The sequence below is a fragment of the Taudactylus pleione genome, unplaced genomic scaffold (assembly GCF_031769625.1).
Source record: "Taudactylus pleione unplaced genomic scaffold, aTauple2 ptg000627l, whole genome shotgun sequence".
In the NCBI taxonomy this organism is placed as follows: Eukaryota; Metazoa; Chordata; class Amphibia; order Anura; family Myobatrachidae; genus Taudactylus; species Taudactylus pleione.
In genome coordinates, this window is record NW_028285029.1 from 8,019,201 (window position 1) to 8,091,289 (window position 72,089).

A 72,089-nucleotide genomic window follows, 5' to 3' on the forward strand; every position below is an offset into this window, starting at 1 on the left:
TAGTGCAGTGACTTGTGTCTCTCTCCTATTAGTAGTGCAGTGATTTGTGTCGCTCTCCTGTTTAGTAGCGCAGTGATTTGTGTCACTCTCCTATTTAGTAGCGCAGTGATTTGTGTCACCCTCCGATTTAGTATTGCAGTGATATGTGTCACTCTCTCTTTAGTAGCGCAGTGATTTGTGTCACTCTCCTATTTAGTAGCACAGTGATTTGTGTCGCTCTCCTATTTAGTAGCGCAGTAATTTGTGTCACTCTCCTATATAGTAGCGCAGTGATTTCTGTCACTCTCCTATTTAGTAGCGCAGTGATTTGTGTCACTCTCCTGTTAGTAGCACATTGATCTGTGTCGTTCTACTAGTAGTAGCGCAGTGATTTGTGTGGCTCTCCTAGTAGTAGCGCAGTGATTTGTGTCACTCTCCTATTTAGTAGCGCAGTGATTTGTGTCACTCTCCTGTTAGTAGCGCAGTGATTTGTGTCACTCTCCTGTTAGAAGCGCATTGATTTGTGTGGCTCTCCTAGTAGCAGCGCAGTGATTTGTGATACTCTCCTATTAGTAGCGCAGTGATTTGCATCGCTTTTCTATTTAGTAGCGCAGTGATTTGTGTCTCTCTCCTATTTAGTAGCGCAGTGATTTGTGTCGCTCTCCTATTTAGAAGTGCAGTAATTTGTGTCACTCTCCTATTTACTGTTGCAGTGATTTGTGTCGCTCTCCTATTTAGTAGCGCAGTGATTTGTGTCGCTCTCCTATTTAGTAGCGCAGTGATTTCTGTCACTCTCATATTTAGTATCGCAGTGATTTGTGTCGCTCTCCTATTTAGTTGCGCAGTGCTTTGTGTCGCTCTCCTATTTAGTGGCGCAGTGATTTGTGTCGCTCTACTATTAGTAGTGCAGTGATTTGTGTTGTTCTCCTATTTAGTAGCGCAGTGATTTGTGTCGCTCTCCTATTAGTAGTGCAGTGATTTGTGTTGCTCTCCTATTTAGTAGCACAGTGATTTGTGTCACTCTCCTATTTTGTAGAGCAGTAACTTGTGTCACTCTGCTATTTAGTAGTGCAGTGATTTGTGTCGCTCTCCTGTTTAGTAGCCCAGTGATTTGTGTCACTCTCCTATTTAGTAGTGCAGTTACTAGTAGCGAAATGATTTGTGTCGCTCTACTATTAGTAGTGCAGTGATTTGTGTTGCTCTCCTATTTAGTAGCACAGTGATTTGTGTCACTCTCCTATTTTGTAGTGCAGTAACTTGTGTCACTATGCTATTTAGTAGTGCAGTGATTTGTGTCACTCTTCTATTTAGTAGTGCAGTTATTAGTAGCGAAGTGATTTGTGTCGCTCTCCTATTTAGTAGTGCAGTAATTTGTGTCACTCTCCTATTTAGTAGCGCAGTGATTTGTGTCGCTCTACTGTTTAGTAGCCCAGTGATTTCTGTCACTCTCCTATTAAGTAGTGCAGTGATTATTAGTGAAGTGATTTGTGTCACTCTCCTATTTAGTAGTGCAGTGATTTGTCTCTCTCTCTTATTTAGTAGTGCAGTGATTTGTGTCGCTCTCCTATTTAGAAGCGCAGAAATTTGTGTCGCTCTCCTATTTAGTAGTGCTGTGATTTGTGTCGCTCTCCTATTTAGTAGTGCAGTGATTTGTCTCTCTCTCTTATTTAGTAGTGCAGTGATTTGTGTCGCTCTCCTATTTAGAAGCGCAGATTTGTGTCGCTCTCCTATTTAGTAGTGCAGTGATTTGTGTCGCTCTCCTATTTAGTAGTGCAGTGATTTTTGTCACTCTCCTATTTAGTAGTGCAGTGATTTGTGTCACTCTCCTATTTAGTAGTGCAGTAATTTGTGTCTCTCTCCTATTTAGTAGTGCAGTGATTTGTGTCGCTCTCCTATTTAGTAGAGCAGAGATTTGTGTCGCTTTCCTATTTAGTAGTGCAGTGATTTGTGTCGCTCTCCTATGTAGTAGTGCAGTGATTTGCGTCACTCTCCTATTTAGTAGTGCAGTGATTTGTGTCGCTCTCCTATTTGGTAGTGCAGTGATTTGTCTCTCTCTCTTATTTAGTAGTGCAGTGATTTGTGTCGCTCTCCTATTTAGAAGCGCAGAGATTTGTGTCGCTCTCCTATTTAGTAGTGCAGTGATTTGTGTCGCTCTCCTATTTAGTAGTGCAGTGATTTTTGTGACTCTCCTATTTAGTAGTGCAGTGATTTGTGTCACTCTCCTATTTAGTAGTGCAGTGACTTGTGTCTCTCTCCTATTAGTAGTGCAGTGATTTGTGTCGCTCTCCTGTTTAGTAGCGCAGTGATTTGTGTCACTCTCCTATTTAGTAGCGCAGTGATTTGTGTCACCCTCCGATTTAGTATTGCAGTGATATGTGTCACTCTCTCTTTAGTAGCGCAGTGATTTGTGTCACTCTACTATTTAGTAGCACAGTGATTTGTGTCGCTCTCCTATTTAGTAGCGCAGTAATTTGTGTCACTCTCCTATATAGTAGCGCAGTGATTTCTGTCACTCTCCTATTTAGTAGCGCAGTGATTTGTGTCACTCTCCTGTTAGTAGCGCAGTGATTTGTGTCACTCTCCTGTTAGAAGCGCATTGATTTGTGTCGCTCTCCTAGTAGCAGCGCAGTGATTTGTGATACTCTCCTATTAGTAGCGCAGTGATTTGCATCGCTTTCCTATTTAGTAGCGCAGTGATTTGTGTCTCTCTCCTATTTAGTAGCGCAGTGATTTGTGTCGCTCTCCTATTTAGAAGTGCAGTAATTTGTGTCACTCTCCTATTTACTGTTGCAGTGATTTGTGTCGCTCTCCTATTTAGTAGCGCAGTGATTTGTGTCGCTCTCCTATTTAGTAGCGCAGTGATTTCTGTCACTCTCATATTTAGTATCGCAGTGATTTGTGTCGCTCTCCTATTTAGTTGCGCAGTGCTTTGTGTCGCTCTCCTATTTAGTGGCGCAGTGATTTGTGTCGCTCTCCTATTAGTAGTGCAGTGATTTGTGTTGTTCTCCTATTTAGTAGCGCAGTGATTTGTGTCGCTCTCCTATTAGTAGTGCAGTGATTTGTGTTGCTCTCCTATTTAGTAGCACAGTGATTTGTGTCACTCTCCTATTTTGTAGAGCAGTAACTTGTGTCACTCTGCTATTTAGTAGCGCAGTGATTTGTGTCGCTCTCCTGTTTAGTAGCCCAGTGATTTGTGTCACTCTCCTATTTAGTAGTGCAGTTACTAGTAGCGAAATGATTTGTGTCGCTCTACTATTAGTAGTGCAGTGATTTGTGTTGCTCTCCTATTTAGTAGCACAGTGATTTGTGTCACTCTCCTATTTTGTAGTGCAGTAACTTGTGTCACTATGCTATTTAGTAGTGCAGTGATTTGTGTCACTCTCCTATTTAGTAGTGCAGTTATTAGTAGGGAAGTGATTTGTGTCGATCTCCTATTTAGTAGTGCAGTAATTTGTGTCACTCTCCTATTTAGTAGCGCAGTGATTTGTGTCGCTCTCCTGTTTAGTAGCCCAGTGATTTCTGTCACTCTCCTATTAAGTAGTGCAGTGATTATTAGCGCAGTGATTTGTGTCACTCTCCTATTTAGTAGTGCAGTGATTTGTCTCTCTCTCTTATTTAGTAGTGCAGTGATTTGTGTCGCTCTCCTATTTAGAAACGCAGAGATTTGTGTCGCTCTCCTATTTAGTAGTGCAGTGATTTGTCTCTCTCTCTTATTTAGTAGTGCAGTGATTTGTGTCGCTCTCCTATTTAGAAGCGCAGAGATTTGTGTCGCTCTCCTATTTAGTAGTGCAGTGATTTGTGTCTCTCTCCTATTTAGTAGTGCAGTGATTTTTGTCACTCTCCTATTTAGTAGTGCAGTGATTTATGTCGCTCTCCTATTTAGTAGCGCAGAGATTTGTGTCGCTCTCCTATTTAGTAGTGCAGTGATTTGTGTCGCTCTCCTATTTAGTAGTGCAGTGATTTGTGTTGCTCTCCTATTTAGTAGCGCAGTGATTTGTGTCACTCTCCTATTAGAAGTGCAGTGATTTGCATCGCTCTCCTGTTAGTAGCGCAGTGATTTGTGTCACTCTCCTGTTAGAAGCGCATTGATTTGTGTCGCTCTCCTAGTAGAAGCGCAGTGATTTGTGTCGCTCTGCTAGTAGTAGCGCAGTGATTTGTGTACTCTCCTATTTAGTAGCGCAGTGAGTTCTGTCACTCTCCTATTTAGTAGCGCAGTAATATGTGTCACTCTCCTATTTAGTAGCGCATTGATTTGTCTCGCTCTCCAATATAGTAGTGCAGTCATTTGTGTTGCTCTCCTATTTAGTAGCACAGTGTTTTGTGTCACTCTCCTATTAGTAGCGCAGTGATTTGTGTCGCTCTCCTATTTAGTAGTGCAGTGATTTGTGTCGCTCTCCTATTTAGTAGTGCAGTGATTTGTGTCGCTCTCCTTTTTAGTAGTGCAGTGATTTGTGTCTCTCTCCTATTTGTAGCGCAGTGATTTGTGTCACTCTCCTATTTTGTAGCGCAGTGATTTGTGTCACTCTCCTATTTAGTAGCGCAGTGATTTTTGTCACTTTCCTATTTAGTAGCACAGAGATTTGTGTCTCTCTCCTATTAGTAGCTTAGTGATTTGTGTCACTCTCCTATTTAGTAGTGCAGTGATTTGTGTCACACTCCTATTAGTAGTGCAGTGATTTGTGTCACTATCCTATTTAGTAGTGCAGTGATTTGTGTCGCTCAACTATTTAGTAGCGCAGTAATTTGTGTCACTCTCCTATTTAGTAGCGCTGTGATTTGTTTCGCTCTCCTATTTAGTAGTGCAGTGATTTGTGTCGCTCTCCGGTTTAGTAGTGCAGTGATTTGTGTCGCTCTCCTATTTAGTAGCGCCGTAATTTGTGTCACTCACCTATTTGTAGCGCAGTTATTTTTGTCACTCTCCTATTTAGTAGCGCAGTGATTTGTGTCACTCTCCTATTAGTAGTGCAGTGATTTGTATCACTCTCCTATTTAGTAGTGAAGTAATTGGTATCGCTCTCTTATTTAGTAGCGCAGTGATTTGTGTCACTCTCCTATTTAGAAGCGCAGTGATTTGTGTCAATCTCCTATTTAGTAGTGCAGTAATTTGTGTCGCTCTCCTATTAGTAGTGCAGTGATTTGTGTTGCTCTCCTATTTAGTAGCACAGTGATTTGTGTCACTCTCCTATTTTGTAGTGCAGTAACTTGTGTCACTCTGCTATTTAGTAGCGCAGTGATTTGTGTCGCTCTCCTGTTTAGTAGCCCAGTGATTTGTGTCACTCTCCTATTTAGTAGTGCAGTTACTAGTAGCAAAATGATTTGTGTCTCTCTACTATTAGTAGTGCAGTGATTTGTGTTGCTCTCCTATTTAGTAGCACAGTGATTTGTGTCACTCTCCTATTTTGTAGTGCAGTAACTTGTGTCACTATGCTATTTAGTAGTGCAGTGATTTGTGTCACTCTCCTATTTAGTAGTGCAGTTATTAGTAGCAAAGTGATTTGTGTCGCTCTCCTATTTAGTAGTGCAGTAATTTGTGTCACTCTCCTATTTAGTAGCGCAGTGATTTGTGTCGCTCTCCTGTTTAGTAGCCCAGTGATTTCTGTCACTCTCCTATTAAGTAGTGCAGTGATTATTAGCGCAGTGATTTGTGTCACTCTCCTATTTAGTAGTGCAGTGATTTGTGTCGCTCTCCTATTTAGTAGCGCAGTGATTTGTGTCACTCTCCTGTTAGAAGCGCATTGATTTGTGTCGCTCTCCTAGTAGCAGCGCAGTGATTTGTGTGGCTCTGCTAGTAGTAGCGCAGTGATTTGTGTACTCTCCTATTTAGTAGCGCAGTGATTTCTGTCACTCTCCTTTTTAGAAGCGCAGTAATATGTGTCGCTCTCCTATTTAGTAGCGCATTGATTTGTCTCGCTCTCCTATATAGTATGCAGTGATTTGTGTTGCTCTCCTATTTAGTAGCACAGTGTTTTGTGTCGCTCTCCTATTAGTAGCGCAGTGATTTGTGTCGCTCTCCTATTTAGTAGTGCAGTGATTTGTGTCGCTCTCCTATTTAGTAGTGCAGTGATTTGTGTCGCTCTCCTTTTTAGTAGTGCAGTGATTTGTGTCTCTTTCCTATTTGTAGCGCAGTGATTTGTGTCACTCTCCTATTTTGTAGCGCAGTGATTTGTGTCACTCTCCTATTTAGTAGCGCAGTGATTTGTGTCACTTTCCTATTTAGTAGCGCAGAGATTTGTGTCTCTCTCCTATTAGTTGCTTAGTGATTTGTGTCACTCTCCTATTTAGTAGTGCAGTGATTTGTGTCACACTCCTATTAGTAGTGCAGTGATTTGTGTCGCTCAACTATTTAGTAGCGCAGTAATTTGTGTCACTCTCCTATTTAGTAGCGCTGTGATTTGTTTCGCTCTCCTATTTAGTAGTGCAGTGATTTGTGTCGCTCTCCGGTTTAGTAGTGCAGTGATTTGTGTCGCTCTCCTATTTAGTAGCGCCGTAATTTGTGTCACTCACCTATTTGTAGCGCAGTTATTTTTGTCACTCTCCTATTTAGTAGCGCAGTGATTTGTGTCACTCTCCTATTAGTAGTGCAGTGATTTGTATCACTCTCCTATTTAGTAGTGAAGTAATTGGTATCACTCTCTTATTTAGTAGCGCAGTGATTTGTGTCACTCTCCTATTTAGAAGCGCAGTGATTTGTGTCAATCTCCTATTTAGTAGTGCAGTAATTTGTGTCGCTCTCCTATTAGTAGTGCAGTGATTTGTGTTGCTCTCCTATTTAGTAGCACAGTGATTTGTGTCACTCTCCTATTTTGTAGTGCAGTAACTTGTGTCACTCTGCTATTTAGTAGCGCAGTGATTTGTGTCGCTCTCCTGTTTAGAAGCCCAGTGATTTGTGTCACTCTCCTATTTAGTAGTGCAGTTACTAGTAGCGAAATGATTTGTGTCGCTCTCCTATTAGTAGTGCAGTGATTTGTGTTGCTCTCCTATTTAGTAGCACAGTGATTTGTGTCACTCTCCTATTTTGTAGTGCAGTAACTTGTGTCACTATGCTATTTAGTAGTGCAGTGATTTGTGTCACTCTCCTATTTAGTAGTGCAGTTATTAGTAGCGAAGTGATTTGTGTCGCTCTCCTATTTAGTAGTGCAGTAATTTGTGTCACTCTCCTATTTAGTAGCGCAGAGATTTGTGTCGCTCTCCTGTTTAGTAGCCCAGTGATTTCTGTCACTCTCCTATTAAGAAGTGCAGTGATTATTAGCGCAGTGATTTGTGTCACTCTCCTATTTAGTAGTGCAGTGATTTGTCTCTCTCTCTTATTTAGTAGTGCAGTGATATGTGTCGCTCTCCTATTTAGAAGCGCAGAGATTTGTGTCGCTCTCCTATTTAGTAGTGCAGTGATTTGTGTCGCTCTCCTATTTAGTAGTGCAGTGATTTGTCTCTCTCTCTTATTTAGTAGTGCAGTGATTTGTGTCACTCTCCTATTTAGAAGCGCAGAGATTTGTGTCGCTCTCCTATTTAGTAGTGCAGTGATTTGTGTCGCTCTCCTATTTAGTAGTGCAGTGATTTTTGTCACTCTCCTATTTAGTAGTGCAGTGATTTGTGTCACTCTCCTATTTAATTAGTGCAGTAATTTGTGTCTCTCTCCTATTTAGTAGTGCAGTGATTTGTGTCGCTCTCCTATTTAGTAGCGCAGAGATTTGTGTCGCTCTCCTATTTAGTAGTGCAGTGATTTGTGTCGCTCTCCTATTTAGTAGCGCAGATTTGTGTCGCTCTCCTATTTAGTAGTGCAGTGATTTGTGTCGCTCTCCTATTTAGTAGTGCAGTGATTTGTGTCGCTCTCCTATTTAGTAGTGCAGTAATTTGTGTCGCTCTCCTATTAGTAGTGCAGTGATTTGTTTTGCTCTCCTATTTAGTAGCACAGTGATTTGTGTCACTCTCCTATTGTGTAGTGCAGTAACTTGTGTCACTCTGCTATTTAGTAGCGCAGTGATTTGTGTCGCTCTCCTGTTTAGTAGCCCAGTGATTTGTGTCACTCTCCTATTTAGTAGTGCAGTTACTAGTAGCGAAATGATTTGTGTCGCTCTACTATTAGTAGTGCAGTGATTTGTGTTGCTCTCCTATTTAGTACCACAGTGATTTGTGTCACTCTCCTATTTTGTAGTGCAGTAACTTGTGTCACTATGCTATTTAGTAGTGCAGTGATTTGTGTCACTCTCCTATTTAGTAGTGCAGTTATTAGTAGCGAAGTGTTTTGTGTCGCTCTCCTATTTAGTAGTGCAGTAATTTGTGTCACTCTCCTATTTAGTAGCGCAGAGATTTGTGTCGCTCTCCTGTTTAGTAGCCCAGTGATTTCTGTCACTCTCCTATTAAGAAGTGCAGTGATTATTAGCGCAGTGATTTGTGTCACTCTCCTATTTAGTAGTGCAGTGATTTGTCTCTCTCTCTTATTTAGTAGTGCAGTGATATGTGTCGCTCTCCTATTTAGAAGCGCAGAGATTTGTGTCGCTCTCCTATTTAGTAGTGCAGTGATTTGTGTCGCTCTCCTATTTAGTAGTGCAGTGATTTGTCTCTCTCTCTTATTTAGTAGTGCAGTGATTTGTGTCGCTCTCCTATTTAGAAGCGCAGAGATTTGTGTCGCTCTCCTATTTAGTAGTGCAGTGATTTGTGTCGCTCTCCTATTTAGTAGTGCAGTGATTTTTGTCACTCTCCTATTTAGTAGTGCAGTGATTTGTGTCACTCTCCTATTTAATTAGTGCAGTAATTTGTGTCTCTCTCCTATTTAGTAGTGCAGTGATTTGTGTCGCTCTCCTATTTAGTAGCGCAGAGATTTGTGTCGCTCTCCTATTTAGTAGTGCAGTTATTTGTGTCGCTCTCCTATTTAGTAGCGCAGAGATTTGTGTCGCTCTCCTATTTAGTAGTGCAGTGATTTGTGTCGCTCTCCTATTTAGTAGTGCAGTGATTTGTGTCGCTCTCCTATTTAGTAGTGAAGTGATTTGTGTCGCTCTCCTATTTAGTAGTGCAGTGATTTGCGTCACTCTCCTATTTAGTAGTGCAGTGATTTGTGTCGCTCTCCTATTTCGTAGTGCAGTGATTTGTCTCTCTCTCTTATTTAGTAGCGCAGTGATTTGTGTCGCTCTCCTATTTAGAAGCGCATAGATTTGTGTCGCTCTCCTATTTAGTAGTGCAGTGATTTGTGTCGCTCTCCTATTTAGTATAGCAGTGATTTTTGTCACTCTCCTATTTAGTAGTGCAGTGATTTGTGTCACTCTCCTATTTAGTAGTGCAGTGACTTGTGTCTCTCTCCTATTAGTAGTGCAGTGATTTGTGTCGCTCTCCTGTTTAGTAGCGCAGTGATTTGTGTCACTCTCCTATTTAGTAGCGCAGTGATTTGAGTCACCCTCCGATTTAGTATTGCAGTGATATGTGTCACTCTCTCTTTAGTAGCGCAGTGATTTGTGTCACTCTCCTATTTAGTAGCACAGTGATTTGTGTCGCTCTCCTATTTAGTAGCGCAGTAATTTGTGTCCCTCTCCTATATAGTAGCGCAGTGATTTCTGTCACTCTCCTATTTAGTAGCGCAGTGATTTGTGTCACTCTCCTGTTAGTAGCGCATTGATTTGTGTCGTTCTACTAGTAGTAGCGCAGTGATTTGTGTCGCTCTCCTAGTAGTAGCGCAGTGATTTGTGTCACTCTCCTATTTAGTAGCGCAGTGATTTGTGTCACTCTCCTGTTAGTAGCGCAGTGATTTGTGTCACTCTCCTGTTAGAAGCGCATTGATTTGTGTCGCTCTCCTAGTAGCAGCGCAGTGATTTGTGTCGCTCTGCTAGTAGTAGCGCACTGATTTGTGTACTCTCCTATTAGTAGCGCAGTGATTTGCATCGCTTTCCTATTTAGTAGCTCAGTGATTTGTGTCACTCTCCGATTTAGTAGCGCAGTGATTTGTGTCGCTCTCCTATTTAGAAGTTCAGTAATTTGTGTCACTCTCCTATTAGTAGCACAGTGATTTGTGTCACTCTCCTATTTAGTAGTGCAGTGATTTGTGTCACTCTCCTATTTACTGTTGCAGTGATTTGTGCCGCTCTCCTATTTAGTAGCGCAGTGATTTGTGTCGCTCTCTTATTTAGTAGCGCAGTGATTTCAGTCACTCTCCTATTTAGTAGCGCAGTGATATGTGTCGCTCTCCTATTTAGTAGCGCATTGATTTGTCTCGCTCTCCTATATAGTAGTGCAGTGATTTGTGTCGCTCTCCTATTTAGTAGCACAGTGTTTTGTGTCGCTCTCCTATTAGTAGCGCAGTGATTTGTGTCACTCTCCTATTTAGTAGTGCAGTGATTTGTGTCGCTCTCCTATTTTGTAGTGCAGTGATTTGTGTCGCTCTCCTTTTTAGTAGTGCATTGATTTGTGTCTCTCTCCTATTTGTAGCGCAGTGATTTGTGTCACTCTCCTATTTAGTAGTGCAGTGATTTGTGTCACTCTCCTATTTAGTAGCGCAGTGATTTGTGTCACTTTCCTATTTAGTAGCGCAGTGATTTGTGTCTCTCTCCTATTAGTAGCTTAGTGATTTGTGTCACTCTCCTATTTAGTAGTGCAGTGATTTGTGTCACACTCCTATTTAGTAATGCAGTGATTTGTGTCACTCTCCTATTAGTAGCGCAGTGATTTGTGTCAATCTCCTATTTAGTAGCGCAGTGATTTGTGTCACTCTCCTATTTGTAGCGCAGTTATTTTTGTCACTCTCCTATTTAGTAGTGCAGTGATTTGTGTCACTCTCCTATTAGTAGCGCAGTGATTTGTGTCACTCTCCTATTTAGTAGTGAAGTAATTGGTATCGCTCTCTTATTTAGTAGCGCAGTGATTTGTGTCACTCTCCAATTTAGAAGCGCAGTGATTTGTGTCAATCTCCTATTTAGTAGTGCTGTAATTTGTGTGGCTCTCCTATTAGTAGTGCAGTGATTTGTGTCGCTCTCCTATTTAGTAGCGCAGTGATTTGTGTCACTCGCCTATTTAGTAGCGCATTGATTTGTGTCGCTCTCCTATTAGTAGCGCAGTGATTTGTCACTCTTCTATTTAGTAGCACAGTGATTTCTGTCACTCTCCTATTTAGTAGCGCAGTGATTTGTGTCACTCTCCTATTTAGTAGCGCAGTGATTTGTTTCACTCTCCTATTTAGTAGCGCAGTGATTTGTGTCACTCTCCTATTTAGTAGCACAGTGATTTCTGTCACTCTCCTATTTAGTAGCGCAGTGATTTGTGTCGCTCTCCTAATAGTAGCGCAGTGATTTGTGTCGCTCTCCTATTAGTAGCGCAGTGATTTGTGTCACTCTTCTATTAGTAGCACAGTGATTTGTGTCGCTCCCCTATTAGTAGCGCAGTGATTTGTGTCACTCTCCTATTTAGTAGTGCAGTAATTTGTGTCACTCTCCTATTAGTAGCGCAGTGATTTGTGTCGCTCTCCTATTAATAGTGCAGTGATTTGTGTCACTCTCCTATTAGTAGCGCAGTGATTTTTGTCACTCTCCTATTAGTAGCGCAGTAATTTGTGTCACTCTCCTATTAGTAGTGCAGTGATTTTTGTCACTCTCCTATTAGTAGCGCAGTGATTTGTGTCACTCTCCTATTAGTAGTGCAGTGATTTGTGTCACTCTCCTATTAATAGCGCAGTGATTTGTGTCACTCTCCTATTTAGTAGCGCAGTGATATGTGTCGCTCTCCTATTAGTAGCGCAGTGATTTGTTTCACTCTGCTATTAGTAGCGCAGTGATTTGTGTCACTCTCCTATTAGTAGTGCAGTGATTTGTGTCACTCTCCTATTAATAGCGCAGTGATTTGTGTCACTCTCCTATTTAGTAGCGCAGTGATTTGTGTTGCTCTCCTATTAGTAGCGCAGTGATTTGTTTCACTCTGCTATTAGTAGCGCAGTGATTTGTGTCACTCTCCTATTAGTAGCGCAGTGATTTGTGTCGCTCTCCTATTAATAGTGCAGTGATTTGTGTCACTCTCCTATTAGTAGCGCAGTGATTTGTGTCGCTCTCCTATTAATAGTGCAGTGATTTGTGTCACTCTCCTATTAGTAGCGCATTGATTTGTGTCACTCTCCTATTAGTAGCGCAGTAATTTGTGTCACTCTCCAATTAGTAGTGCAGTGATTTTTGTCACTCTCCTATTAGTAGCGCAGTGATTTGTGTCACTCTCCTATTAGTAGTGCAGTGATTTGTGTCACTCTCCTATTAATAGCGCAGTGATTTGTGTAGCTCTCCTATTAGTAGCACAGTGATTTGTGTCACTCTCCTATTAGTAGCGCAGTGATATGTGTCACTCTCCTATTTAGTAGCGCAGTGATATGTGTCACTCTCCTATTTAGTAGTGCAGAAATTTGTGTCAATCTCCTATTAGTAGCGCAGTGATTTGTGTCACTCTCCTATTAGTAGTGCAGTGATTTGTGTCACTCTCCTATTTAGTAGCGCAGTGATATGTGTCACTCTCCTATTTAGTAGTGCTGTAATTTGTGTCACTCTCTTATTAGTAGCGCAGTGATTTGTGTCACTCTCCTATTAGTAGCGCAGTGATTTGTGTCACTCTCCTATTAGTAGCGCAGTGATTTGTGTCACTCTCCTATTAGTAGCGCAGTGATTTGTGTCACTCTCCTATTAGTAGTGCAGTGATTTGTGTCGCACTCCTATTTAGTAGCGCAGTTATTTGTGTCGCTGCCTTTTCATCTCTGAGATGAAATCTGATCAGGGCACAATCTGTGTGTAATCAGAACATTTTCTGCAGCTGGGACACTCAAAGGAAAATAGAAAGCAAACACTGTATAATATAGTAACCTTTTGTTATACTTCTGACATGCAGATATTATTAGTGTACTTACACTATTCAGTTCTCACCACACTACATATCTATTACAAAGGCACAGTGTATCAAATACCTCAGTTTTTATATTGGCTTCAGTTACGAAATCATTGGACTGTGGTAGTGATAAAGAGCAGGAGGACTGTACTGTGCAATGGGTGAAACTGTTGTAAGTTGCTGCAGTTCCCTATACTGCATTTGCTTGTTCTCACTACATCGTTCTCTAAACCTACATACACACGGTACAATCTGCACAACCAATGATATTGCTGAACAATTTCCCTTGAACTTTCTGTGGTGCAGGACAAACAATATGATAGAGATCTTTCAGTGAAGTTATCCTGCCACATCTCTGATCATGCAGATCATTATGAAATCCTCCAAGTTGGCCTGCATGTAGATATTGTTATTGTCCATGCGGGAGTGAGCATCGTTGGTCGTTCGTTGGTTGTTCACTGCATAAAAATGAACAATATGAGTGATTTATCGTTGAACGATTTCATTATCTTTCATATCGTTCATAGATATCATATCGTGTGTTCGCACCTAAATGCCTATGGTAAATACTTAGGGCCGGATTAATTAGGGCCATACTCAATTAGCTGTAAAAACTGTGGTTTAGCAAAAAATGTTTCCGCAGGTGCGAATTCTGCATAGACAAATAACATTTTCACTATCTCAGAGCAGATGAAAAGTTGTGTAAAATCCCTATTTTTGCTTAAAAATGTCATGATTTCGTTCAAAACCTTTAGGACACCAAAATCTAATGACAAATTAGGCAAAAATATATTTTTAATTAGCTTAATTTTGGTCATTTTTGGGGTAAAATAATAAAAAGTGTTGGAAAATGGATTGAAAGTAGTGGGTCTGGTATTTTGGGGGCTGTTTGGATGGTACAGGTGTTTTAAATATTTCAGGTGGCATCACCTACTGAATTTTCTAAAAATGTAAAAGTGCACTTTTAGGAGAAAGATACCTTGTATAGCTCCAAGACTAGATACAGGTTGAGTCTCCAGTATCCAAATCTTCCGAAAAACGGAATATTCTGAAATACGGAACATTTTTAGCATGACTGACGAAGTGAAACCTTGCTTTTTGATGGTTCAATGTAGGGGTGTGCACCGGCCACTTTTTGTGTTTTGCGTTTTGGTTTTGGATCTGGATCTTTCTTCGTGTTTTGGATCTGGATTGGTTTTGCCAAAACCACCCTTCCGTGTTTTGGGTTCTGGGTTTTGTGTTTTGGATCTGTATTTTTTTGAAAAAAAGCATAAAAACAGCTAAAATCACAGAATTTGTGTTTTTTTCTGCTCCTATGCTATTATTAACCTCAATAACCTTAATTTCCACTCATTTCCAGTCTATTCTGAACACCTCACACCTAACAATAGTGTTTTTATGTCCAAAAGGTTGCACCGAGGTAGCTGGAAGACTATGCTAAGCGACACGAGTGGCCGGCACAAACACGTGACCCATCTAGGCGTGAAACTGCAGTGGCAGACAGGATGGCAGTTTGAAAAACTAGGCCCCAAACTGTACATAATGCAAAGAAAAAAAAGAGGTGCAAGATGGAATTGTCCTTGGGCCCTCCCACCCACCCTTATGTTGTATAAACAGGACATGTACACTTTAACAAACCAATCATTTCAGCGCCAGGGTCTGCCACACAACTGTGGCTGAAATGATTGGTTCGTTTGGGCCCCCACAAATCAAGCTGGCAATTAATCTGTCCCTGCACAAACTGGCTCTACGGAGGCAAGATGTCATCCTCATCCTCCTCATCCACAAATTCCTCACCCTCTTCAGTGTGTACATCCTCATCCTCACAGAGTATTAATTCATCCCCGCTGGAACCACAGGTCCCTCTGTACGTTCTGGAGGCTGGTCTCCCTGGACGAGTTGATAATTCATTTTATGAACATCATCTTCTCCACATTTTGTGTAAGCAACCTCCTACACCTTTCGCTGACAAGGTTCCCGGCTGCACTAAACACTCTTTTGGAGTACACACTGGAGGGGGGGCAACTCAGGTAAAATAGAGCCAGTTTGTACAGGGACCTCCAAATTGCTTCCTTTTCCTGCCAGTACAGGTATGGACTGTCTGACATGCCTACTTGGATGCTGTCACCGATGTAATCCTTTAACAGACAGACACACGCTTGTCGCTGCTGCTTTGAGGATGCAAGTGCGGCTACAGCCCACACAATTCACAAAGACAGAAAAAAAAGAAGAATATTTTTATTGTTTGTGTAGAACACTTTGAGGGTGTCACCACCCTTTAACAGACAGATGCACGCTTGTTGCTGCTACTTTGAGGATGCAAGTGCGGCTACATCGCACACAAGTCACAAACACATTAAAAAAATAGTTTTTTATTTTTTGGAGCAGTTTGAGAGTTACACCACCCTTTAACAGACAGACGCACGTTTGTCACTGCTGCTTTGAGGATGCAAGTGCGGCTACAGCCCACACAATTCACAAAGACAGAAAAAAAAAGTAGAATATTTTTATTGTTTGTGTAGTTTGTGTAGCACACTTTGAGGGTGTCACCACCCTTTAACAGACAGACGCACGCTTGTCGCTACTGCTTTGAGGATGTAAGTGCAGCTACAGCCCACACAATTCACAAAGACAGAAAAAAGAAGAAGAATATTTTTATTGTTTGTGTAGCACACTTTGAGGGTGTCACCACCCTTTAACAGACAGACGCACGCTTGCCGCTGCTGCTTTGAGGATGCAAGTGCGGCTACAGCCCACACAATTCACAAAGACAGAAAAAAGAAGAATAATATTTTTATTGTTTGTGTAGCACACTTTGAGGGTGTCACCACCCTTTAAAAGACAGACGAATGCTTGTCGCTGCTGCTTTGAGGATGCAAGTGCGGCTACATCGCACACAAGTCACAAACACATTAAAAAATAGTTTTTTATTTTTTGGAGCATTTTGAGAGTTACACCACCCTTTAGCAGACAGATGCACGCTTGTCGCTGCTGCTTTGAGGATGCAAGTGCGGCTACAGCCCACACAATTCACAAAGACAGAAAAAAAAGAACAATATTTTTATTGTTTGTGTAGCACACTTTGAGGGTGTCACCACCCTTTAACAGACAGACGCATGCTTGTCACTGCTGCTTTGAGGACAGTATCATATGCAGTGACAGTAGACTTGTCAGAAATTGTTGGCACGTCCTTCAGTCCGGACAAGATGTCCAAACCAGCCCTTGACTTATGACACAGGCACACGCTTGGCGCTGCTACTATGTTAATGTATGTGCGGCTACATCACACACAAGTCACAAACACATTAAAAAATAGTTTTTTATTTTTTGGAGCACTTTGAGGGTTACACCACCCTTTAACAGACAGACGCACGCTTGTCGCTGCTGCTTTAAGGATGCAGGTGCGGCTACAGCCCACACATTTCACAAACACCGAAAAAAAAAGAACAATATTTTAATTGTTTGTGTAGCACACTTTGAGGGTGTCACCACCCTTTAACAGACAGACGCACGCTTGTCGCTGCTGCTTTAAGGATGCAGGTGCGGCTACAGCCCACACATTTCACAAAGACCGAAAAAAAAAGAAGAATATTTTTATTGTTTGTGTAGCACACTTTGAGGGTGTCACCACCCTTGAACAGACAGACGCACGCTTGTCGCTGCTGCTTTAAGGATGCAGGTGCGGCTACAGCCAACACATTTCACAAAGACCGAAAAAAAAAGAACAATATTTTTATTGTTTGTGTAGCACACTTTGATGGTGTCACCACCCTTTAGCAGACAGATGCACGCTTGTCGCTGCTGCTTTAAGGATGCAGGTGCGGCAACAGCCCACACATTTCACAAAGACAGAAAAAAAAGAACAATATTTTTATTGTTTGTGTAGCACACTTTGAGGGTGTCACCACCCTTTAACAGACAGATGCATGCTTGTAGCTGCTGCTTTGAGGATGCAGGTGGAATCTAGACGGGATTTGGAACCGGGGACACACTACCTCCATCAATTGTCTAAATCACACTGAACTAATGGCGGATACCGGACGCACATCTAACACCAACATAGCAGTCAAGGCCTCAGTTATACGTTTTGCTTCAGGATGACTGATGTCGTACTTCATCCTCATCGCTAGGGACTGTTGGAGGGTCAATTGTTTAGTAAAAGTAGTGATGTTCCTACTTCCTCCCTGGGATGATGAACAACTCCCAGCAGCAGCAATAGCACTAGGAGGAAGTGGTTCTTGATCTTTCCTTATTTTATTTTTATCCGAGAAAGTTTGGCCCTCCATTTATGTTATATTGATATATACGTGCGGCTAAAGCGCACACAAACACAGAAAATATTTATTTATTTTTCCTGGAGAGTAGTGCACTTTGTGGGTTACACCACCCTTTAAGAAATGAGCCAGCCGGCTCTTTACTTATGGGACACAGGCGCACGCTTGGCGCTGCTCCTTTTTTGATGCACGTGCAGCCACAGTGCACTCAAGTCACAAACACAGAAAATATATATTTTTTTGGTTTGGAGTGTACTTTGGGGGTTACAGCACCCTTTAACGGTCAAGCCAGCCGGCCCTTTACTTATGACACATTCGCAAGCTTGGCACTACTTTGTTGATGCACGTGCGGCTACTGCGCACACAATTCAGAAACACAGAAAATAAAATTTTTTTTGGTTTGGACTGGAGTGTATTTTGGGGGTTACAGCACCCTTTAATGGTCAAGCCAGCCGGCCCTTTACTTATGACACAGGCGCACGCTTGGCACAACTTTGTTGATGCACGTGCGGCTACTGCGCACACAATTCACAAACACAGAAAAAATATTTTTTTTGGTTTGGAGTGTACTTTGGGGGTTACAGCACCGTTTAACGGTCAAGCCAGCTGGCCCTTTACTTATGACACAGGCGCACGATTGGCACTACTTTGTTGATGCACGTGCGGCTACTGCGCACACAATTCAAAAACACAGAAAATAATTTTTTTTTTGGTTTGGACTGGAGTGTACTTTGCGGGTTACAGCACCCTTTAACGGTCAAGCCAGCCGGCCCTTTACTTATGACACAGGCGCACGCTTGGCACTACTTTGTTGATGCACGTGTGGCTACTGCGCACACAATTCACAAACACAGAAAAAAAATTTTTTGGTTTGGACTGGAGTGTACTTTGGGGGTTACAGCACCCTTTAATGGTCAAGCCAGCCGGCACTTTACTTATGACACAGGCGCATGCTTGGCACTACTTTGTTGATGCACGTGCGGCTACTGCGCACACAATTCACAAACACAGAAAATATATTTTTTTTGGTTTGGAGTGTACTTTGGGGGTTACAGCACTCTTTAACAGTCAAGCCAGCTGGCCCTTAACTTATGACACAGGCGCACGCTTGGAACTACTATGTTGATGCACGTGCGGCTAATGCGCACACAATTCACAAACACAGAAAATATTTTTTTTTTGGTTTGGAGTGTACTTTGGGGGTTACAGCACCCTTTAACAGTCAAGCCAGCTGGCCCTTAACTTATGACACAGGCGCACGCTTGGCACTACTTTGTTGATGCACGTGCGTCTACTGCGCACACAATTCACAAACACAGAAAATATTTTTTAATTGGTTTGGAGTGAACTTTGGGGGTTACAGCACCCTTTAATGGTCAAGCCAGCCAGCCCTTTACTTATGACACAGGCGCACGCTTGGCACTACTTTGTTGATGCACGTGCGGCTACTGCGCACACAATTCACAAACACAGAAAATAATTTTTTTTTTGGTTTGGACTGGAGTGTACTTTGGGGGTTACAGCACCCTTTAACGGTCAAGCCAGCCGGCCCTTTACTTATGACACAGGCGCACGCTTGGCACTACTATGTTGATGCACGTGCGGCTACTTCGCACACAATTCACAAACACAGAAAATATATATTTTTTTGGTTTGGAGTGTACTTTGGGGGTTACAGCACCCTTTACCAGTCAAGCCAGCCGGCCCCTTACTTATGACACAGGCGCACGCTTGGCACTACTTTGTTGATGCACGTGCGGCTACTGCGCACACAATTCACAAACACAGAAAATATTTTTTAATTGGTTTGGAGTGTACTTTGGGGGTTACAGCACCCTTTAACGGTCAAGCCAGCTGGCCCTTTACTTATGACACAGGCGCACGCTTGGCACTACTTTGTTGATGCACGTGCGGCTACTGCGCACACAATTCACAAACACAGAAAATAATTTTTTTTTTGGTTTGGACTGGAGTGTACTTTGGGGGTTACAGGACCCTTTAATGGTCAAGCCAGCCGGCCCTTTACTTATGACACAGGCACACGCTTGGCACTACTTTCTTGATGCACGTGCGGTTTTTGCACACGCAATTCACAAACACAGAAAATAATTTTTTTTTCGGTTTGGACTGGAGTGTACTTTGGGGGTTACAGCACCCTTTAATGGTCAAGCCAGCCGGCCCTTTACTTATGACACAGGCGCACGCTTGCCACTACTTTGTTGATGCACGTGCAGCTACTGCGCACACAATTCACAAACACAGAAAATATTTTTTTTTTGGTTTGGACTGGAGGGTACTTTGGGGGTTACAGCACCCTTTAATGGTAAAGCCAGCCGGACCTTTACTTATGACACAGGCGCACGCTTGGCATTACTTTGTTGATGCACCTGCGGCTATTGTGCACACAATTCACAAACACACAAAAAATATTATTTTTTTGGTTTGAACTGGAGTGTACTTTGGGGGTTACAGCACCCTTTAACCGTCAAGCCAGCCAGCCCTTTTCTTATGACACAGGCGCACGCTTGGCACTACTTTGTTGATGCACGTGCGGCTACTGCGCACACAATTCACAAACACAGAAAATAATTTTTTTTTTGGTTTGGACTGGAGTGTACTTTGGGGGTTACAGCACCCTTTAACGGTCAAGCCAGCCGGCCCTTTACTTATGACATAGGCGCACGCTTGGCACTACTTTGTTGATGCATGTGCGGCTACTGCGCACACAATTCACAAACACAGAAAATAATTTTTTTTTTGGTTTGGACTGGAGTGTACTTTGGGGGTTACAGCACCCTTTAACGGTCAAGCCAGCCGGCCCCTTACTTATGACACAGGCGCACGCTTGGCACTACTATGTTGATGCACGTGCGGCTACTTCGCACACAATTCACAAACACAGAAAATATATATTTTTTTGGTTTGGAGTGTACTTTGGGGGTTACAGCACCCTTTACCAGTCAAGCCAGCCGGCCCCTTACTTATGACACAGGCGCACGCTTGGCACTACTTTGTTGATGCACGTGCGGCTACTGCGCACACAATTCACAAACACAGAAAATATTTTTTAATTGGTTTGGAGTGTACTTTGGGGGTTACAGCACCCTTTAACGGTCAAGCCAGCTGGCCCTTTACTTATGACACAGGCGCACGCTTGGCACTACTTTGTTGATGCACGTGCGGCTACTGCGCACACAATTCACAAACACAGAAAATAATTTTTTTTTTGGTTTGGACTGGAGTGTACTTTGGGGGTTACAGGACCCTTTAATGGTCAAGCCAGCCGGCCCTTTACTTATGACACAGGCACACGCTTGGCACTACTTTCTTGATGCACGTGCGGTTTTTGCACACGCAATTCACAAACACAGAAAATAATTTTTTTTTCGGTTTGGACTGGAGTGTACTTTGGGGGTTACAGCACCCTTTAATGGTCAAGCCAGCCGGCCCTTTACTTATGACACAGGCGCACGCTTGCCACTACTTTGTTGATGCACGTGCAGCTACTGCGCACACAATTCACAAACACAGAAAATATTTTTTTTTTGGTTTGGACTGGAGGGTACTTTGGGGGTTACAGCACCCTTTAATGGTAAAGCCAGCCGGACCTTTACTTATGACACAGGCGCACGCTTGGCATTACTTTGTTGATGCACGTGCGGCTATTGTGCACACAATTCACAAACACACAAAAAATATTATTTTTTTGGTTTGAACTGGAGTGTACTTTGGGGGTTACAGCACCCTTTAACCGTCAAGCCAGCCAGCCCTTTTCTTATGACACAGGCGCACGCTTGGCACTACTTTGTTGATGCACGTGCGGCTACTGCGCACACAATTCACAAACACAGAAAATAATTTTTTTTTTGGTTTGGACTGGAGTGTACTTTGGGGGTTACAGCACCCTTTAACGGTCAAGCCAGCCGGCCCTTTACTTATGACATAGGCGCACGCTTGGCACTACTTTGTTGATGCATGTGCGGCTACTGCGCACACAATTCACAAACACAGAAAATAATTTTTTTTTTGGTTTGGACTGGAGTGTACTTTGGGGGTTACAGCACCCTTTAACGGTCAAGCCAGCCGGCCCCTTACTTATGACACAGGCGCACGCTTGGCACTACTTTGTTGATGCACGTGCGGCTACTGCGCACACAATTCACAAACACAGAAAATATTTTTTAATTGGTTTGGAGTGTACTTTGGGGGTTACAGCACCCTTTAACGGTCAAGAGAGCCGGCCCTTTACTTATGACACAGGTGCACGCTTGGCACTACTTTGTTGATGCACGTGCGGCTACTGCGCACACAATTCACAAACACAGAAAATAATTTTTTTTTTGGTTTGGACTGGAGTGTACTTTGGGGGTTACAGCACCCTTTAACAGTCAAGCCAGCCGGCCCTTTACTTATGACACAGGCGCACGCTTGGCACTACTTTGTTGATGCACGAGCGGCTACTGCGTACACAATTCACAAACACAGAAAATATTTTTTTTTTGGTTTGGACTGGAGTGTACTTTGGGGGTTACAGCACCCTTTAACGGTCAAGCAAGCTGGCCCTTTACTTATGACACAGGCGCACGCTTGGCACTACTTTGTTGATGCACGTGCGGCTACTGCGCACACAATTCACAAACAGAAAATATTTTTTTGGGGGGTTTGGACTGGAGTGTACTTTGGGGGTTACAGCACCCTTTAACGGTCAAGACAGCCGGCCCTTTACTTATGACACAGGCGCACGCTTGTCACTACTTTGTTGATGCATGTGCGGCTACTGCGCACACAATTCACAAACACACAAAAAATATTATTTTTTTTGCACTTGGGGGGAGCACCGCTGATGGACAGAGCACCCCCTGGACAACACTACACCACCCCTTTAGGACTGGGACTACGCACAGGCCTTTGGAGTGGACACAGCCCCTATGGAGAATTGACTGCACAACACAGTCCATCCAGCCCCTATGGACTTTGAAGTAGTGAACACAGCCCCTATTATTAACAGCAGCACAGCACAACACAGCCAGCCCCTATGGACTTTGAAGTAGTGGACAACAGCAGCACAGCGCAGCACAGCACAGCACAACACTACTCTGCACTACACTACACTACACAGCCCAGCCAGCCCTAACTCCCACCCTCCCTCTTCACTGTCCACAGCCGAGTGAGAAAATGGTGCCGACGCGGGTACCTTATATAGGTTCCAAAACCCGCGAGACTCGGAAGGCGGGATGATGACGTTTTGCCTCGATTTCAGATCGGAGTCAGGCAGGAAATGTTGAGCCTGACTCGGATCGGCCTCGGATCGGGGGGGCTCGGGGGGGTCGGATTTCAGAAATCCGAACCCGCTCACCCCTAGTTCAATGTCTAAAGCACAAATTATTTAAAATATTGTATAAAATAACCTTCAGGCTGTATGTATAAGGTGTATATGAAAAATAAATTAATTTCATGTATGTACACAAACATTTTTTGATGAACAAAATTATTACAAATATAGTAGAAAATTACCTGCAGACTGTGTGTATAAGTGTTATATATATAATAAATGCATTATGTGCTTAGAATAGGGTCCCATTCCCAATATATTTCATTATTTTATGCAAATATTCCAAAAAACGGAATATTCCGATATCCAAAACACTCCTGGTCCCAAGCATTTTGGATATGGGAGACTCAACCTGTAATTAATTACGGGGTAATAACCTAATTTGGGAATTATTAATCCATAACAGGAGATAGAGACCCCTAATTGTATAAGATCATAATTGCACTTTCAGACTACTCTGTGTATGTATACGATATTTACACATATGACAGTTATAGTGTGTTTTATTTGATGTAGAAGAACAACACACAACTTTTGTCAAATTATATGCTTTATTCAATTGAATCATACACTGTACTTAGCAAATAGGTAAGATCTAGACATACAGTATATCTTAGTGCTCATCAGTTTAATAGATGATTTAACAGTGACCATTAATATCTAGGATACTATAAGGAGTTCCTATGTATGGTATGCCCAGACCCCTGGCACATTTTGTTAATTTTTTTCACATTCTATTCTATATTCTATCATTTTTTAAATATTTTGCCGATTTATCTCTTAGAGGGAATATTTTTTTAATGAATATTTAATAAAAGTTATATTGTAATTTATACAATTTGTGCACATTACACTTCCCTTTTTCCTTTTGCTGTAATCTATGGGCCTTATTCAGATGGGCCGATATTTATGCAGATGAAGCTATTATTAGCCATTACACATGCATGTAAGTTACAAAGTGCACATGCAAAGTGATTGTTTTCCTATTAAGCTCACACAGAGGATTAATTAGTGAGTGACAGGTAGTCAGTATTTTGGGGAGGTAACGGGGGTGTTTTGAAAAACACAGGGGTGTCAGACCTTTTAAAACTGTTTTCTGGGTGTCCATAAATTAGCCACTGCATCCTTGCTCACAGCAGGAGAGCCCTCTGCATGTCAGGAGACCCAGCCCTCTGCATGTCTGGAGACCCACTGCATCTACAACAGCTTAAACTTACTTAGAAGGCTGGTGGTCGGCTGATCTGTGTTCTACGTTTCCAGTTTTGTGCATGAGCGGTTGGTGTGAGATGCTGTCAGTGGGTGTCTCTAAGCACTGGACGGCGGTTGAGTCATTAGCATATTTTTACAATTGCGTTCTGTGAGAGATCGCAGCTGCAATGGCATTTGCATGCAGATCTGAATCAAGCATTATGTTCCCTTTCATATGGGCACACATTAGGGCTAATTTTTGTCAGAACACAGTTAACCCACCTGTATGTTTTTGGAGTGTGGAAGGAAACCAGAACACCTGGAGGAAACCCACACAATCACAAAAAGAACATACATATGATGCATCCCGCCGCTGTACACATGCCTACCTTTATTCTAATCTACTTTAATGTGCTCTCTCTGTCTATTGCAGATGCTAGGGCTGCAAGTGCAAAATACCTATTGACTCTAATGCTGGGTACACACTGACCAACTTATCGGCAGTTCAACTGAATGACCGATATATCATGTGCCTGTCAAAGTCAAATACCAAAATTGAATGAAGTTCAACACAATAAAGAACTTTCTGTACATTTAAAACATATTTTATATTTTTCCATATACTTAGATATTGCTCTTTAATATCATTCATTGTTATAGATTAGTGTTAATATTCTTTACGAATGTTGCACAATTTCCAAAATAATAGTGTGTAAATATAGCCCTGCAATTCTATGTATGAAAATATATTTGGTTTTGTAAGTGATCACAGATTTGTGATCACTTATTTTATTCAACATTGCTTGTAGTTACGGCTTGTTTGGTAAATGCATGTGCTTTCCATAAGAACCTGTTTTTAACTGTAAACTGTTACCTGCCACTTTCCCACTGTGAGAGGAGAGCGACTAAGGACATAAGCACACATGGTCACTACAATGATGACAAGCAAGATGTTACCACGACTCAGGAAGACAGTGTGAAAGCTTGACCAGTTCCATGGTTTTACCTATAATCTATTCTGTAGTGACCAGTTTATCTAAACTGTTATATGTGTTACTAAGGTTACTTCTTTAAGGTTTTCTGTCTATAAAATGTACCACACTGACCCTGCAAGTCAGTGCATTCAGAATTGAAGCCTTGTGTTGTGCCAACCACACATGCACATTGTATGGGTGGTACTCTTTTTATATTTCTTTATGCACATAAATCTTTTGGACTTTGGAACTCCAGGTAAGTTGATTGGATTTCACAATACTTTAATAATTGGGGGCTCGTGAGCAGATCTCCCATACATCTATTCATAATACACAGATTTTGGAGTATCAACAAAAGTTGGAAAGACGTGTCACAAAAAAAGGTAAGAACAATTTGTTCTATATTTTACACCATCTGTGTTGATATATCAAATTCCTGATTTATGAGTTGAGAAGATGTAGAGAAGAATTTGGGAAAAGGAAACAAATTGCTTATTCTTCATAGATATTTGCTGTGTTTTAAAATAACTCTCTGCTTCGTAGTTATATTGCCATAAGCTTTAACCATTTTAGTCATAATTGTATTGCTCAGTGTAAAATTCACCATTTACTGTTCCTGTGCGTGTTTACTGAAAATGATCATTTAGCATATGAAAAGCTCTGAGACATTCACACTGATAAAAGAATCTGTGGCCTCAGAGACTGACTCACAGTTTAGTTTGTATCTCAGTCAGTATATGTTTTAAATAGAAAAGATATCTAACTTAAAGGTACCACCCAGGAATTCTTTTTTTTTTTCAGCACAAAAGTGGCTGCATCTTTAAGGTAAGAATGCATATCGTTCTCTTAGAGTGCATCTGGTGCTGGCAAGAAGAATTTCTGCAAAAGTCCTATTGTGATTTTGTTATGTAAAGAGATTGTGTACTTTAATTGCATGGTTATTTTCAAGTCTAAGCTTAAGTTACGTGTATATACCGCATTTTCTATTTGTCACTAAATTCAAATGTTTATATTTGTTCTGCTATAGTATAGTATACTGAAGTAAATTGTTAGAAGTTTCTGGGAATAAACTGCCAGCAATAGAAAATTTCTGTACAGGAAACAAAGTGTGTATGTGAATTGTGTGTTGGAAATATTGGTAAAAGTGGAGGTCACGTCGCTTTAGAAACATGGGATACCCATGTGAGGTCTCAAGCTGAATGGCAAGGTAAGAGGCATTCAGGTTTTTGCAATAAACAAGATAATGCTGGTATTAGAAATACTTGTGGTGTTAGATTAGCTTGAAAGTATATTTCATCAATGCAAGTGGCTAAAGAAAGAGTTTATTTGGCTTGAATTGTTTACAATCATCAAAGCTTATGGTAAATAGTACCAATGATAGCAGGTGATTGGCCTGGCTCAGAGACAAGAAATTGTAACTGAGTGACTGTATCAGTCTCTAACAGGGTGTGTTAAGGACCACACTGGAAAGCACCTTGAAGGTTAGCTTGGTTTGGAGTGGAGGACATGTCACTAAAGTAATGTGAACCTGCGGACATGCACCGTGGTCTGTTTTCATACGGCAGGAATAACATTTTCTGCTATGTGAGCAAAGCAGATGTGTAAGGGGAAAATTAATTAGGACCAGTAGGGTCGGCAAGATGTACTATGCACAAATAGTCTGAAGGCAATACTGTACTGTGATAAGTGGATGAAACTGATAGCAAAATGTGTGATACCATTTCCTAGTGTTGGTAGCTTTGACCCAGAAATATTGAGCTCAGATAAAGATAAGATTTGTATGTTAAGATTGCTGAAGTGGTGACTTAAATATAATATGTTTTTGAATTTGTGGCTACATTAGGGCAGTATATGGTGTGAAAAAAAATCACACATACTGATACGAACAAAGAGACACAGTTGGTTACAAAAGTCGCAAGCGCACCACCTCCACCATATGCAGATGATGGCCTAAGTACCACTGATAATAAAGTTAAATCTAATTTGTATCCAGTGTTGGAAAAATAAAAAAATATGATGTTTTTGATAAAGACAATGAACCTGCTTTAATTTCTGCTGTTTCTCATACAATCAAGTTACAGGAGGGCCCACAAAAGAGTGGATGGGTAGTTTCTGCTCCAGTGGCCATAATTGAGGCTCATGAGGAGCGATCAGATGTTAATAAGCCCAGGAGCATTCATCCTACTGAAACAATAGTCCCTGCAATTAGCATAAACAATAGTGAACCTGCAGGACTATACCCTGTGTGCACAATAGCTGTTCCTAATGGTAAGCCTGACAAGGAGTGTGTGATCCCACTTCTAAATGTAGCTATGCATTGTCCTTGGAGTAGATCTGAATTACAGTCAATTATTACTGAATTCCCAGATCCTAGGAAAAATCTAACAAATTGTCAAAAATGTATTAAGGATTTGGGTAATGCCCATGAACTCACAAATAAAAATTGGAGAGGAATCATGGTAGATACCCTTAGGGAATCAGCTATTGACCATGATAAAAATATAATCAAGAGAAAGTGTTAGGAAAGTGAGGCTAATTAAGTCTGGATAGAGTCTGGTGATGGCATTGAGAACTAATTTGCCTGGACTAGTGGTGGCATCAAGTTTTAGATGCAGCTTTTGGGCTGTGTAGCAGCCTGGAGAGATGGAATGCCTTGGCTTGCTGCGGCCTGATGGCCGAGGATGAGATGCAGCCTTTTGGGCTGGAATGCCTTGGCCAGCTGCAGCCTGAGGGCCGAGGGTGAGATGCAGCCTTTGTGCTGTGTGGCAGCCTTGAGGGCTGGTTATCTTTGGCCTGTGGGCTGAGGAAGAGATGTAGCCTTTGGGCTGGTGAAGCAGCCTTGAGGACTGATTGGCCTTGGCTAGTTGTGGCCTGGGGGCCAAAGATGAGATGCAGCCTTTTGGTTGGTGAAGCAGCCTTGAGGGCTGATTGATCTTGGCTAGTTGTGGCCTGGGGGCCAAATGTGAGATGCAGCCTTTGAGTTGGTGAAACAGCCTTGAGGGCTGGTTAGTTTCCAATGGAGTGTGCACACTGACTTGACAAGATTTACCAGTGTTGCTGGGATGACACTGGTGGTGGTGCACAGGGTGATGCACTTTGAATGCTGAGATGCTACCAGCACAGCCAGATTGACACTGGCATCGGTGCGCTGGATGCTGCACTTTGGATGCTGAGTTGCTACCAGTTTGACACTGGTGTCAATGCGCTGGATTGTGCAGTAGGGATGCAGGGATATGACCAATGTCACCGGGTTGACACAAGCCACCTGATGCTGACCTGCGCTCAGGATGGTAGTGCACTCCTAACTGCTGAGATGACACACATGGCTGTGGCTTGGGTGCACACCATGCTGCCTCGATGACACAGCAGATGAAATGCAAAGCATGCCACCATGATGGAGCAAACGACAGAAAAATATCACATCAGACTGGACTCTGGAACTCGACTGTAGAACAGGAGACTGACACAACCAGAAGCACAAGTAACTCTATCACCGGCATGGAGTGAAGGGTTGGCTGGAATTTAACAGACACAGGGCCCAAACGAGGGCAAGCCTCCCTTAACAACAGACTAATGTGCAGCTTGGCTGAGCACAGAGAGGAGAATCAATTAGTGTGCATCTGATACTGCACACAGACAGGCAGTAATTAGTGCAGTGTTTTCAGCAGCAACTAAGGCCCTCATTCAGAGCCGTACGCTCTGAGCAGAGCGCACGCTCTGAATGAGGGCCGGCCTCCTTAATTATGGAGCGTCCTCCTGGACGCTCATATAGCTGTGGGTCACCACCTACAGCCTATACGAGCATGCAGTTTGATGGCCGCGATGGTCTTGACCATCGCGACCATCGCCACTGCGAGCCGGAGCCTGCGGTTGAGGTTTTCAACTGCAAGGCCCGGAGAGATTTTGCCTCTATCAGAGCCAAAATCACTCCCACTGACATCACTAGTGATGTCAGTGGTGGCTTCTGATGGTAGGCATTCCCTTGGGAATGCCCCCGTCAGGGAGGCATGCCCCGGGCACGCCCACCAAAGGGGGCGTGCTATCAATCAACATCGACAGCACGCCCCCTTTGATCAGACACAACGAGTGAAGGAAAGTCCTTCGCTCGTCACATCTGGCGCATGCGCACGACGGAGCTCCCGCCGTCGTGCGCATGCGCAATGCACAACATCGACCCACTTGAGAGCGGACAGCCGCTCGCGAGTGGGTCTGAATCAGGCCCTAAGACTGAAAACTGCAAACAATATAACCTGCTTAACTGCATATACTAACAGAAATGAAATGCAAAGTGAAAAACTAATGACTGTGAGTATGCAGGCCCTGCAGGAACAGCATCAAAGGTACATGGACCGTATGGTAAGGAAAGACAGCTACAGTCAGTTAAGTATTAGACATATGGACAAATAGGACATAAGTTCAGGAAATGTAAATTGGGACAGTATAAGGGAAATAGAGACTCAGGTTATGTTCAGGTACATGGGAGAAATTACCCTACACAATATTAGGAACAGGGTAATTGGCTTAGAAGGGATCAAGGATTAGAAAGAGGCCCATCATATGGGAATTATTCAGAGAATACCGAGTAGCTGATGCTACATGCCAGAGACAAGCACAAATGCTACACTGAGTATGTCAATAAGTCTTGAAGTTTAGGTCATTCCTGTATGCTACAGCCAGTTAGATTGACAGAAAACCTCAATGATTAACTTAATGTAAAAATTAATGTTTCTGGTACTAATCAAACTTTTATTGTAGATAGAGGGTTAACCAGATCCTTAATAACCTCTATATGTATCCATCCTTAGTAATATGGATGAGTTTTTGTTATGATCATTATTGTCTTTTTTTGCCTGATACTAAAACAATTGTGTCATCTCTTGCAAGTAGGACACATTATAAGGATAAGCTGCAGTCATGTCGGTCAAAGGAGAAATATTTGGGACATGTTTGACCCAGGGGACATTAAACAGGATATAGGAAAGATACAATATAAAGGCGTGATCTAATGTTATATGCACAGTATGCTATATCTGCTCATTCTAAATTTTACATAAACGAGCACAAGATGGAAGTTATCCCTTATGGCATCAACAAATAATATCAAAGATGTAATATGCTTAATCCTGTAATTTATTTACCATATGTATCTCATAAGATACAAAGGTTGGAGAGTGGTGAGGATTTAGCAGTTACACAGATACGCAGGATTGCATGGAACATTTATATCAGTTTGATTTTATATATAAAGTTGGGTTCCTATGACAGATAAGAATCATGTTTTATGCTTGTGACAAATAACTAGAACACAAATATGACATTCACAAGGCACACAAAGGACTGTCAACGATCATACAACTTCCACTGGTAGTGACAGATGTAAAATGTCTAAGCACTGGCATATATAGGGATTACACATATTATTATATTATATTATTAAGAAAAGGAGAGCTAATGAGGATCAAAGAGAGTGGCAGCCTCACCTATCACTCAGTTCCCAAGAACCCAGGCAACCAATTTGTTTTTGCTTCGATTTTTGAGACTCTCAGCGTACAGAAACTGATAAATATGCAAAGGTTGAGTTACCACAGGGGGCTCATTCCAACCTAGGCAATACAAATCAACTTCATTCAAGTTGTACACTGTGGTAATTTGAAAAGTTTATTCAGGTCAATTTGTTTTTAATTTGGTTATAAAAAAAATAAGTTGAGTGAGGTGATGACTGAGTCAGGGAAAGTATTGCAAGAAGCATTGCAAGGTATTACAAACTTAACAGAGCCACCCCTAGGCCACCACTTAACCTGTCACCACATATATATATTTTGTTGGACAGATAACATTGAACTGTGATAATGAAATGACTGTCAGGTTCACCATGGGTGTGAGAAAGCAAATGAGATGATAACAGATGAGTTTAAAGCTTCTGGCTCTGATCATGTTGGGCACTAAATGTCAGGGTTCCTGGGAAAGAATGTAATGGTTAAGAAATTTTTTGAGTTCTGGTTGCTGATTGGGAAGGACAATACCAGGTGTTGATAACCACTACTACTACTTTGAGAGTTGCTGAAAGACACACCTGGATCCATTCCACTCATTATAAGAGTGTATCTGAACAAAAGGAGAATCAAGAACAAGAAAAGGGAGAAGTGCTTCATCAATGCAAGACTTTTTTCCTGGCAACTTAAACTTGCATGAGGGCAAAGCAACTGAACCAAAGATGAAGAATAGCCATTACAGCATGAACGTTTCCTGTCTCTTCTGTGTACTTTCTTTTGTTTTTGTTCTTTTTAGCTGGAACTATTTTTGATCTGACACCAAAGTGGAACACTCTGGAGGTGGGTCTGATAATGATGTTATGGGATATACATGGGGAGCTACCCAAGATCAGGCTATGACCTAACTCAACTTATAACTAAGGAAAAGGTTCATAAATCAGGGAAATATTAGCAAACAAAGGGTACAACATGCTTGGTTTTGGGAGTATGGGACATATTACAGTTACAAAGACAGGTATATTCTAAGTATTGATGCAGAAGGGAACATGCTTTCAGCAGATGGGGGTGCTAACAACCAATAGGATGAATGGTTGTCCTTTTCCCCAAACTTTGAATGAGTGTGTTTTAAGAGAAGGTTATACTGACTGTGGAGACACATGTCCAATAAATAAATGACAAAGATACATTAATACTGATATTCAAAATTGAAAATCAATCCAACAAGATGGCATTAAATTGTCAAAATTTGGTAACCAGGGTATATGATAAATAATTTTTAGAGATAAAATCTGATGTAACTTGTTGCTCCCACATGAAATACTTTAAAGAAATATTAGATTTTAGGTGATGTAAACATATAATTCTCTATTGTGCAAGAGAATATTAAGCAGAGTGATTCTTATGGTTAGACAATGAGAAAGTTTTCAAAATTCATTATTGGGATGATGTGTGCACCGGGAAGATGTCTGCTGATAATACTGTCAACCATACTAGTGATATATATTTTATTTAAATGATATCTCTCTTTATAAAGTGTGTTAGGAATATATTCAAAAGGACCAACAACCAAATCAATCAACTTGGTATAGAAATGGATGCTAGGGTTCCAATAAAGTATTTCAACATAGAACTGGACAATCTATTTTTGCGAAGGTAATCAAGTGATGGAGAATGGGTTTGGTGGTGGTGCTGAAGGTGTGGAATCAGAGGAGAAATTGATAGAAAATTTGGTCCAACTTAACGCATTGTTCAATTTTAGTATAATAGATTTGATTACAATTTGGGATTTTGAAACACTATGGAGGGTTTGTAAATATTATGAGCCCATAATTGAAGAAGAAAAAGATCTATGTATGCATAATAGTGATTTGAAATAGGCAAACATCCTTTAGAGGATTAGTATTTGGAGGGTAAAGAAATGTATGTATATTTTGAAATATTTAAATTGGTTCTATTAAGGAAAGAAATGTAAATAGATTTAGACATACATAATAGATGCATAGTGAATGTTACTCCAGATATCATAGAAAATTTAGCCCAAAATTCTCCAAGCATCCTTTATAGGTTAGATGAGTTCCCACATCCTACCAATGGTCCCTAGGTATCCACTGAGTGCATATAAAGGTTGTCTTACCCTTTCCTCCTGTACTCAATTGAATGATCAATTTATGATTTGTATTATAGATATATATATATATATATATATATATATAACAAAAATTTATGTCTGGCTTAATGTCATAAGTTAAGAAAGGTGATCGTTTACTAGACTACCAAAGGGTGGCCTGTCAAAGTCAAATACCAAAATTGAATGAAGTACAACAATAAACTGCTTTCTGTACTTTTAAATCATATTTTATGTTTTTCCATATACTTAAATATTGCTCTTCAATATCATGAATTGTTATATATCAGTGTTTATATTCTTTACGAATGTTGCACAATTTCCAAAATAACAGTGTGTTATTGTAAATATAGCACTGCAATTCTATGTATGAAAATATATTTGATTTTGTAAGTGATCACAGATATGTGATCACTTATTTTATTCAACATTGCTTGTAGTTGCAGCTTGTTTGGTAAATGTATATGCTTTCCATAAGTTAAGAATCTATTTTTAACTGTAAACTGTTGCCTGAACTTTCCCACTCTGAGTGGCGAGCGCCTGAGGACATAAGCACACATGGATACAACAGTGATGACATGCAAGATGTTACCACATCTCAGGAAGACATTTTGAAAGCTTGACCAGTTGCATTGTTTTACCTGTAATCTATTATGTAGTGACCAGTTTATCGAAACTGTTATACAGTATGTGACACTAAGGTTACTCTTTTAAGGTTTTCTGCCTATAAAATTTACCACACGGACCGTGCAAGTCAGTGCATTCAGAATTGAAGCCTTGTGTTGTGCCAACCACGCATGCGCATTGTATGGGCGGTACTCTTTTTGTATTTTTTTATGCAAATAAATCATTTGGACTTTGAAACTTCAAGTAAGCTGATCAGAATTCACAATTATTTTACTTTAATATGCCTGTTGGCCAGTGTGTATAGACGATAGTGTGTACAGACGATATGTCTATGAACGATGTTGTTCACAGACATATTGCATTGGCTGTGCAGCACACCCAATGGCAGATATATCTGCAGATATATCTGCTCATCATGCTGTGTATATGAGTGGTCAGCCAACTGCCCATACATTTGCTGCAGAGGCTGCTGGGGAGGGGGGCGCGCCACAACCCTTGTCGAGTGGGACCGCAGATGATGGTTGTTCAGTGTGTTGAGGAATCTTTTATATATTATATTTATACCAGGGTGCCAATTATTGAAGAAGGAATCTTCAATAATAATATATGTATACAATTCAATTAACATGTGTTTTATCATGTATATATATGTAGCTAAGGTGCAGCACCTGGTGGTCTGTGTGGTTTTTTATAAGGGAGTGCTGCACCTTAGCTGCATATTCAATCCTTTTTCTGTGGGCACCCCTGCAGGATATGTATAATTTTTTGGAGTGCCGGACCTTTTGAACTGTGTATATATCCAAAAGTGAGTTCAGACATGGAATTCAAGCTCTACTTATCTGATATTTATTTACAGACAAATTATACAGAATAAAATATACACAGTAATTATATATATACTAGTTATATTTATGCTTCCTTAAGACACACAAAACAATTTAACAAACAGACAATTACTAACATGAATTGTATACTTGCAAGTATATACTTAGTTTAACTGAACAAAGGCCAGATAACGTACATTTGCTAAGGATATGCATATTCTGATTGTGGTCTTTGACACTCCCCTCTGCATACCAGTATCTGTGTTCATTTTATTTAATCTATTTCTTACTATAAAGTATATATATCTAAAATAACCAATAATGAGATTTTAATTCAGGCAATGTCTTTAATCCTAATCTTCCTAAAATATGAATAATTACCTAAATGGCAACAAGTATCTATGAACAACCATCTTCTATAAATATATTTACAGGTCAGTCAATCTGCAGATTACATCTCTCTAGTGTGTACCCACCTTAAGAGGGAGATGTATCACACCTTAGAATGAGAAAGAGAGAGATAAAGTACCAACCAATTAGCTCCTGTCACTTTACAGGCTGTGTTTAAAAAAATGGCAGTTAGGAGCTGGTTGTTTGGTACTTTATCTCTTTCCTCTTTATCACTCTCCAGGACTTAGTACATTTCCCCCTAAATATGAACACAATACTGTATATACAAATATGCACAATTTACATGTTTATGTCACACATATTGACTTAAATGCCGCACTGCTTTATTTCTAATTTGATTTGTGTCTTAATTATTTTATTAGAATTATTCGGCTGCTAATGAGGAAATTTAAAGAAGACAAAATCAACACGTTTCTAAAACTGTTTAACCTTGTATTTAATATCTGCATTGTAAGTCTTTCACTTTGCAAATCAGAGACTCAGAACCCGGCACCTGGATGTCATCTTCCTGTAAAGAGCAAATATTTATTTCCATATAAATACTCCCAGGATGGAGATCTCATTATAGGCGGAATATTCACTGTTAACAGCATGGTGTCAAAACTGCCTTTTCAATATGGAATCTATTGTCCGATGTGTGCATGGTAAGTGCAGAAAGAAGGCATGATTCCGGGTCATTACACTAATTGGACTATAACCTTGGAGAGAGATAATGTGGGTGAAGGTACAGTACCTACCAATCAGCTCCTAACTGTCATCTTACAGGCTATGTTTGAAAAATGACAGGAGCTGATTGGTTGGTGCTTTATCCCTCACCAAGGCTTAGTACATCTACCCTATAGTGACAATTAAAAGGCTGATTTCCAGTTGCAGGCAGTGTCAATGCTGCACACAGGTGGCCAATGTTTTAAGTCTGAGAATGCATCCCAGTCGCACAGCATGTGTGCTGCTATTGTTTGCATTCAGAAACGCAGAACAGATTTGGAAGTCAGGATGTGGAATTCAGTGAGTGTTTCCAGGAAGGTATCAGGGGAGTGTCTAAGCAGACCAGGGCAAGTCACTATTAGTGGCTGCATCCAAAGACACACAGGCGTGCGCACAGGATGTCGTGGTCAGAGAGAGAGACTGCACCTGCTATACGGATGGTGCAAGTTTCGATGGTGCGTCAATGGTGGATCTAAAAACGCACTGATATGGAAAAGCAGCACTGCACTATGCTGCAAGTTGGCATCTCAGTTTTATGAAAATTAGTATAAGATGGCTGGGTGCGACTCAGTGTCAGCCTTTAAAGCTGCCAGTTGGAAAAAGGTTTAATTGGAATGAAATCTTTACATTTATATATCTGTATGCAAGTAGCAGAGCTCCCTTATGTATTCCACTATGTTTGCAAGACCTGGGGATAATTGTACTAACCATCATTTTTGGTTTAAACCAAAACGAACAGTTGCGGATGGATATTGACGCCATTTAGCTGTGTAAAAGCAACTATTTATCATCCGTCGGGTTTCAACTTCAATTGAAACTGACGCAGATGTCACATGTTTTTTGCAGCTCTATAAAGTCCTTGTCACAATCTCAAGGATAGTATTGATGCTGACCTTGTGGGATGGAGTCTAAAGAGCCAGGGTTTATCACCAGGACCCCTGCAAGGAAGTTTTGGCTTTGCGGCATCAGACACACAGGTCGTGGCCCTCTTTCTGGCTTCCCTAGTATGGAGCTGGTAGACACTGGGTAGAGGCTGGACTAGAAACTGGGGACTGGCAGGAGTGTAGCAATAGCTACAGAGTAACAGGCAAACTGATGAGAGGAATTGCTGAGGTCAGGAACAAGTTAATAGCAAAGCTAAGAAGCAGGGTCACTGGAGCTAGGGATGAGAACTAATACTCTGGCACTTGTCTGTGCTCAGAGTTTCATATGTCTCCATGCTGCTTTGTTAGTGAAGAAAATCTCTTGTTTTATCTTTATATAGTTTTGTTACACCTTTGCAGCAGTTTCTTATCCTTTGATGGGGATCCAATCGATACTGACAAGTGTCGGTATCCTAAGCCTGTCAGGATGCTGGCATAGGGTTTCTTGCCGCCGGGATCCCAAGCACTGGCATCCCGTACCCAACCGATTGACATATCAGCGACTAAATATGTGAAAGGTTTTAACTTTTATTTGCATGTTAAATCTATTTTAATTATTTCTTTTTTTAGTTGAGTATGGTTGAAAATCTGTTTAAAGTGCCTTGAATGCCAAATCAAGGTTAATTCATGTACATGCTGTACAAGTACATCATTGATTCCCAAGGATAGACTGGGGCTCCATATCAGCCTTGAATTTTATCTCTTTGCCTGTATAAAGAGGGAGTGGCCTGACCACATGGGGGCATGGCCTCGCCGCATGTCCCCATCTCTCAGTATCCGGCCAAGCAGTGAGCCAGGAGGTTGAGCTGCTCAGCCAGGTTTCAGTCTGGACCTGCCCATCAGGTCATCGGCCCTTCTGTCATTTGCTAGAAGTGCCAGATGGCCAGTCTAGCCCTGTTGATTCCACACTGTGATTGGGAGTTATATTTTTAGATACAGCAGGAGCCAGAGGTGGTTTAAGAGAGGAGGGGGCCTGTGTGCAGGTTCCCATTGGGCCCCCTCCTCTTCTGCAGTGTCGTAGACGCTGACAAGATGCAGTCCCAGGACAGCTCTACTGCTCATGCGCTAACCACTGAAAAATGGCCATGGTGGTCATTTTCCCAGTGATTTCTGCAGCTGTCAGAGGGGTAAGTATATTTAAAGGTTGCAGATAGATCTATATGGGTCCAAGGTATGTGGTGTATGGGCCCCCCTGAACCCAAGAGGCCATGTGCACCTTACATTTTTCACCCATTATAGATATGCCCACTGGCAGGAGCATCAGTATGTCACGAAATGTATCAAGGAAGCTTCTTTACTAGACATTCAGAGACAGCATAGGATATGACAGTTGTAGACGCACATACATGTTGTAGTTCCTTACATATTATTTCCACTTGTAGAGAAAGTGATCCCATTGTTTAAAAAATAAGAGTAACAAGATTGCTGCCTTACACCAAATTTTTTAAAAGTGTTGAATATACATTTTTTAAACATATATTTTTAAAAATTCTTTATTTGTGTATCTGCAAATTTGATATATTTGAAAAAATTTTTTAGCATCACATGAGAATGAGAAGTGCTATTTTTTTTTAATTTCAGTCTCCATGTATGATTAAATGTTATAGTTAATTTTGAAATAATGAGGATGATATTCACTTTTAATTCTAGAAAGAAAACTGTAATATATTTAATACTGTTTTAAGCATTCTGTAAAAAACAATACAAATAACAAAAGAATAGCAATAACAATGGTGTCATTTTTTGTTTAAACAGTGTACATCGTAGAGAATATCGACATCTCAGAGCTTTTATATTTATAATTAATGAAATTAACAGTAACCCCTATCTTCTTCCCAATATTACTCTGGGTTACCATGTGTATGATTCTTGCGGAAGTGAGATTAAAGCTGTAAAGCATATTTTAGAGACACTGTCTGGACACAAACAGATAATTCCAAATTACTCATGCAGGGAATCTGGTAAAGTAGTTGGGTTTATTGGAGATCTCAACTCTTTCACCACCATTCCTATGGCACAGTTGCTGAATGTTCTTGGGTATACACAGGTAAGTGCCAGCATTCTGTATTAAAAATTAGAGTATACGGTAGATTCAGTTAAGTTTAATATTTTTGGCTGACTCATAAAACCCTCAGGGCGGTGTTCTGCTTTGTTACCATTGTGTGGACCACTCACCTACCATTGGGGATTGCCATTCAGGAACAGTTACCAGCATCTCATATTAAACAAATTAGAGATCCCCTCTGGTGCCCTAAATTCCACACTGCCCACTTCAAATTTAAATTAGTACATGGCGTTTGGAGTGTCCAGTTTCAATAAATTGAATGTATTGCGGACTTTCTTATATTTTCAAACTGAAAGTGTCTATATCAAGCTCCACATAGGTTCTCTATATACAGTACCCACATCGTATTACACTCACCTAATGACTTAGGAAATAAAGAACAAATGTCCTTGTTTCTAAAAAAAAAAGCTTGAAATTCCTTACATTAAGGTGTGCTCCTCTTCCAGTTTCTGTTCCACTTATTCTCAAACACTTTCTCTCCTGAAACCCTTTAATGCATTAGGGGGTTTCAGGCCCTGATTCAGAGCCAGACGCTCTGACAAAGCGCTCGCTGTGAATCAGGGCCGTCCCTTCTCCTTTTTGGAGCGGCCTCATGGCCGCTCACATAGCTGTGGGTAACCACCCACAGCTATAGCAAGTGGCCAAAATAATGGTCGCGATGGTCAAGAACATCGCGACCATCGGGCTTGTGATGAGACCCTAGCAGTGATTTTGGCTCTATCGGCTCGGCCATCGTTATTCGGGTCTCGCGTCTGCGCACGACGGAGCCACCCCTGTCGTGCACATGCGCACTTGGGCACCATCAACCCACTTGCGAGCGCTCAGCGCTCGCGAGTGGGTCTGAATTAGGCCCTCAGTGCCATGTACAGAGAAAAAAGAGGAAAAAGAAAAAAGGACGGACACCTAGAGCATTAAAACCTAAAACTTTATTGAACACACAGTTATCTCCTTACACATTGGAGGGCAATATCTAAAAAGATATTATAGAAAAATCTTCTTTCCATAAAAGCAATCCCTCTTGCAAGTCTCCCTGCCAGAACTGGTGGCTCAAAACAATTTTGAGAGTATAAAGGCAAATGATGTTAAGTCCCGGTATAGAACTGTCTGTTCTCCAAGAGCAATGACATATGTTTGGAGGGCACTTTCACATTGTTCTAAATAACTCCTTGAATCCAGTCCAATTTTTGGGATCCATTTATTCACTGGATTTTATTCCCAGTTTTGTGTGATTGTGCAATCAATTTTTCCTTATTCTTATGAATGATTTATGAATGATTTCCAGTAAATCAATCATGACATTGCAAGTCTTGATTTCTGACCTCTGAAGAAGTCCATTTATGGATGAAACGCATAGGTGTTCTGGTGCCTTGTCCATGTGCTAAGCGGGAGGATCCAGCCTCATCTCAACTGCATTGTGAGTGTGGATACTGTGTCACCTTCTTTAAACTGTAAGCAATATTTATCAATGATGCATTGTTTTAGCAAAAATGAAAAAATTCTATTTATTTACTGATCGGCCATTGGGCCTTTTTCTTGTTGGGTGATGTTTAGTAAGAGGGTATTTTTAGGAACATCCCTGATATATCAGCCTCTACAATTCCACACCTTGTGGTATCATAGTGGAAAGGACACAGTAAAGATGACCTACCGATGTTATGATGTTATGATTTTCTCACACTTCTATTTTAATATTTCTTCTCTATAGCACCCTCTGATTTTTGCACTTGTGTATTATCGCTTGTTTCTTACTAACAGGTGAGTTACTGTGAGGTGCAACTTTTTACAACTGCCCGTTTAGCACAAGATAAGGCATTGATTCTTTGTGTCTTCTCTTTATATATATATATTATAAATTAGACAGTGACAGTTTTTAAACTATTACCTCAAGAATGCACCATTATAAAGATGGGACTTTTCAACTTGCTGCGCAGCCGAAGGAGCTACCAGCTGGTGTAGTCATAGTGGCTTCACTTGGGTCCAGCAAGATGGCCTTTGTTTGTGGGCGGTAGCAGGCAAAGCAGCAGCGGGGACATGGATGCGGTGGTGGGGACCTCAGCGGCGGCGATGGGTGGCAGGTTGCGGTTGTTGGCGGGGGACATGGGTGTTGTGGGGGTGTGGGTGTTGGCAGCGGAGGGTCAGACGGTGGTGGTGGCGAAGGGTCCGGCGGTGGAGGGTCCAGTAACGGTGATGGCATTGGTGGTGGCCCTGGACTTTGAGAGGATTCAGACCCCTACAGCCATTATGCTGAATACGGCAGTGGCGCCCATTTCAAAAATGGCGCCTCAGCACTATTTTTGAAATTCAAAGATTGCTGCAGCCAGCCAATCTTGGCTCGCGGCAGCCATCTTTGAATTTTAAAATGGGCGCCGATGCCGTACTCGGCAGAATGGCTGGCGGGGGCAAGATCTCAGATCCTGGCCCGCTGCCAACATCCAAACAGGCATCGGTCCTGCAGCATTTGTGAAAAGGGCAAGCTCGGTACTCACCATTGAATTCAATGGTGAGAACCGCTCATTGGCTGAGAGGCCGAAGGCTCGCCTCTCTCAGTCAATGAGCACTCTGCATCAGAATTTCTGTACTGAAATCCCAGACGGAGCCGTCAATTGGGCAGCTCTGGTTATCAAGACCCTTGATTGTGTGCAGAGGACCTGATCCAAGCATAGGAGGAGGTGAGTATGGATTTTTTTTCACAGGTAATCCATTGGATTGTCTACTGGAGAAAATGACAGATTGGCTACATAGGTGAGTATGTGAGATAGTGTGTATGCATGTGTGAGTACATGTGTGTGTGCATGTATGTTTTAATAAAATTTTACTTTTCTACGGTGTGTGTGTTTTTTTCAATATTGCTTTTGCTGTGGAACTAAAGGTAACAGCAAGCCCATAATGCCCCACATGCTGATACTTGCGGTTCTCCAACAGCCGGCATACAGGGTAGGCTTACTGGGAACTGTAGTTCCACAGCAAAAGCCAATATTTATATTTTCAAATGCACCACACTTTACCGGGGAGCTGGAGAGACCAGCTGAAGGAAGAAGATGACGGGAAGCCCTGGATGTGCGACGGCCATGCAAAAGAGCTTACTGGCTGCCGCACTCCAGGTGAAGATGCCACAGAAGCCCTGGATGTGCGGCGGCCACGCAAAAGAGCTTACTGGCTGCCGCGCTCCAGGTGAAGGTCCAGGTAAATAAAATATTTATAAGACTGTGTCTTTGTGTTTTATTTGAATATTTCTTTTGCAGGGGCACTATAGGTGCCAGCAGGCCATTAATACCCTGCCTGCTGGTACTTGTGGTTCCCTGCTGTGCCCTGAGGAGGGGGACCCCTTTATTGTGGGGGACCCCAACTTCCCTGAGATCCCCAGCCTGGGCTGACTAGCGGTCAGGGTTGATGCTGTGGCTGGGGTGCCGTTGAAAGGGCTCCCCTGGCTGTGGCATCACCCACCTGCTAGACAGACTCCAGTGCTGGTTTTGGGAAATACAGGGGGCCCTATGCATTTTTCCCCCCTGTTTTCCCAGAACCAGGACTGGCTCAGAGCCCTGTGCTGGTTGCACCAAATACGGGGGACCCCTATGTCTTTTGTCCCCCGTATTTTGGCAAACAGGACAGGATCTCAAAAGCCTGGTGCTGGTTGTGCTTAATACAGGGGACCCCTACATCGTTTGTCACCTGTATTTAGCACAACCAGTACTGGTGCTCCAAAGTCCGGGGCTGGTTGTTTTCTGGGTGGGTGGCAATGCTTTTTTTTTTACACATTCAATATTTAACATAAATGCGTAGATCTCACTGCTGCATTCGTCCATCTGTGAAATTAATTTGATTTTCTCAGGTGTATACTCACTACCAGTATGCCCTCTGTCACCCACTGATGCCCCTTTTGCACTGCACCGCTGTCACTGCTCTGCACCACTGCTGCTGCCGCTACCCCACACGCCTACAGCCATCTCACACTCTGCACCTACCAAACCCAAATATCCCAACATTTAAAGATGTTGAGGAAGTACAGGTCACGTGACCAAAAAGTGGGCATGGCTTGCTGTAAAAGGGGTGGATCCTTGCAGCTTTTCATCACTTTGGGGGTATGCCCAGAACTCTTTGAGACGCTGACCAGCCCCCAGGATCTCCTACACAAGAGAACAGATGCCGTACACATGCGCACGGCATCTATTCTCCTCCTGCACACCCACTTGCTGTAAAAGGGGCAGAGCCTCGTGGCTTCCCCTGTTTTTGTCACTTTGGGGGCGTGCCCTGCATTCTCCGAAATGCTGGGCAGCCCCCAGGCTCTCCCTACACCAGGGAACAGATGCGCACGGCATATTCTCCTCCTGCACACCTGCTGCTCTGCATAGTACTCCCCCCAACTTCCCACCCACCGCTAAACAAAGCAGCATGCAGATGGGACAGTCCCAGAAAAACAGGACTGTTCCACTGCTCTGCACCACTGCTGCTGCTGCTACCTCACACACCTATATCCATCTCGCACTCTGCACCTCCCAAACCAACCTCTCTATGTGCTGTCCCCTCTTCCACCTGCGTTAGTGTACCATTTTGTTGCCCTTCTCCCCTGCAGGTGGCCCGGTTTGCTCATTCAAACCCTGATAGTTAGTACATTTTAAAAAAACTATGAAATTCCATAGTTAAAAAACCTGATGGTTTCATATGTACCATTAAGGCTGCTTAGACGTGATCTGAAAATTCACAAAACCTATTGATTTTCTGCCATTCAAACTCCAAAAAGCAATGAAATTACGATCATTAAAGCTGAGGCCTTAATGGACGTATTCCTTACGCAATACAGATTTGGTATGCCATCACACCCTGTGGTTAATGACAGATTCAGCACTCTCACAGAATGAGAATACTGTCACTCACAAAATGGTGGAGCTGATAATTCACAGAATTGTGTGCTCATTGAAATACACACATGCAGTGTGTGCAACTGAGGTCAGAGCAGAGAATAGAGCTATGCAGATGGGATAAAAGTGGTGTGGATGGGGGAGGAGACACAGCAGTGTGGATAGGTGGGACACAAAGGCGAGTAGAGAAGAGAAGATTAAGTAGTACAGAGGGGGGGTTTGCCAAAGTAATGCAGATGGGTGGAAAACATTGGTGCACATGGGGGGAAACAGAGTTGCATGGTTTGGGGGGACAGCAATGTGGATGGGGGAAGCAAGTGGCATGGACATGGGAAGACAGGTAAAGACAGATTGGTGCAGATAAGGGAATACAGACTAGCACAAATAGGATAACACACAACAGTAGGGATTGGGGAAGACAGAGTAATGCAGGTGGGGGGAGGAGACAGAGTTGCACAGTTGGGGAAGACAGAGTAGTCCGGGTGGGGGGAGGAGACAGAGTTGCACAGTTGGCGGGATAGAGTGGTGCAGATGGAGGAAGAAAGAGTGCCACAGAGGAAAAGAAGACAGTGGCAAGGCTTAGGGGAAGGCAGTGGTGCAGAAGGAAACAGAGTGGCACGGATGCAAGGCAGTGCAGATGGAGAAAGACAGATTGGGATGGATGAGAAAACACAGACTACCATAGTTCGGAGACCACACAGCAGTAGGGATTGGGGAAGACAGATTGGTGTGGATGGGGAGGAAGACAGAGTGGTGCGGGTGCTTCGGGGAGAAAGAGTTGCACGGTTGGGGGACCAGAGTAGTGCAGATGGAGGAAGAAAGAGGGCCACAGATGAGAGAAAGACAGCAACGTGGCTGTGGAGAAGGTACGGATGCAGGGCGGTGCGGCTGTTGAAAAACATTGGTGCAGATGAGGGAACACAAACTATCACAGTTGGGAGACCACACAGCAGTAGGGATTGGGGTTATATAGCAGCATGGAGGCATATAGGGGAAGCAGTGTACATGCATAGACAGAGTATGATTTTTTTAATAATAAGGGAGCTGAACGTGTATTCTAAATGAGATTAATGTATACAGTGAGATGGATGTGGGAAGCCAGCGAGATTCTTTTGGTGATCAAAAGGGAAAATTGTGGGCACTGAGTGGGATATGGGAGCCACATAATTGCAGTTGCATAGACTGCATGTGTGTATTCCAATGAGCACACATTTCTGTGAATTAGCAGCTCCACCATTTTGTGAGTGACAGCAATCTCATTCTGTGAGAGTGCTGAATCTGCCGTTAACCACAGGGTGTGATGGCATACCATATCTGTATTGCGCAAGGAACACGTCCATTAAGGCATCAGCCTTAATGATCACAATTTCATTGCTTGTTGGAGTTTGAGTGGAAAAAAATCAAAAGGTTTTGTGAATTTTCAGATCATGTCTAAGCAGCCTTAATGGGACATATGAAACCATAAGGATTATTGTCTATGGAATATATATATATATATATATATATATATACAGTATATTTATATTTATATATATATATATATATATGTATATATATATATATATATATATATATATATATATATATTGTATTGGGATAGCAAAATGGCTACTGACAGCCATTTCTATTCATGGTTCTTATGTGTGTATCAGGCATGAAATGGTACAGGAATGTGGAAAGCAGACAGGCCATAAATCCACAAGGCGTTGTCTACTGTGATGTACGCTTGCGTTAAGTTTTAAGATGTCCTTATCAGTAGTTAACCAATAAAGTAGTTTGAAGTAGGCTTATGCCCATATTAGTAAAAGTTAGATGGGTATGCAAGTAGGATATTATATAAATGAGGAACAAAGGATATTCCAGTGGCCTGCCCTATGCCTGGACCAGAGACTGCAGCTGGTGGCTAGGATATTGTTCATTCCAGCTCTATTCTGAGAGGAGGCTCCTGGATCGTGTAACCATCTTATATTCCAAAGTTAAGTAACTATTATTCTTCCATATCTTGTTATCTGTTGTAATAAATTATATCTTTTTTCAAGATACTGGTTTGTGTGGCTTAATTAACCTTCTGTATCCAAGAACCTTATCTCGTTCCACTGGGAACATTAAAGTGGTGTCAGAAGTGGGATACAGAGAGTAAATAGTTATAAATCTGCTTGGAATGTGTAGGCGATTGTTTTAGCATTGCTGTGCAAACGTAGTGTTGGGCAAATGCAGGGTTGTGCAAACCCATGTAAAAAATCCTCTGTCTCATGAGTGAGGTGTGACCTGTTCAGTCACAGAGTGCATACTGTATATCACAGTATATCTGTATGTTGTCTGTTTACTGTCTTTGTGTTTGTGTTGTTGAAACAAACAAGAATAATGCATTTTAAGATTTTTAAGAAATTTGCAAATATGTTGAAAGATGAATTAGAATTTCAGCTGGCTGATTTCCAGAAAAAGCATAATGTTGGTTTTTCACTGCCTGGTATTGATAAGTGTAAAAATAGTGACATTTTGCATAGACCAATATATGTTGACAGAAGTGTAAAATCTGTTGAGAAGAATGCAGTGATAAGAAAGCCTGTCTCACAGACAGAGAGAGTAAGCCTGAATTCACAGTGTCCCAGAAATTCCATAGGGAGGGGGAGTGAATCTTCACAAGTAAGAGCTGAGATGTCCGCTAGCGCAGAAATAAGTGCTGATTTATTACACACAGAAAGTGTAGAAATTAGTGAGTTTGAGATACACAGAGAAGTGTGTCAGAAAAAACTTGAAACAGAAAATATATTTGATCAGAGGAGTTGTGTGATGGAAATGTCTGCTGATTTGACAAAATGCAAACAAAATGTTGAAACCAATGAATGCAAAGAATATGTCCAGAAATCAGAGTCAAAATTGTATGCAAATTAGGTTTCTGATAACATGCCATTGATTTCTGGCACTCATAAGGTGAATGATGATATGTCTGAATTGCCCAAGACTGTCTAGCTTGCCATTCACTGTGAACTGATTGAAAACAAAGATGTGTTTGCATGGCCATTCAAAGGGGTGTTGCTAAGTGAAGGGGTGGTGATGATGCCTTTTGCCTTGCCCAATGAGACATGGGCATTGCCCAAAGCTAAGGGGTTGGAAATGGGCAGGATTTCAGTTAATGACCATGCCCCTGAGACTGAAGACTTCCCCCATGACAACATTAAATTTACATGGCATGATCAACGTGTCATTGTTGAGTTTAAGAATGCAAAAAGTGAACAAGATGTGTTTTCTGATAAAACATCCATTGCCAATGATGTTCATGGTTTACTTGCTCATTGTGAAGGAGTGGTTGGTGGGTACACACTGACTAACGACAAGGGGCATACATGCAGTACAGACACACTGACTGTGGGTTTGTGTAGTGACAAAGTTGCAGATTTTGTGTTTGGTTATGAAATTCGCATCCCAGTGTATTTCCTTACAAAGCCTTACCAGCCAAAGGTTTTGAAGCAGCTGAAAGACACACAGTTGCTAATGACAACGGCAGAAATTCTCATGCTAATTAAGGAGTTTAAAGCACTACTTGCTGGCCGAGTGAAATTTAAACCAATGTATGAACTGTTCATATTGGATTTCTCTATGATCACAGCTCCACGGTGGTGGGAAGATTTCCAAGACAGAGAGCATTATTGGTTCATGGACTATGGTGCTACCTGCACCCACACAGGACTGTCGTGGACCATTGCTGAAGCAAAGCAGGTATCTTTACAAGCTGACAGCCGAAAGACAGAAGAAGGGGCTAGTGAACTTGTTGCATCTATGACTGTTTTCCAAGTCACTGGCAAGACTGGATGCCCTGAAAGTCTTCCCACTGAGAAATGGACATTAGACACAAAGTCTATATGGACTGCTGCTTTCCAAAGCTGGAAGATCGATGTGGGACATGCTGATACATACACCTACAGCTTCAATGGTGTGAGCACAAGTGAACTGAGCACAGAACATGGTGTGCAATTCACTGCAAAGACAGCACTGATGGTGCTAGAACTGTTAAGCCATGACGGAGCTGACGCTGCATCCGAGCAAGCTCAAATCAAAGGGATTCCTTATATCCAAACCATGGACAGAGACTTTGCAAAAACCATCCAAGAACCTTATCTCGTTACACTGGGAACATATATATATATATATATATATATATATATATACAGTATATATGTATGTATATATTTATATATCTATATATATATACTGTATATATATATTAGAGATGGGTAGGTTCGGATTTCTGAAATCCGAACCCCCACGAGCCCCCCTGATCCAAGACAGGAACAGAGTCCGGCTCGGGTTTTCCCACCTGACTTGGAACTGAAATTGAGGCAAAACGTCATCATCCTGCCTTCCAGATCTCGCGGGTTCACCTGTAGTCCTAATGGGGTGCTGTAGTGAGTCCAGGGGGTGATCTGTCCATCAGGGGTGCTCCCCCCAAGTGCAAAAAAACATTTATTTCTGTGTTTGTGAAATGTGTGCACTGTAGCTGCATGTGCATTAACAAAGGAGTAGAGCCAAGCGTGCGCCTGTGTCATAAATAAAGGGCCGGCTGGCTAATCTCTTCAAAGGTGGTGTAACCCCCAAAGTGCACTTCAACAAAAATAAACAATTCTCCTTTTCTGTTTTGTGAATTGTGTGCACTGTAGCCGCACGTCCATCAAGAAAGAGCAGCACCAAGCGTGCACCAGCGTCATAAGTCTGTTAAAGGGTGGTATAACCCCCAAAGTGTGCTCCACAAAAAATAAACAATTCTTTTTTTTACTGTTTGTGTGTGAAATGTATGCACAGTAGCCACACGTGCATAAACAAAGGAGCAGCGCCAAGCATGTGCCTGTGTCATAAGTCTGTTAAATGGTGTGTGTAACCCCCAAAGTGCACTCCAAAAAAAATTAAAAATTCTTCTTTTCTGTGTTGAGAATTGTGTGTGCTGTAGCCGCACGTCCATCAACAAATTAGCAGCGCCAAGCATGCGCCTGTGTCATATGTCTGTTAAAGGGTGGTGTAACACCCAAAGTGCACTTCACAAAAAATAAACAATTCATTTTTTCTGTGTTTGTGTGTGATTTGTGTGCGCTGTAGCCGAATGTCCTTCAAAAAAGGAGCGGCACCAAGCATGCGCCTGTGTCATAAGTCTGTTAAAGGGTGGTGTAACCCCCAAAGTGCGCTCAACAAAAAATATACAATTCTTTTTTTTCTGTTTGTGTATGAAATGTATGCGCAGTAGCCACACGTGCATCAACAAAGGAGCAGCGCCAAGTGTGCCTCTGTGTCATAAGTCTGTTAAAGGGTGTGTGTAACCCCCAAAGTGCACTCCAAAAAAAATAAAACATTCTTCTTTTCTGTGTTGTGAATTGTGAGCGCTGTAGCCACACGTGCATCAGCAAAGGAGCAGCGCCAAGCATGCGTCTGTGTCATAAGTCTGTTAAAGGGTGGTGTAACCCCCAAAGTGCACTCCCAAAAAATGAAAAATTCTTGTTTTCTGTGTTTGTGTGTGCCTTAGCTGCACATATATATCAATATAACATAAATGAAGGACAAAACTTTGTCCGATAAAAATAAAATAGGGAAAGATCAAGAACCACTTTCTCCTAGTGCTGAAGCTGCTGCCACTAGTCATGACATAGATGATAAAGTGCCATCAACGTCGTCTGCCAAGGTCGATGCCCAATGTCATAGTAGAGGGCATATAAAATCCCAATGATAAAGTTCAGGAAAATGACCTTAAAAAAACATTTAAATCATCCAAGGAGAAATGTATACTAGCCAATATGCCATTTGGAATGACTATGCTCTTTCCCTATGTTCATGACCAGTGGTTCAGCTTCACATGAAGTTGGATGCCCTCCTCCCTCTACAAAAATCAAACAAGTTAAGCTGGCAAAAGCACAGCGAAGAACTGTGCATTCTAAGAAGATACAGTATCAAAAATCCCCAAGGAGAATCCATGTGTGGTGGCGGTTGTGATGCCTGACCTTCCCAGCACTGGACAGGAAGAGGTGGCTTTTTCCACCATTTGCAGGAGCACCCGCAGTCCACTTGCTGATATGCAAATTGAAGATGTCACTGTTGAAGTACAACAGGATGAGGATACTGGAGTAGCTGGCACTGAGGAGGAAGTTGGCGAAGAGGATTCTGATGGTGATGTGGTTTGTTTAAATCAGGCTCCGGGGGAGACAGTTGTTGTCAATGGGATGAAAAAGCCCATCAGGGTTGCAGAAGACCAAACATTCCACCTCTTTGGTCTAGCAATAATTCTATCCAAATCCGGACAACAACTGTCTTGCCATATGTACCATATGTAAAGGTGAAATAAGTAGTGGTAGGAACGTTAACCACCTAGGAACATCCTCCCTTATACGTCACCTGCAGCGCGTTCATAAAAAGTTACTGTCAAGTTCAAAGACTTTGGCTAAAACCGTAACCAGTCCAAGGACACCTAAATCCCTTTGTCCTGTTGTATCCAAGCGCCTGCAAACTACACCGTCAACTCCCTCCTCATCAATTTAGTCCTTAGTCAGGATTGGAAGTAGTCCTGCAGGCCATGTCACTGGCATGACTGACTTTCCTATCCGGGATTCCTCCGGAGGATCCTGCATTGCTACGCCTCCTGCTGCTGCTGCAGCTGTTGCTGCTAGGAGTCGTTCATCATCCCAGAGAGAAAGTAGGTACACCACTACTTTTACTAAACAATTGACCCTCCAACAGTCCTTAGCAAGGAAAATGAAGTACGACAGCAGTCATCCTGAAGCAAAACGGATAACTGAGGCCTTGACTGCTATGTTGGTGTTAGAGATGCATCCGGTATCTGCCATTAGTGCAGTGGGATTTAGACAATTGATGGAGGTAGTGTGTCCACGGTTCCAAATCCCATCTAGATTCCACTTCACTAGGCAGGTGATACCGGGACAATACAGAAATGTCAGAAAAAGTTTCCTCAGTGTCCTAAAAAATGCAGTTATACCCAATGTCCACTTAACCACCGACATGTGGACATCTGGAACAGGGCATACTAAGAACTATATGACTGTGACAGCCCACTGGGTAGATTTATCACCTTACGCAGCATCAATAGCAGCGTCACCAGTAGCAGCATCTCAGAAACACCAGGTCATTCCAAGGAAGGCTACACTGTGTATCACCATTTTCAGTAAGAGGCACACCACCGACAACCTCTTAGAGAAACTGAGGGAAATCATCGCCCAGTTGTTTACCCCACTTTGACTCTCCTGGGGATTTGTGATATCTGACAACGCCACCAATATTGTGTGGACATTACATCTGGGCAAATTCCAGCACGTCCTATGTTTTGCTCACACAATAAATTTGTTGGTGCAGAATATTCTGAAAACTGACAGGGGCATGCAGGAGACGCTTTGGGTGGCCCGAAAAATTTCTGCCCACTTTCACCATTCAGCGACTGCATGCCAAAGACTGGAGAGCCAGCAAACACTCATGAACCTGCCCTGCCATCGCCTGAAGCAAGAGGATATGACGTGGTGGAACTCACCCCTCTATATGCTTCAGAGGATGGAGTAGCAGCAAAAGGCCATTCAAATCTATACATCCACCTATGACATAGGCAAAGGAGGGGGTATGCACCTGACTCAAGTGCATTGGAGAATGCACTGTTGTGCGAGGTTCTCCAGCATTTCGAACTTGCAACACATGAAGTCAGTTCAGACACTGCCAGCTTGAGTCAGGTCATTCCCCTCATCAGGCTTTTGCAGAAGCAGCTGGAGAAAGTGAAGGAGGAGCTAAGACGGAGTGATTCCACTTGCCATGTGGGACTTGTGGATGAAGCCCTTCATTCGCTTTGTTAGGATTCCAGGGTGGTCAATCTGTTGAAATCAGACAACTACATTTTGGCCTCTGTGCTCGATCCTAGGTTTAAAGCCTATGTGGTGTCTCTCTTATTGGCCAACACAAGCCTGGAGAGAGGTGCAAAGACCTGCTGGTGAAAACATGGTCAGCTGAAGCGGAACGTGACACGTCAACAGCTCCTTCTTCATTTTCTCCTGCAACTGGGGCTGCCAGAAAACAACTTAGGTATCCTAAGCAACCCACTGGCGGTGATGCAGGGCAGCAGGACCAAGTTTGGACATCTGGTCCGGACTGAAGGACCTGGCAACAATTTCTGACATGTCTACTGTCAGTGCATATGATACTGTCACCATTGACAGAATGGTGGAGGATTACATCGGTGACAGCATCCAAGTAGGCATGTTAGACAGTCTGTACCTGTATTGGCAGGAAAAAGAGGCAATTTGGAGGCCCCTGTACAAACTGGCTCTATTTTACCTGAGTTGCCCGGCCTCCAGTGTGTACTCCGAAAGAGTGTTTAGTGCAGCCGGGAACCTTGTCAGCGAAAGGCGTAGGAGGTTGCTTCCACAAAATGTGGAGAAGATGATGTTCATAAAAATGAATTATCAACTGTGGTGGTGGATTCCAGCGGGGACTAATTAACACTCTGTGAGGATGAGGATGTACACAACACTGAAGAGGGTGAGGAATCGGTGGATGAAAAAGATGAGGATGACATCTTGCCTCTGTAGAGCCAGTTTGTGCAGGGACAGATTAATTGCCAGCTTGTTTTGTGGGGGCCCAAATGAACCAATCATTTCATCCACAGTCATGTGGCAGACTCTGGCACTGAAATAATTGGTTTGTTAAAGTGTGCAGGTCCTGTTTATACAACATAAGGGTGAGTGGGAGGGCCCAAGGACAATTCCATCTTGCACCTCTTTTTTTTGCATTATGTACTGGGGCCAAGTTTTTCAAACTGCTGTCCTGTCTGCCACTGCAGTGTCACTCCTAGATGGGCCACGTATTTGTGCCGCCCACTCATGTTGCTTAGCATAGTCATCCAGCTACCTCGGTGCAAACTTTTGGACTAAATACAATATTGTGAAGTGTGAGGTGTTCAGAATAGACTGGAAATTAGTGGAAATTAATGTTATTGAGGTTAATAAGTACCATAGGATCAGAAAAACCCACAAATTCTGTGATTATAGCTGTTTTTATGCATTTAAAAAAAAAAAAAACAGATCCAAAACACAAAACCCAGACCCAAAACACCGAAGAGTATTTTTGGCAAAAATAATCCAGATCCAAAACACGAAGAAAGATCCAGATCCAAAACCAAAACACAAAAACACCCCTAATATATATAGATATTTATATATATATTAGGGGTGAGCGGGTTCGGATTTCTGAAATCCGAACCCCCCCGATCCGAGGCCGATCCGAGTCAGGCTCGACTTTTCCCGCCTGACTCGGATCTGAAATCGAGGCAAAATGTCATCATCCCGCCTTCCGGGTCTCGCGGGTTTTGGATCCTATATAAGGTACCCGCGTCGGCACCATTTTCTCACTCGGCTGTGGACAGTGAAGAGGGAGGGTGGGAGTTATGGCTGGCAGGGCTGTGTAGTGTAGTGCAGTGCAGTGTTGTGCTGTGCTGTGCTGCGCTGTGCTACTGTTGTCCATAAGGGCTGTGTCCACTCCTCCAAAGTCCATAGGGGCTGGCTGTGTTGTGCTGTGCTGCTGTTGTCCATAAGGGCTGTGTCCACTCCTCCAAAGTCCAAAGGGGCTGGCAGTGTTGTGCTGTGCTGCTGTTGTCCATAGGGGCTGTGTCCAGTCCTCCAAAGTCCATAGTGGCTGGCTGTACTGTGTTGTGCAGACAGTTGTCCATAGGGGCTGTGTCCACTCCAAAGTCCTGTGCACAGTCCCAGTCCTAAAGGTGTGCTGTAGTGTTGTCCAGGGGGTGTTCTGTCCACCAGGGGTGCACCCCCCAAGTGCAAAAAAAAAATATTTTCTGTGTTTGTGAATTGTGTGCGCAGTAGCCGCATGTGCATCAACAAAGTAGTGCCAAGCGTGCGCCTGTGTCATAAGTAAAGGGCTGGCTGGCTTGTCCATTAAAGGGTGCTGTAACACCCAAAGTACACTCCAAACCAAATAAAAAAATATTTTCTGTGTTTGTGAATTGTGTGCGCAGTAGCCGCACGTGCATCAACAAAGTAGTGCCAAGCATGTGCCTGTGTCCCATAAATAAAGGGCCAGCAGGATTGACCACTAAAGGGTGCTGTATCCCCCAAAGGGCACTCCAAACAAAATAAAAAAATGTTTTCAGTGTTTGTGAATTGTGTGCTCTGTGGCTGCATGTGCATCAACAAAGCAGCAGCGCCAAGCGTGCGCCTGTGTCCCATAAGTAAAGGGCCAGCTGGCTCATTTCTTAAAGGGTGGTGTAACCCACAAAGTGCAATACTCTCCAGCAAAAATAAAAAAATATTTTCTGTGTTTGTTTGCGCCTTAGCCGCACGTATATATCAATATAACATAAATGGAGGACCAAACTTTCTCCGATAAAAATAAAATAGGTAAAGATCAAGAACCACTTCCACCTAGTGCTGTTGCTGCTGCTGGGAGTTGTTCATCATCCCAGAGAGGAAGTAGGAACACCACTACTTTTACTAAACAATTGACCCACCAACAGTCCCTAGTGATGAGGATGAAGTACGACAGCAGTTAACCTGAAGCAAAACGTATAACTGAGGCCTTGACTGCTATGTTGGTGTTAGACGTGCATCCGGTATCCGCCATTAGTGCAGTGGGATTTTGACAATTGATGGAGGTAGTGTGTCCCCGGTTCCAAATCCCGTCTAGATTCCACCTGCATCCTCAAAGCAGCAGCGACAAGCGTGCATCTGTCTGTTAAAGGGTGGTGTAACCCTCAAAGTGCGCTCAACAAACAATAAAAAAATTCTTCTTTTTTTTTCTCTTTGTGAAATGTGTGGGCTGTAGCCGCACCTGCATCCTTAAAGCAGCAGCGACAAGCGTGCCTCTGTCTGTTAAAGGGTGGTGACACCCTCAAAGTGTGCTCCACAAACAATAAAAATATTCTTCTTTTTTTTTCTGTCTTTGTGAAATGTGTGGGCTGTAGACGCACCTGCATCCTTAAAGCAGAAGCGACAAGCGTGCGTCTGTCTGTTAAAGGGTGGTGTAACCCTCAAAGTGCTACAAAAAATAAAAAACAATTTTTTTTGTGTTTGTGACTTGTGTGTGATGTAGCCGCACGTGCATCAACACAGTAGCAGCGCCAAACGTGCGCCTGTGTCATAAGTCAAGGGCCGGTTTGGACATCTGGTCTGGACTGAAGGATGTGCCAACAATTTCTGACAAGTCTACCGTCACTGCATATGATACTGTCCTCAAAGCAGCAGCGACAAGCGTGCGTCTGTCTGTTAAACGGTGGTGTAAACCTCAAAGTGCGCTCCACAAACAATAAAAAAATTCTTCTTTTTTTTCTGTCTTTGTGAAATTTGTGGGCTGTAGCTGCACCTGTATCCTTAAAGCAGCAGCGACAAGCGTGCGTCTGTCTGTTAAAAGGTGGTGTAACCCTCACAGTGCGCTCCACAAACAATAAAAAAATTATTCTTTTTTTTTCTGTCTTTGTGAATTGTGTGGGCTGTAGCCGGACTTGCATCCTCAAAGCAGCAGCGACAAGCGTGCATCTTTCTGTTAAAGGATTACATCGGTGACAGCATCCAAGTAGGCATGTCAGACAGTCCGTACCTGTACTGGCAGGAAAAAGAAGCAATTTGGAGGTCCCTGTACAAACTGGCTCTATTTTACCTAAGTTGCCCCCCCTCCAGTGTGTACTCCGAAAGAGTGTTTAGTGCAGCCGGGAACCTTGTCAGCGAAAGGCGTACGAGGTTGCTTCCTCAAAATGTGGAGAATATGATGTTCATAAAATTAATTATCAACTCTTCCAGGGAGACCAGCCTCCAGAACGTACAGAGGGACCTGTGGTTGTGGATTCCAGCGGGGACAAATTAATACTCTGTGAGGATGAGGATGTACACAACACTGAAGAGGGTGAGGAATCGGTGGATGAGGAGGATGAGGACGACATCTTGCCTCCATAGAGCCAGTTTGTGCAGGGACAGATTAATTGCCAGCTTGTTTTGTGGGGGCCCAAACGAACCAATCATTTCAGCCACAGTCGAGTGGCAGACCCTGGTGCTGAAATGTTTGGTTTGTTAAAGTGTGCATATCCTGTTTATACAACATAAGGGTGGGTGGGAGGGCCCAAGGACAATTCCATCTTGCACCTCTTTTTTTTCATTGAATTATGTATTATGTACTGTTTGGGGCCTAGTTTTTCAAACTGCCATCCTGTCTGCCACTGCAGTGTCACTCCTAGATGGACCACGTGTTTGTGCCGCCCACTCGTATCTCTTAGCATAGTCATCCAGCTACCTCGGTGCAACCTTTTGGATATAAAAACACTATTGTGAGGTGTGAGGTGTTCAGAATAGACTGGAAATGAGTGGAAATTAAGGTTATTGAGGCTAATAATAGCATAGGAGCAGAAAAACACACAAATTCTGTGATTATAGCTGTTTTTATGCTTTTTAAAAAAAAAAATACAGATCCAAAACACAAAACCCAGAACCCAAAACATGGAAGGGTGGTTTTGGCAAAACAAATCCAGATCCAAAACACAAAGAAAGATCCAGATCCAAAACCAAAACAAAAAACACGAAAAGTGGCCGGTGCACACCCCTAACTCACACATGTACACACATATACATACACATGTACACATACTCACCTATGTATCCCTGTAACATTGGTCCTTTTCTCCAGTTGAAATTCCATAGGGTACCTGTTGAAAAAACGCATACTCACTGTCTCCTATGCTTGGTTCGGTCCTCTTCAGTCCAAAGTAGACATCCATGGGTCTTCTTAAAATAACAAAATGAAAAATGCAAACCACGCATTAAGTATTAACCATCCTAACCAGGAAGGTTATTACTTCCCGAATGAAGTGCTCAGATGTTGCTTCCTCCTTTGAAGGTCCGTGTCTGATCATTCATTGGCTGAGAGAGGTCAGCCCCCTCCTCTCTCAGCCAATGAATGGCTCCCTCCATTGAACTGAATAGCGAGCCGCAGGGTAACTAAAGTTTATACTGCGGTTCCCATCATTGAGTTCAATGGAGGGAGCCATTCATTGGCTGAGTGGCGGGGATGGAAGCGGGGCATAACTAGGTATTTGGAGGCCGCATAGTAAAAGTGCGTAAGGTCCCCTATGTATCACCCAATGGTGAAAAATCTATATAACATGTTTAACTTTGACAAGGAGGATGGGCCCCCTCAGCTCTGGGCCCCATAGCAGCTGTTTATATATATATATAGTCAAAAAAAGAAAATTTCCACAAAAATAGTTTTTGTCTAGTTTATAATTAGCTATTGTTTCATGTTTTTGTAGTTGTTCATTGAGATTCATTTTTATTATAACTAATTTTTACTATCCTTGTATATGTATTTATTACTGCAGTGAGCCATAGATCAGTAATATTTTTTAGCACATACCATAACGGTAAAAATTTGCATTAGTGGAAATTAGCCAGACTGCAGTTTTTTCTACATTATTTGTTTTAGAATATTTTTGTAAAGTATTTTGTCATCTAACTATAAATAAATGTTAATTCTAGATCAGTTATGGAGCAAGAGACCCTGCGCTGAGTGACAGAAGGATTTATCCACAGTTTTTCCGAACAAGTTACAATGACCAGGTGCAGTTTTTGGCAATTATAAACTTACTGAAACTTTTTGGGTGGAACTGGGTCGGGATCATTTCATCAGGTGATGAAAGCGGAGAGCGGGAGCTCCAACAGCTGAGCAGGGAATTAACTGATTATGGAATATGTGTGGAATACAAGATTCAAATTACTGATACAAGTTTTATGGATATGAGCATTGAGAATGTCATTCATAATTCTACTGCTAAGATTATTATAATTTGTGGCACAAATAATCGTCATTTTATATATATTTTGCTAAGAACTGCACAAATTAATATTAATAAGACATTTGTTCTTCCAGCTTCATGGTCACTTGTACCAGAGATTGTGTTACCACATGAGCGGGAATTACCAACAAACTGCAGTCTTGTGTTCTCACTTCCTGTATATGACATCCCTGGAGCACAGGAATTTCTAGATAATGTTCACCAATCAAATGACTCCAATGACCCATTAATGGAGGATATCTGGATAACTGAGTTTCGCTGCATCTCTAAAAATGAACTTAAAAATGTGCTTATCCAAAAAATAAGAGATATGCCGATCCGAAACTGCACTTTAGAATCAGATTTTCCATCCTATGTAAAATTTACTACAGATGCAATTCCTTACAGAGTGTACCTTGCTGTCTATATCATGGCTCAAGCCTTGCATGACATGTATTTAATTTTAAACAATAATGGTAAAGGAAACATTTTTAACACAAATGTATATAAAGTGAGTATAAAAAGCACCAAAATTCTTATGTCCGTACAGAGGGCCTGATTTGATGGTTTATGTACATATCCGATTGTTGTAGATTTGTGCATGCACAGGGACCCTTCTGCTCATGTGAAGAACGGGTCCTATGTGACCACTCACAGACCTCCCTTAGTTGCAGCATGATTAACATGCTGTGACTAAAGTGGATGGGGCGAAGGATGGCCAGGGCCGGCAACTGAAATCTTGATGCTTATGTTTTTGGGGGTGCCCTATCCCCTCCCAGTAGGTGCATGCAGGTCAGCTATTGGCTGTGTCTCTCCAGCCTCATCCCCAACTGTCTTTCAGACTTATCCTCACCTGTGTTGCAACAGCCTCAACCCCCGTTTTCCCAGCCTCATCCTCACCTGTGTTGCCACAGCAACATCCCTGTCTCCAGCCTCATCCCCCAGTGTCTCTCAATTTTCAGTCATCCACTAATCTTCCCTGTCTCTCAGAATCATTATACAGTACGTACCTACACCTGTCTCTCAGCTTCATCCCCCATTGTCTCTTAGCATCATCTGCTCCACTGTGTCTCTCAGCTTCATTCCTCACCCTGTGGCTCTCATATTCATTCCTCACTCTCTCTCAGCTTCATTCCCCAGCCACTGTGTCTTCCTGATTCATTGCTCACCCTGTGTCTCTCAGCCTCAACCCAGCCCCTTTGTCTCCTCAGTCCCTGTGTCTCTCATTTTTATTTCCCAGCCCATCTCTCAGCCTCAACCAATCCCCTGCGTATCCCCAGCACTGTGTCTTCAGCTCCATTACCCCCCTTATTTTCTCCCCACTTCATCTATAGCCCCCCACCACCCAACCTGTGTCTCCCCCAGCCCAGTAAATACTTAGTTGTGCATGGCTCTACTCTGTTTCCGCAGTGCAATGTCATGATGTCGTGCAAGCTTCGCCGTGTGGTTGGACTCCCTTACTTTACCTGCCGCTGTGCCCTTCAGTGCTTACAGTTGTTAGCACTGGGCTCCCAAGATTCCTGAGGGGCCAGAGCCCCTTGGAATCGTGGGGCCCGGTACAAGTGTCCCCTCAGTACCCCCCCTGTCACTGGGTTTGGGGATAGCAACCAGGACCATTGTTCAAAATGGGTGCATGTCATCCCCGTTTTGTAGGCATGCCAAGCCCAGGGTCTGCATCATCAAATGAAGATTTCCAGAACCTGGCAGATGGGTTCTGATGGCCAGGCTACATACATTTTGGCTTAAACAGACTGGTTGATGGCAGTGACATATTTTCAGGCAAAAAAATATGCTCCATGCAAACTGAGTCACACAGGACACTAAGAAGGGCTGATTGATGTAACTACAGTAATAGTCATATCAAGTGTACTGTATAAAAGCAATTAAAAATACACAATCATTTATTTCTCATATGTAGTTTGTAGAGATAAGTGAAGGCCTGGGGTGCCTTGAAAAGGGGGAACCCCTTTATTGGTTGGCCCAATTTCCAAGGGTTCCCCAGCCAGGGCTGCTTAGCAGTCAGTTGTCATTGCTTTGGCCGGGGGACCCGTTGAAAAGGTTCTCTGGCTGTGGCATTACGCCCCTGCTAGAAAAAATCTGGTGCTGGTTATAGAAATACATAGGACCTCTGCTCATGTTGTCCCCTGTATTTCCACAACCAGGACTGGCTCAACAAAGCCTGGTGCTGGTTCATAAAATACATGGGAACCCTACACATTTTCCCCCTGTATTTTAAGAACCAGTACAGGCTCAAAAGTACCTGGTGCTGGTTTACAAAACACAGCTGAATCCTATGCATTTTTTTCTCCTGAATTTTAAGAGCCAGGACAGGCTCATCAGAGCCTGGGGCTGGTTATGCTTTTAAGGAGGAGCCCCACATCTTTTTTTTTATTTTTACATTTAATTGTTTATAAACAATTGGAAACATGCATTGATCTGATGGATATGTGCATGCTTCTGTGTAACTCAGACCATGTATCTCGAACCTGCTCAGCAAAAGACTTGCTATCCTGAAGCAGTCTGTTTTTTGACAAGTTTTCAGTCAGTAATATAGTCAGTGGTGTAACTACTGTCCCTGCAGCCCCCACGGTGGCTTGGGGGTGCGCACTGAACAAGGGCAGAGCCGGCATCAAGGACGTGAGGGGGGAGAGGCCGCCGCGCTGTACCTGAGCAGAGGTGTATCTAGGGATCCGAGCTCCCCTGGCAAGGTAATGGACTGGCACCCTCCTCCCCCATAATTTCAGGAAGTGCCCCCAGTAGTAGTCCCATCTATGCAGTGCACCCAGTAGTGGTCTCTCCTATACAGTGCCCCCCATAATGTGCCCCCAGTAGTGGCCATCCCCCCATAATGTTCCCCCAGGAGCGGCCTCCCCTATACAGTGCCCCCAGTAGTGGCCACCCCCCATAGAGTGCCCCCAGTAGTGTACAGTACCTATATAGTGCCCCCTAGTAGCCCCCTGTGCTGTGCCAGAAAAAAAAACAGAAAAAAAGAAAAACAACTTACTTGATCCCCGCTCCTGCCGAAGACCGCCACTGTCCGCTCCTTTGGGCCCTCTCTCCCTCTGCACTATGGGATGGGAGATACGTCATGATGTCTCGCCCATCATCCGCTGCTGGGAGAGCCGGAAGGTGTAGCTCATGAATGAGCTCCAGCCGGCTCCCTCTGTGGATGATGCAGCAGCCAATGAGAGTCTGTCTGACTCTCATTGGCTGGCTGCTATAACAAACACACAGCCGCCACTGGCGGCAGTGTGTTTGGTACTGCCTAACACAGACTGCTCTCACTGACGTCTGCCTTACACTTGGGGGACCTGGGGGACTAGTGGGGCTAGTTCAAGCCCCTGGGGTAGTCCACCCATTGGCTTCTGTGGCACTGCCAGATGGCACCCCCCCTTTGGCTGGCACCCCTGGTGAGTGCCATCCTGGCCAATGGGTAGATACACCCCTGTACCTGAGCCAGAGACTGGACTGGAGCTGGAGACGGAGTCACTGTCTATCAGGCGGGGAAGTGTGTGGGACCCGGCACGGACCGCGGTGTTAAAGGGCTGGGCAGAGGCTGCTCCTCCGGGCTGTGTGTCACTCACTGTGTGACTGAAAGTGCAGTGCACTGCTGTCTGCTGATCGATCCTGAGAGTAAGGACCATGGGCGGCCTGCGGGGGCGTGGGAGACAACAGTCGGTGATACAGGGCTGGGCTGCGCCTGCGGTTGCTCCTGGCTGTATGTCGCAGTGTGTCACACTGCAAGTCATCGATCCTGATTCCTGAGGTGAGGCCTGCGGGTGGCCTGCGGTGGTGTGGGTGCCGGCAGTGAATGATATAGTTACGCTCCACTGCCACTGGCCATGTGCCTGAAAAGATGACAGATATTTGGGATGAGAGGTCAGGTGTATGGGTGCTTTGGGAAGGGGAGGCGGACACCGGGTGATTGGGGAGGTATATTGGAATATTGGGGGTGATTAATGTGAGGTGGTGGGTGCAGGCTGTGGGGGAGCAGGAGGGATTTTGAGTTTGTGGCAGAAGCACTGGCGCAGGATCTGTACAACAGGATAGGGTGCTGCTGACATGAATGCAATAGTTACCCCCAGAAGATCTCAGGCCTCCTGACAGCAGGGAGAGACATCCAGAGGGTGTAAGAGACAGTTGTGCAGCTAAGTCTGATGAGACATCATTAAAATGGTGGCCACCTAGTCCAAAGCCTGCTGCTAGAAATGTACTGTATGTGTCGTGAGCTTGCTATGTATAGTTTGTTATGTATATGCCATGTGCCTGCTATGTATAGTAAGTTATGTACAGTATATGCCATGTGCCTGCTATGTATAGCTAGTTATGTATATGCCATGGGCCTGCTATGTATAGTTATGTATATGCCATGTGCCTGCTATGTATAGTTATGTATATGCCATGTGCCTGCTATGTATAGTTAGTTATGTATATGCCATGGGCCTGCTATGTATAGTTATGTATATGCCATGTGCCTGCTATGTATAGTTATGTATATGCCATGTGCCTGCTATGTATAGTTATGTATATGCCATGTGCCTGCTATGTATAGTTAGTTATGTATATGCCATGGGCCTGCTATGTATAGCTAGTTATGTATATGCCATGGGCCTGCTATGTATAGTTAGTTATGTACAGTATATGCCATGTGCCTGCTATGTATAGTTAGTTATGTACAGTATATGTCATCTGCCTGCTATGTTTAGTTAGTTATGTACAGTATATGCCATGTGCCTACTATGTATAGTTAGTTATGTATATGCCATCTGCCTGCTATGTATAGTTAGTTATGTATATGACATGTGCCTGCTATGTATAGTTAGTTATGTATATACCATGTGCCTGCTATGTATAGTTAGTTATGTATATACAATGTGCCTACTATGTATAGTTAATTATGTATATGCCTTGTGTCTGCTATGTATAGTTAGTTATGTACAGTATATGCCATGTGCCTGCTATGTATAGTTAGTTATGTATATGCCATGTACCTGCTATGTATAGTTAGTTATGTATATGCCATGTGGCTGCTATGTATAGTTAGTTATGTACAGTATATGCCATGTGCCTACTATGTATAGTTAGTTATGTATATGCCATGTGCCTGCTATGTATAGTTAGTTATGTATATGCCATGTGGCTGCTGTGTATAGTTAGTTATGTACAGTATATGCCATGTGCCTACTATGTATAGTTAGTTATGTATATGCCATGTGCCTGCTATGTATAGTTATGTATATGACATGTACCTGCTATGTATAGTTAGTTATGTATATGCCATGTGCCTGCTATGTATAGTTAGTTATGTATATGCCATGTGCCTGCTATGTATAGATAAGCCAAGTGCCTGCTATGTATAGTTAGTTAGTTAAGTATATGCCATGTGCCTGCTATGTATAGTCAGTTGTGTATATGCCATGTGCCTGCTATGTATAGTTAGTTATGTATATGCCATGTGCCTGCTATGTATAGTTAGTTATGTATATGCCATGTGCCTGCTATGTATAGATAGTTATGTATATGCCATGTGCCTGCTATGTAGTTAGTTATGTATAGGCCATGTGCCTGCTATGTATAGTTAGTTATGTATAGGCCATGTGCCTGCTATGTATAGTTATTTATGTATAGGCCATGTACCTGCTATGTATAGTTAGTTATGTACAGGCAATGTGCCTGCTATGTATAGTTAGTTATGTATATGCCATGTGCCTGCTATGTATAGTTTGTTATATATATGCCATGTGCCTGCTATGTATAATTTGTTATGTATATGCCATGTGCCTGCTATGTATAGTTAGTTATGTATAGGCCATGTGCCTGCTATGTATAGTTAGTTATGTATATGCCATGTGCCTGCTATGTATAGTTATGTATATGCCATGTGCCTGCTATGTATAGTTAGTTATGTATAGGCCATGTGCCTGCTATGTATAGGTAGTTATGTATAGGCCATTTGCCTGCTATGTATAGTTAGTTATGTATATGCCATGTGCCTGCTATGTATAGTTAGTTATGTATATGCCACGTGCCTGCTTGGTATAGTTATATATATATATATATATATATATATATATATATATATATATATATGCCATGTGCCTGCTATGTATAGTTATGCATATGCCATGTGCCTTCTATGTATAGTTAGTTATGTATATGCCATGTGTCTGCTAGGTATAGTTAGTTATGTATATGCCATGTGCCTGCTATGTATAGTTATGCAATTTCCATGTGCCTGCTATGTATAGTTAGTTATGTATATGCCATGTGCCTGCTAGGTATAGTTAGTTACGTATATGCCATGTGCCTGCTAGGTATAGTTAGTTATGTAGATGCCAATTGCCTGCTATGTATAGCTTTGTATATGCCATGTGCCTACTATGTATAGTTATGTATATGCAAATGCATGCTATGTATAGTTATTTATTTGCCATGTGCCAGCTATGTATAGTTAGTTATGTTTATGCCATGTGCCTGCTAGGTATAGTTAGTTACGTACATGCCATGTGCCTGCTAGGTATAGTTAGTTATGTATATGCCATGTGTCTGCTATGTATAGCTATGTATATGCCATGTGCCTACTATGTATAGTTATGTATATGCCATATGCATGCTTTGTATAGTTATGTATATGCCATGTACCTACTATGTATAGTTAGTTATGTATATGCCATGTGCATGCTATGTATAGTTAGTTATGTATAAGCCATGTGGCTGCTATGTATAGTTATGTATATGACATGTGCCTGCTATGTATAGTTAGTTATGTATGTGCCATGTGCCTGCTATGTATAGTTATTTATGTATATGTCATGTGCCTGCTATGTATAGTTAGTAGGGGTATGCACTGGCCAATTTTCGTGTTTTGTGTTTTGGTTTTGGATCTGGATCTTTCTTCGTGTTTTGGATCTGGATTGGTTTTGGCAAAACCACCCTTCCGTGTTTTGGGTTCTGGGTTTTGTGTTTTGGATCTGTATTTTTTTTTTAAAAAGCATAAAAACAGCTAAAATCACAGAATTTGTTGGTTTTTCTGCTCCTATGCTATTATTAACCTCAATAACCTTAATTTCCACTCATTTCCAGTCTATTCTGAACACCTCACACCTCACAATAGTGTTTTTATGTCCAAAAGGTTGCACCGAGGTAACTGGATGACTATGCTAAGCGACAACGAGTGGGCGGCACAAACACGTGACCCATCTAGGCATGATAATGCAGTGGCAGACAGGATGGCAGTTTGAAAAACTAGGCCCCAAAGTGTACATAATGCAAAGAAAAAAAGAGTGCAAGATGGATTTGTACTTGGGCCCTCCCACCCACCCTTATGTTGTATAAACAGGACATGCACACTTTAACAAACCAATCATTTCAGTGCCAGGGTCTGCCACACAACTGTGGCTGAAATGATTGGTTCGTTTGGGCCCCCACAAAACAAGCTGGCAATTAATGTGTCCCTGCACAATCTGGCTCTACGGAGGCAAGATGTCATCCTCATCCTCCTCATCCACCGATTCCTCACCCTCTTCAGTGTTGTGTACATCCTCATCCTCACAAAGTATTAACTCGTCCCCACTTGAATCCACCACCACAGGTCCCTCTGTACGTTCTGGAGGCTGGTCTCCCTGGAACAGCTGATAATTCATTTTGATGAACATCATCTTCTCCACATTCTGTGGAAGCAACCTCCTACGCCTTTCGCTGACAAGGTTCCCGCTGCACTAAACACTCTTTCGGAGTACACACTGGAGGGGTGGCAACTCAGGTAAAATAGAGCCAGTTTGTACAGGGGCCTCCAAATTGCCTCTTTTTCCTGCCAGTACAGGTATGGACTGTCTGACATGCCTACTTGGATGCTGTCACCGATGTAATCCTCCACCATTCTGTCAATGGTGACAGTATCATATGCAGTGACAGTAGACATGTCAGAAATTGTTGTCAGGTCCTTCAGTCCGGACAGATGTCCAAACTTGGTCCTGCCTGCCCTGCATCACCGCCAGCGGGTTGCTTAGGATACCTAAGTTTATTCCTGGCAGCCCCAGTTGCGGGAGAAAATGAAGAAGGAGCTGTTGACGTGTCACGTTCCGCTTCAGCTGACAGTGTGTTCACCAGCAGGTCTTTGCACCTCTGCAGGCTTGTGTCGGCCGGAAAGAGAGACACCACATAGGCTTTAAACCTAGGATCGAGCACGGTGGCCAAAATGTAGAGGTCTGATTTCAACAGATTGACCACCCTGGAATCCTGGCAAAGCGAATGAAGGGCTTCATCCACAAGTCCCCACATGCCGAGCGGAATCGCTCCATCTTAGCTCCTCCTTCACTTTCTCCAGCTGCTTCTGCAAAAGCCTTATGAGGGGAATGACCTGACTCAAGCTGGCAGTGTCTGAACTGACTTTACGTGTGGCAAGTTCGAAGGGCTGGAGAACCTTGCACAACACGGAAATCATTCTCCACTGCGCTTGAGTCAGGTGCATACCCCTTCCTTTGCCTATGTCATAGGTGGATGTATAGGCTTGTATGGCCTTTTGCTGCTCCTCCATCCTCTGAAGCATATAGAGGGTTGAGTTCCACCGCGTCACAACCTCTTGCTTCAGGTGATGGCAGGGCAGGTTCAAGAGTGTTTGCTGGCGCTCCAGTCTTTGGCACGCAGTCGCTGAATGGCGAAAGTGGCCAGAAATTTTTCGGGCCACCCAAAGCGTCTCCTGCATGCCCCTGTCGCTTTTCAGAAAATTCTGCACCACCAAGTTTATTGTGTGAGCAAAACATGGGACGTGCACCCTTTAACGGTCAAGCCAGCCGGCCCTTTACTTATGACACAGGCGCACGCTTGGCACTACTTTGTTGATGCACGTGCGGCTACTGAGCACACAATTAACAAACTCAGAAAATAATTTTTTTTTTGTTTGGACTGGAGTGTGCTTTGGGGGTTACAGCACCCTTTAATGGTCAAGCCAGCCGGCCCTTTACTTATGACACAGGCGCACGCTTGGCACTACTTTGTTGATGCATGTGCGGCTACAGCGCACACAATTCACAAACACACAAAAAATATTATTTTTTTGGTTTGAACTGGAGTGTATTTTGGGGGTTACAGCACCCTTTAGCGGTCAACCCAGCCGGCCCTTTACTTATGACACAGGCGCACGCTTGGCACTACTTTGTTGATGCACGTGCAGCTTCTGCACACACAATTCACAAACACAGAAAATAATTTTTTTTTTGGTTTGGACTGGAGTGTACTTTGGTGGTTACAGCACCCTTTAATGGTCAAGCCAGCCGGGCCCCTTTACTTATGACACAGGCGCACGCTTGGCACTACTTTGTTGATGCACGTGCGGCTTACTGCGCACACAATTCACAAACAGAAATAATTTTTTTTTTGGTTTGGACTGGAGTGTACTTTTGGGGGGTTACAGCACCCTTTAACGGTCAAGCCAGCCGGCCCTTTACTTATGACACAGGCGCACGCTTGGCTATACTTTGTTGATGCACGTGCGGCTACTGCGCACACAATTCACAAACACAGAAATTATATTTTTTTTGCTTTGGACTGGAGTGTACTTTGGGGGTAACAGCACCCTTTAACGGTCATGCCAGCCGGCCCTTTACTTATGACACAGGCGCACGCTTGGCACTACTTTGTTGATGCACGTGCGGCTACTGCGCACACAATTCACAAACACAGAAAATAATTTTTTTTTTGGTATGGACTGGAGTGTACTTTTGGGGGTTACAGTATCCTTTAATGGTCAAGCCAGCCGGCCCTTTACTTATGACACAGGCGCATGCTTGGCACTACTTTGTTGATGCACGTGCGGCTACTGCGCACACAATTCACAAACACAGAAAAAATATTTTTGTTATTGGTTTGGAGTGTACTTTGGGGGTTACAGCACCCTTTAATGGTCAAGCCCAGACGGCCCTTTACTTATGACACAGGCGCACGCTTGGCACTACTTTGTTGATGCACGTGCGGCTACTGCGCACACAATTCACAAACACAGAAAATATTTTTTTTTGGTTTGGAGTGTACTTTGGGGGTTACAGCACCCTTTAACGGTCAAGCCAGCTGGCCCTTTACAAATGACACAGGGGCGCACGCTTGGCACTACTTTGTTGATGCACGGGCGGCTACTGCGCACACAATTCACAAACACAGAAAATATTTTTTTTTTGGTTTGGACTGGAGTGTACTTTGGGGGTTACAGCACCCTTTAACGGTCAAGCCAGCCGGCCCTTTACTTATGACACAGGCGCACGCTTGGCACTACTTTGTTGATGCACGTGCGGGTACTGCGCACACAATTCACAAACACAGAAAATATTTTTTTTTTTTCGTATGGACTGGAGTGTACTTTGGGGGTTACAGTATCCTTTAATGGTCAAGCCAGCCGGCCCTTTACTTATGACACAGGCGCACACTTGGCACTACTTTGTTGATGCACGTGCGGCTACTGCGCACACAATTCACAAACACAGAAAAAATATTTTGTTATTTGGTTTGGAGTGTACTTTGGGGGTTACAGCACCCTTTAATGGTCAAGCCAGCTGGCCCTTTACTTATGACACAGGCGCACGCTTGGCACTACTTTGTTGATGCACGTGCGGCTACTGCGCACACAATTCACAAACACAGAAAATATTTTTTTTTTGGTATGGAGTGTACTTTGGGGGTTACAGCACCCTTTAACGGACAAGCCAGCCGGCCCTTTACTTATGACACAGGCGCACGCTTGGCACTACTTTGTTGATGCACGGGCGGCTACTGCGCACACAATTCACAAACACAGAAAATATTTTTTTTTTTGGTTTGGACTGGAGTGTACTTTGGGGGATACAGCACCCTTTAACGGTCAAGCCAGCCGGCCCATTACTTATGACACCGGTGCACGCTTGGCACTACTTTGTTAATGGACGTGCGGCTACTGCGCACACAATTCACAAACACAGAAAATATATTTTTTTTTGGTTTGGACTGGAGTGTACTTTGGGGGTTACAGCACCCTTTAACGGTCAAGCCAGCCGGCCCTTTACTTATGACACAGGCGCACACTCTGCACTACTTTGTTGATGCACGTGTGGCTACTGCGCACACAATTCACAAACACAGAAAATATTTTTATTTTTGGTTTGGACTGGAGTGTACTTTGGGGGCTACAGCACCCTTTAACGGTCAAGCCAGCCAGCCCTTTACTTATGACAGAGGCGCACGCTTGGCACTACTTTGTTGATGCACGTGCGGCTACTGCGCACACAATTCACAAACACACAGAAAATATTATTTTTTTAGCACTTGGGCGGAGCACCCCTGATGGAAAGAGCTCCCCCTGGACAACACTACAGCACCCCTTTAGGACTGGGTAACTGCACAGGACTTTGGAGTGGACACAGCCCCTATGGAGAACTGACTGCACAACACAGTCCAGCCAGTCCCTATGGACTTTGAAGTAGTGGACACAGCCCTTATTAACAACAGCAGCACAGCACAACACAGCCAGCCCCTATGGACTTTGAAGTAGTGGACAACTGCAGCGCAGCACAGCACAGCACAACACTACTCTGCACTACACTACACTACACAGCCCTAACTCCCACCCTCCCTCTTCACTGTCCACAACTGAGTGTGAAAATGGCGCCGACGCGGGTACCTTATATAGGATCCAAAACCCGCGAGACCCGGAAGGCGGGATGATGATGTTTTGCCTCGATTTCAGATCCGAGTCAGGCGGGAAAAGTCGAGCCTGACTCGGATCGGCCTCGGATCGGGGGGGCTCGGGGGGATTCGGATTTCAGAAATCCGAACCCGCTTACCCCTAATAGTTAGTTATGTATAGGCCATGTGCCTGCTATGTATAGTTAGTTATGTATATGCCATGTGGCTGCTATGTATAGATATGTATATGCCATGTGCCTGCTATGTATAGTTAGTTATGTATATGCCATGTGCCTGCTATGTATAGTTAGTTATGTATATACCTTGTGCGTGCTATGTATAGTTAGGTATGTATATGCTATGTGCCTGCTATGTATAGCTATGTATATGCGATGTGCCTGCTGTGTATAGTTATGTATATGCCATGTGTCTGCTATATATAGTTAGTTATGTATATGCCATGTGCCTGCTATGTATAGTTATGTAAATGCCATATGCATGCTATGTATAGTTATGTATATGCCATGTGCCTGCTATGTATAGTTATGTATATGCCATGTAAATACTATGTATAGTTAGTTATGTATATGTCATGTGCCTGCTATGTATAGTTATTTATGTATATGCCATGTGCCTGCTATGTATAGTTAGTTATGTATATGCCATGTGCCTGCTATGTTTAGTTAGGTATGTCTATGCCATGTGCCTGCTATGTATAGTTTGGTATGTATATGCCATGTGCCTGCTATGTATAGTTAGGTATGTATATGCCCTGTACCTACTATATATAGTTAGTTATGTATCTGCCATGTGCCTACTATGTATAGTTAGTTAAGTATATGCAATGTGCCTGCTATGTATAGTTAGTTATGTATATGCCATGAGCCTGCTATGTATAGTTATGTATATGCCATGTGCCTGCTATGTATAGTTAGTTATGTATAAGCACTGTGCCTGCTATGTATAGTTAGTTATGTATATGCCATGTGCCTGCTATGTATAGTTAGGTATGTATATGCCATGTGCCTACTATATATAGATAGTTATGTATCTGCCATGTGCCTACTATGTATAGTTAGTTATGTTTATGCCATGTGCCTGCTATGTATAGTTAGTTATGTATATGCCATGAGCCTGCTATGTATAGTTATGTATATGCCATGTTCCTGCTATGTATAGTTAGTTATGTATATGCCGTGTGCCTGCTATGTATAGATAGTTATGTATATGCCATGTGCCTACTATGTATAGTTAGTAGGGGTGTGCACTGGCCACTTTTCGTGTTTTGAGTTTTGGTTTTGGATCTGGATCTTTCTTCGTGTTTTGGATCTGGATTGGTTTTGCCAAAACCACCCTTCCGTGTTTTGGGTTCTGGGTTTTGTGTTTTGGATCTGCATTTTTTTTTAAAAAAGCATAAAAACAGCTAAAATCACAGAATTTGTAGGTTTTTCTGCTCCTATGCTATTATTAACCTCAATAACCGTAATTTCCACTCATTTCCAGTCTATTCTGAACACCTCACACCTCACAATAGTGTTTTTATGTCCAAAAGGTTGCACCGAGGTAGCTGGATGACTATGCTAAGCGACACGAGTGGGTGGCACAAATACATGACCCATCTAGGCATGATACTGCAGTGGCAGACAGGATGGCAGTTTGAAAAACTAGGCCCCAAACTGTACATAATGCAAAGAAAAAAAAGAGGTGCAAGATGGAATTGTCCTTGGGCCCTCCCTCCCACCCTTATGTTGTATAAACAGGACATGCACACTTTAACAAACCAATCATTTCAGCGCCAGGGTCTGCCACACAACTGTGGCTGAAATGTTTGGTTCGTTTGGGCCCCCCACAAAACAAGCTGGCAATTAATGTGTCCCTGCACAAACTGGCTCTACGGAGGCAAGATGTCATCCTCATCCTCCTCATCCACCGATTCCTCACACTCTTCAGTGTGTACATCCTCATCCTCACAAAGTATTAACTCGTCCCCACTTGAATCCACCACCACATGTCCCTCTGTACGTTCTGGAGGCTGGTCTCCCTGGAAGAGCTGATAATTCATTTTGATGAACATCATCTTCTCCACATTCTGTGGAAGCAACCTCCTACGCCTTTCGCTGACAAGGTTCCCGGCTGCACTAAACACTCTTTCGGAGTACACACTGGAGGCCGGGCAACTCAGGTAAAATTGAGCCAGTTTGTACAGGGGCCTCCAAATTGCCTCTTTTTCCTGCCAGTACAGGTATGGACTGTCTGACATGCCTACTTGGATGCTGTCACTGATGTACTCCTCCACCATTCTGTCAATGGTGACAGTATCATATGCAGTGACAGTAGACATGTCAGAAATTGTAGCCAGGTCCTTCAGTCCGGACCAGATGTCCAAACTTGGTCCTGCCTGCCCTGCATCACCGCCAGCGGGTTGCTTAGGATACCTAAGTTTTTTCCTGGCAGCCCCAGTTGCGGGAGAAAATGAAGAAGGAGCTGTTGACGTGTCACGTTCCGCTTCAGCTGACAGTGTGTTCACCAGCAGGTCTTTGCACCTCTGCAGGCTTGTGTCGGCCGGAAAGAGAGACACCACATAGGCTTTAAACCTAGGATCGAGCACGGTTGTCAAAATGTAGTGGTCTGATTTCAATAGATTGACCACCCTGGAATCCTGGCAAAGCGAATGAAGGGCTTCATCCACAAGTCCCACATGCCGAGCAGAATCGCTCCATCTTAGCTCCTCCTTCACTTCTCCAGCTGCTTCTGCAAAAGCCTGATGAGGGGAATGACCTGACTCAAGCTGGCAGTGTCTGAACTGACTTCACGTGTGGCAAGTTCGAAGGGCTGGAGAACCTTGCACAACACGGAAATCATTCTCCACTGCGCTTGAGTCAGGTGCAAACCCACTCCTTTGCCTATGTCATAGGTGGATGTATAGGCTTGTATGGCCTTTTGTCTGCTCCTCCATCCTCTGAAGCATATAGAGGGTTGAGTTCCACCGCGTCACAACCTCTTGCTTCTGGTGATGGCGGGGCAGGTTCAAGAGTGTTTGCTGGCGCTCCAGTCTTTGGCACGCAGTCGCTGAATGGCGAAAGTGGGCAGAAATTTTTCGGGCCACCCAAAGCGTCTCCTGCACGCCCCTGTCGCTTTTCAGAAATTCTGCACCACCAAGTTTATTGTGTGAGCAAAACATGGGACATGCTGGAATTTGCCCAGATGTAATGCCCGCACAATATTGGTGGCGTTGTCAGATATCACAAATCCCCAGGAGAGTCTAAGTGGGGGTAAGCCACTGGGCGATGATTTCCCTCAGTTTCTCTAAGAGGTTGTCGGCGGTGTGCCTCTTCTGAAACCGGTGATACACAGCGTAGCGTGCCTTGTAACGAGCTGGCGTTTCTGAGATGCTGCTACTGGTGACGCTGCTGCTGTTGCTGCGTAAGGTGATACATCTACCCAGTGGGCTGTCACAGTCATATAGTCCTTAGTCTGCCCTGTTCCACTTGTCCACATGTCCGTGGTTAAGTGGACATTGTGTACAACGGCATTTTTCAGGACACTGAGGACACTTTTTCTGACGTTTCTGTACAGTCTCAGTATCGCCTGCCTAGTGAAGTGGAATCTAGACGGGATTTGGAACCGGGGACACACTACCTCCATCAATTGTCTAAATCCCACTGCACTAATGGCGGATACCGGACGCACGTCTAACACCAACATAGCAGTCAAGGCCTCAGTTATACGTTTTGCTTCAGGATGACTGCTGTCGTACTTCATCCTCCTCGCTAAGGACTGTTGGAGGGTCAATTGTTTAGTAAAAGTAGTGGTGTTCCTACTTCCTCTCTGGATGATGAACGACTCCCAGCAGCAGCAGCAGCAGTAGGGCGTAGCAATGCAGGATCCTCCGGAGGAATCCCGGATAGGAGAGTCAGTCATGCCAGTGACATGGCCTGCAGGACTACTTCCGATCCTGACTAAGGAGGAAATTGACGAGGAGGGAGTTGACGGTGTGGTTTGCAGGCACTTGGATACAACAGGACAA

General features: G+C 43.1%; 1 protein-coding gene across 1 annotated transcript; it reads left to right on the forward strand.

The window, feature by feature from the left end:
* Positions 1-27,255: 27,255 nt before the first annotated feature.
* Positions 27,256-56,889, forward strand: LOC148479296 (extracellular calcium-sensing receptor-like; the record flags this gene model as incomplete). Its single annotated transcript, XM_088454706.1, has 4 exons — positions 27,256-27,323; positions 34,426-34,707; positions 37,414-37,738; positions 56,118-56,889. Coding segments are annotated over exons 1-4 (1,447 nt in total), but the record flags the coding sequence as incomplete, so codon positions are not given.
* Positions 56,890-72,089: the final 15,200 nt, after the last annotated feature.